The sequence below is a fragment of the Arachis ipaensis genome, chromosome B4 (genome assembly GCF_059453495.1).
Source record: "Arachis ipaensis isolate K30076 ecotype BB chromosome B4, ASM5945349v1, whole genome shotgun sequence".
NCBI classification, from domain to species: Eukaryota; Viridiplantae; Streptophyta; class Magnoliopsida; order Fabales; family Fabaceae; genus Arachis; species Arachis ipaensis.
Window position 1 is genome coordinate 88,278,092 of NC_142439.1, and position 72,089 is coordinate 88,350,180.

A 72,089-nucleotide genomic window follows, 5' to 3' on the forward strand; every position below is an offset into this window, starting at 1 on the left:
AGTGTACATGAACTGGTTATTAGCAACCATGTCAATGAGTTCTTGAGCTTCTGCAGGAATTTTCTTTAGGTGAATGGATCCACCTGCAGAAGTATCCAATGACATCTTAGCTAATTCAGACAGACCATCATAGAATATATCCAGGATGGTCCATTCTGAAAGCATGTCAGAAGGACACTTTTTGGTCAGTTGCTTGTATCTCTCCCAAGCTTCATAGAGGGATTCACCTTCTTTCTGTCTGAAGGTTTGAACATCCACTCTAAGCTTGCTCAGCTTTTGAGGAGGAAAGAACTTGGCTAAGAAAGTCGTGACCAGCTTATCCCAAGAGTTCAGGCTATCTTTGGGTTGAGAGTCCAACCACACTCTAGCTCTATCTCTTACAGCAAAAGGGAAAAGCATGAGCCTGTAGACTTCAGGATCTACTCCATTAGTCTTAACAGTATCACAGATCTGCAAAAATTCAGTTAAGAACTGAAAAGGATCTTCAGATGGAAGTCCATGAAACTTGCAGTTCTACTGCATCAGAGAAACTAATTGAGGTTTCAGCTCAAAGTTGTTTGCTCCAATGGTAGGGATGGAGATGCTTCTTCCATGTAAATTGGAATTAGGTGCAGTAAAGTCACCAAGCATTCTCCTTGCATTATTATTATTTTCGGCTGCCATCTCCTCTTCCTGTTCGAAAATTTCTGAAAGGTGCTTACTGAATTGTTGTAATTTAGCTTCTCTTAGTTTCCTCTTCAGAGTCCTTTCAGGTTCTGGATCTGCTTCAACAAGAATATTCTTGTCCTTGCTCCTGCTCATATGAAAAAGAGGGAACAAAAAAATAATAATAATAGGGATCCTTTTTACCCAGGTATAGAGGTTCCCTTATGTAAGTAGAAAAAGAAAGGAAGAGTAGAAGAAAAGAAGAAGAGAAAATCTGAACTCAGAGGGAGAGAGGGGGTTCGGATTTTTGGTGAGTGAGGAAGAGATGTTAGTAAATAAATAAATAAATAGAAGAGGATGAGAGGGGAAAATTTTCGAAAATAATTTTTGAAAAAGAGTTAGTGATTTTCGAAAATTAAAAGAAGAAATAAATTAAAATTAAATTTTGAAACAATTAGTTAATTAAAAAGAATTTTTGAAAAAGAGGGAGATATTTTCGAAAATTAGAGAGAGAGAGTTAGTTAGGTAGTTTTGAAAAAGATAAGAAACAAACAAAAAGTTAGTTAGTTAGTTGAAACAAATTTTGAAAATCAATTTTTGAAAAGATAAGAAGATAGGAAGTTAGAAAAGATATTTTAAAATCAAATTTTTGAAAAAGATATGATTTTAAAAAAGATAAGATAAAAAGATATTTTTGAAAAGATCTAATTGAAATTAGTTTTGAAAAAGATTTGATTTTTTTAAAATCACAATTAATGACTTGATTCACAAGAAATCATAAGATATGATTCTAGAACTTAAAGTTTGAATCTTTCTTAACAAGCAAGTAACAAGCTTGAAATTTTTGAATCAAAATATTAATTGATGATGTTATTTTCGAAAATTATGTGATAAAGATAAGAAAAATATTTTTGAAAAATATTTTTAAAATTTTTGAAAATAACTAAGAAAAATGAAAAAGATTTGATTTTTGAAAAAGATTTTGAAAAAGATAAGATTTTTAAATTGAAAATTTGATTTGACTCATAAGAAATAACTAAATTTTAAAAAGTTTTGAAAAAGTCAACTCAAATTTTCGAATTTATGAGAAGACAAAGGAGAAGATATTTTTTTATTTTTGAATTTTTAATGATGAGAGAGAAAAACATGAAAATGATGCAATGCATGAAAATTTTTAGATCAAAACAATGAATGCATGCAAGAATGCTATGAATGTCAAGATGAACACCAAGAACACTTTGAATGTCAAGATGAACACCAAGAACATATTTTTGAAAATTTTTATATGCAAAGGAAACATGCATGACACCAAACTTAGAAATCTTTAATGCTTAGGCACTAAGAATTCAAGAATGCATATGAAAAACACCATACAACACAAAACAAGAAAACATCAAGATCAAACAAGAAGACTTACCAAGAACAACTTGAAGATCATGAAGAACACTATGAATGCATGAATTTTTTGAAAATTTTATGCAAACTTTAAAACATGCAATTGACACCAAACTTAAAAATTGACTCAAGACTCAAACAAGAAACATGAAATATTTTTTTTGATTTTTATGATTTTATGATTTTTTTTTTGGATTTTTCGAAAATTAATTTGAAAAAGGAAAATAAGGATTCCAAAATTTTTAATATGAATTCCAGGAATCTTGTACTCTTAGTCTAAAGCTCCAATCTGAGGGTTAGACATGGCTTACTAGCCAGCCAAGCTTTAGAAGATATTTATACTTTCCATGTAAAGAGCAACTAAGTGTGTGAGGATCAACAAGCTCTTGTGATGATAAGTTGAAACCCCAGTCCAAAAGATTAGACATGGCTTACAGCCAGCCAGGATTCAACAAATCATCATGAAACACTGGAATTCATTCTAAAAAATTCTGAAGAAAAATATATTTTTGAAAACATTTATTTTAAAATTTTTTTTTCGAAAACAAAGGAAAAATTTTTCAAAAATTTTTGAAAATATATTTTTTTTTTGAAAACAAAATAAGAAGAAAATTACCTAATCTGAGCAACACGATGAACCGTCAGTTGTCCAAACTCAAACAATCCCCGGCAACGGCGCCAAAAACATGGTGCACGAAATTGTGATCTCAGGCAACGGCGCCAAAAACTCTGTACGCACGTCTTAACAAATCGTTTTTCATTCACAACTTCGATACAACTAACCAGCAAGTGCACTGGGTCGTCCAAGTAATAAACCTTACGTGAGTAAGGGTCGATCCCACGGAGATTGTTGGTATGAAGCAAGCTATGGTCACCTTGTAAATCTCAGTCAGGCGGATATCAAATAGTTATGGAGTTTTCGAAAATAAATAATAAATAAATAGAAAATAAAGATAGAAACACTTATGTATATCATTGGTGAGAATTTCAGATAAAGGTATAGAGATGCTTTCGTTCCTCTGAACTTCTGCTTTCCTGCTGTCTTCATCCAATCAGTCTTACTCCTTTCCATGGCTGGCTTTATGTAAGGACATCACCATTGTCAATGGCTACTTTTCATCCTCTCTGGAAAATGGTCCGATGCGCTGTCACTGCATGGCTAATCATCTGGAGGCATCACCGTGGTCAATGGCTGCATCCTATCCTCTTGTGAAAATGGTCCAAATGCTCTGTCACAGCACGGCTAATCATCTGAGGTTCTCGATTATACTGGAATAGGATTCACCCTCCTTTTGCGTCTGTCACTACGCCCAGCACTCGCGAGTTTGAAGTTCGTCACAGTCATTCAATCCCAGAATCCTACTTGGAATACCACAGACAAGGTTTAGACTTTCCGGATTCTCATGAATGCCGCCATCAATCTAGCTTACACTACGAAGATTCTAATTAAGAGATCCAAGAGATAATCATCCAATCTAAGGTGGAACGGAAGTGGTTGTCAGGCACGCGTTCGTGGGGGAATGATGATGATTGTCACATTCATCACATTCATGTTGAAGTGCGAATGAATATCTTAGAAGCGGAATAAGTTGAATTGAATAGAAAAATAGTAGTACTTTGTATTAATTCATGAGGAACAGCAGAGCTCCACACCTTAATCTATGGAGTGCAGAAACTCTACCGTTTGAAAATACATAAGTGAAAGGTTCAGGCATGGCCGAATGGCCAGCCCCCATGATCTAAGAACTAGGCGTCCAAAGATGATCAAAAGATCATAAGATGAAAATACAATAGTAAAAAGTCCTATTTATTCTAGTTACTAGGGTTTACAGAAGTAAGTAATTGATGCATAAATCCACTTCCGGGGCCCACTTGGTGTGTGCTTGGGCTGAGCTTGAATGTTATATGTGCAGAGGCTCTTTCTGGAGTTGAACGCCAGGTTGTAAGGTGTTTCTGGCGTTCAACTCTGGTTTGTGACGTGTTTCTGGCGTTTTACTCCAGACAACAGCATAGAACTGGCGTTCAATGCCCTTTTACGTCATTTAAACTTGGCCAAAGTATAGAATATTATATATTGCTTGAAAGCCGTGGATTTCTACTTTCCAACGCAATTGGAAGCGCACCATTTTGAGTTCTGTAGCTCCAGAAAATCTACTTTGAGTGCAGGGAGGTCAGAATCCAACAGCATCAGCAGTCCTTCTTCTACCTCTAAATCTGATTTTTGCTCAAGTCCCTCAATTTCAGCCAGAAAATACCTGAAATCACAGAAAAACTCACAAACTCATAGTAAAGTCCAGAAATTTGAATTTAACATAAAAACTAATGAAAACATCCCTAAAAGTAACTAGATCCTACTAAAAACATACTAAAAACAATGCCAAAAAGCGTATAAATTATCCGCTCATCATAGGGGAAAGGAGTTAGATAAAATTGATTAGCAAAGGATTAAAATTGAGAAATCTTGTGAGGAGGTGGAGGTCCTTAGAAAAAGGAGGACGGGAGTTGAATGAGCATTGTCAAGATCCTTAGAAGCTTCTTTACCTAGTTTGTCATCTACTTTTACACTTGAGTGGGTAAAAGTCATCTCTATTAGTTTTATTAAGAGAAGGATGTTTCGTGGTTGGCGTTGCAAATCAAGGTTCATTTTGGTTGACACATCAAAGATGAGGTACAAAGGTTTGGCTAGCGCTCAATTAGGTGGGTCTAGAAGGAAGATTTGGCACTTCATTGGGAATTCATCTTGCTTACCACCCGGATGGACTAATGATGATCAACTTGAAGTCGGGTGTAGAAACAAGATATGGGATCCGGGAATACATGAGGATCAAATTTGGGAGCCCATGGTTTGTGATGAACTCCATCAAGACTTAGAGCTATTATTTTTTAAGAATGGAGCTCATTGGAGACTCAAGCATTGGTGGATGTTCAAGGATGGCTTCAAGCACAAGCCACCTTGATGAGGAACTCCCCATATGTCCAACTTAAGGACAATAAATAAAAGAGCTAGGTGGGAGACACCACACCATGGTAAAATCTTTTCATTTTCTCTTTTGTACATATTGGTAAAATTAGTTTAATTTCATGTTTTGATTGGTTTGTTGAGTTTAGTTGGTAGTCTACTATGTTAAATAAGTTTTTATGGTGTTTTGGTAGCTGTTTGGAGGTTTACACTGCTTGGTTTGGTACAAGAACTTGAAAAATTTTGAAAAATAGAGCACCAACCCACGCTTACGCGTGTCCCACTCGTACGCGTGACCCAAGTTTTTTCGACCATTCACGCGCACACGTCATCCACGCGTACGCGTGGACACAAAATTTCCACCTCCCAGCCAAAAACCCGAGAATTGCGCCTGAGGCACAAGTCAACCCACGCGTACACGTCAATCCACACATACGCATCGCTCTCTGATTTGCCATGCATGTGTACGCGTGGATGCCCTTCTTTCACACACTTATTTTCTTCTTTTCTTTCCATTTCTTTCCTTCTTCTCTCTTCTTCTCTTTTCATTTCCTTCTTCACCCATCATCCAACACAACCAAACACTATTTATAACAATTCCTTTTAGATAGTCAGTTGTTTAGTTAGTTTAATTTTCATCTAGTTTTTTGTTTTCATAATAAGTGTTGGATTATTAATCTTGTTTGTTGTTTATTGCTGCTTATTACTAACTGGATGCTATTTTAGCATAATTGTTTTTGTCATTCATTGTTGGATTATTTGTTGAGGTTACAATTTGCTACTTGGTTTTGAGATCCTAATGCTTAATGTTTGTGAATACCAAGAGAATGAGAATTGCCTTTCAAGCGTTCTAAACTTTTTGAATTGTATGATTTGGCCACCATGTGATTTGAACCCTTTTACTTGACTAGGAAATTTTTTGATGGATGTTGTGCATTTATCTTAATGCATTGTGTTCCATGATCATATGCATCCATATGTTTTTGGCTTGAATGTGATAAACCCCAATTTTGTGGTTTATATTGTGCTTAATTTGGGGGATTTTATCACCTTTTCCCACATTTATTCAATGAAATAGCATGGTTTTACAATTCTCCCTTGATTTGTGCTTAAATATAAAAACATGCTTTTTAGGCCTTAAAATAGCTAAATTTAATCCACTTTAATTCCATTCGATGGCTTGATATGTTTGTTGAGTGATCTCAGGTTCATAAGGTAAGTGTTGGATGGAAGAAGTGAGGAGAAAAGCATGCAAAGTGGGAGAACTCATGAAGAAATGAAGGAAACGCAAAGCTGTCAAGCCTGACCTCTTCGCACTCAATCGACCATAACTTGAGCTACAGAGGTCCAAATGAGGCGGTTCTAGTTGCGTTGGAAAGCTAACATCTGGGGCTTCAAAATGATATAAAATTTGCCATAGTTTCCTGACGTATAGGGGCGCGCACGAGCCATGTATACGTGCGTGCCGATGGATCACGTGGTTCACTAAAGTGAAATCGTGGCCAGCGATTTGCAACTCATTTTCGGCCCAATCTAACTCATTTTTTATGCTATTGCATGCTAAATTCAAGCTTGGGTAAGGGGGACCAATTGTTTTGAATTTTTGGCATCATGTAGCTTATTTTCTAGAGCGAGAAGCTCCCTCTTCTCTCTAGAATTAGGGTTCTTAGGACATTTCCATCTTAGATCTAGGCTTAATTCCATGTTCTCATCTTATTTCCTTTACAATTTCTTGTTTTACTACTCTATTCTTCTTAGTTCTCTTGTCAATTTTACTTTTATGTCTCTTTTATGTTTATGAATACTCATATTGGATTTTGTTTACTTTTAATGAAATTGAATGTTTGATATCCTTTTGTTGATGATTTGAATTGTTGATTTACTTTTCTTGCAATTGGTAGTTGGTAGATTTACTATTTTTTACACTTTTACCATGCTTCTTTTTATTCCTTCCAAGTATTTGACAAAATGCTTGGTTGGTCTTTAGAGTAGATTTTGAGAATTCTTAGCTTGGGAAGAGTAATTGAGCAATCTTGAGTCATTAATACCCAATTTAGATTGGTGATCTAGAGTTGTTAGTTAATATGATTTCCATTGGCTCTAATCTCTTGCTAATTCCATTAGTGAGTTGATTAGGACATTTGGATTGAGGTTAACTAGTCTTGTTTGACTTTCTCTCATGGAAGATAACTTATACCTTCTTCCAATGTTGGAGATGACGAAATAAAATAAATTCTTGTTAAGTATTGTTATGATTAATGACTAGGATGGAAAGCCTACTATGATCTCAATCCTTGCCATGAATGTCTCTCTTTATTAATTGCTTTCTTTAATTGCTCTCTTTACTTTTCTTGTCATTTAATTCTTGCCCCTTTACTTTCTTGCCCCTTATCAATCAAACCCCCTTTGTTCCTCATAGCCAATAATTGACCACTTTATTGCAATTCGTTGTGAGACGACTCGGAGTCTAAATACTCCGGTTAATTTTTATTGGGGTTTGTACACGTGACAAAACCATATTTTAATTTGATGGGAGAGTTGTTTTTTGGTTTGGAGCTATGCTTACAACGAAGTAATTCCTTTCTTTAGGAGGAAAATCTAGACCGACAATAATTTTTCCTATCAAATTAATGGCGCCGTTGCCGGGAAGTTGCAATGGTGTTTTGTTATTGGCTATTGTATATATGTTAATAGGATTCTTTGTTAGTTTTGCTTGCTTTAGGAGTTAGTTTTTATTTAGTTCTTATTAGTATTTGTTTTATTTTCTTTTGCTATTATGAATTCTCATCCTCACTTTGGCTATGAGTTTGGATCAAATTACGTTGTAGGGAATGGGAACTATAATGACAACATGCATCAAGGATAGAACAATCAAAAGTGGAGGGAGCCTCAAAGGATTGATCACCCTTCTTGGCAACAACCTCCTCCGGTGTTTTATGGGTATAATTCCAATCCTAATGCATACTAATCTAATGGATGTGGTGACCCTTATTGTGGTTGTCAACAACCACCACCACATACCTATGAACCACCCCCTCAACATGACTTTAAACCACCATACTTACAAGCCCCATACCACCAAACACCTCATTATGACCCTAATTCTTATCCACCATACTAACCACCCTATGAACCATATGAACCACACATGGAACCACCACCATTCCAATACAATTACTCTCAAGAACCACCTCAATATACACCACCCCCATACCCTTACCAAGATGAACCAACTTCCAATTATGAAACTTTCCTCCCAAATAATGAACCTTCTCTTCCACCATCACCTCCCGATGAAGCCCCCACGCAGGAATTGAGAGATCTTGAATCTCATATCCTAAGGCGACATGAGGAGGATGAAAAGAAGTTTGCGGAGTTAAGAGCAAAAATGGCTATCATGGTAGAAGCCGTTAGCAGCATGGTCTCCTCCTGAATAAGCCTAAGCAACCAAGGCACTCCCATTGACGAATGTGGAGAAGCAATTAAGGAGTATAGTGAGGGAGTGAGTTTAGAGCTTCAAGGTTAAAAAGAGGAGTTGAAGCAAGAATTGTCACAAGGGGAGGAAGTTAAGACAATTGAGCCGGAAGGAGTGGTTGAAGACCTAGGAGATGTTGGAAGTCCATGGGAATGCAGAGTTAAAGAGCCCTCTTCCAAGATACTTGATGTTGATGTTGAGGAGGGTGTACAACCTCCAAAGCGTATTATGATTGAAAACTTTGAAGAGGTTGACCAAGAGATGGATTCAATCATTGAGGAGTTCCTATCTACAATTGAATCCTCTCCCATTGGGCTTGAAATTGATATCAAAGAAAAAGATACACAACCTCCCATGCCCTTGGTGAGCAATGAAGAAGAAATTGAATTGGAAGCAAGCCACCAAGAGCAAGAGGTTAAAGTTGAGGAAAGTTGCAAGGAGGTAGAAGATGTAAAGGAAGAGCACAAGGGCGTAGACCTCGCATTAGCTAAGTGTGGGGAGGTCCCCCTTCCTAAGTCACCGTCATTCAACATAACATTCAAGTGGATAAAATTTCTATCCCTAAGCTTCACTTTTGCACTTGAATATGGTTTGATTGAAAATGATGGTCAACTTAGAGCTCTTTGTGGAGTTAAGAGTAAGAGAGAGTTGTGTAGTGGTTGGAAACATCACTCTAAGTTCATGATGGTTGCATGCTCAAAGTTGAATAGTAATTGTTGGTGTAGAACCAAATTGCATGGGTCTAGGAGAATGTTTGGAGGTTTAATTGAGAATTCACAAGCCTTGTCACCCAAATTTAACTATGGTAGTCAACGAGAAGATGGGTGCAAGAACAAAGTTTGGGACCCCGGAATCCATTTCAACATTCAACACTCTTGGGATTTTGCCATTTACTTGAGCTTACTTGAAGGCCTTGTGCGCCTAATTTGGGATTCCGGTGGACATTGGAGATGCAAATGTTAGTGGGGATTCAAGGATGAATTCAAGCATAAACCACCCTAGCAAGGACCCCCACCAAATGTCCAACTAAAGGAGTTAAACTAAAAGTGCTAGGTGGGAGACACCCCACCGTGGTAAACTCTTTCCATTCTCTTGTAAATATAATCAATGGATGAATTGGGTTGCCATTCTTAGGTAGTTTTCTTCTTTGCATACTCTTGTTTTAATATTTTGGTTATTAGTTTGTTTGATTAGATTTATGCCTTAAGTTTGTAGCTTAGTTTGTTGAGTTTATTTGGTAGTTTAGTATGCCCAATAAGGTTTCATGGTGTTTGGGTAGCTGTTTGGAGGTTTGGAATGCTTGGTTTGGTGTAAGAACTTGGAAAAATTTTGAAAAATAGAACACCAACCCACACGTACGCGTGCCCAAGCTTTTCGGCCAATCCACGCGCACGCGGCATGCACGCGTACGTGTGGATGTGGAAGTTTCATTCACCCAGCCAAAAAGCAGAGAGTTATGCCTAGTTTGTGCCCATTCTGTGCCAGTGACCCACGCGCAAGCGTGCATGACGCGTACGCGTCCTTGATGCTAATTGCGCAATTCGCGCGTGCGCGCTGATAGCGCCACCTGCCCTCCTGGTACATGTTCCAGAGAGTTAGGCCAACCTTGGGCTAACACTGTGCCCCGCGCATGACCTCACCCACGCGTGCACACACCTGGCGTGTACGCGTCCTTCTGCCAAAATGCACATCGGCACGTAAGCGTGCATGACGCGTCCGCGCCGGTAAAAAAAGAGTTTTTTTTTCTCATCTTCCATTTTATTTTGTCCATTGCATTCACATACTTCTATTCTTTGCATTTTCAATTTTTTTTTATAGCCTTTTTTTACTTTATTTTTTTTCGAGTTTCTTATTTTAATAATGGTGTTGAATTCTCTTACTCAATTGTTGAGAATTTCTTGCATTATTTTGGTGCTTCGTGACTTGTTTGATATTGATGGGTGATGAAACTTTTAAATCAATGCTTCATCTTTTATGACTCTTGTGTCCCTTGTGCATTGATATGAACTCATATTATTTTTCGTGACCCACTTCTTCTTATTTTGACTTGATGCTCAACATGCTCTTCATGCCTTGACTTTACTCTTGCATCAAGTGTTAGTTAATATACCTTTGCTTGAATTATTTTTTCACTCACATGTTGTAGCTACCATGTAGTGAGGACCCTATTCTTATTTGGCATTAGCCCCTGCCTATGTTTTATTGCTTTGATATCTTTGTTGTAGGCTTAATTCTCTTTATTTTTCTTTCCTTTTAGGTTGGCCACCAAGAAGGAAAGGGAGGGAAAAGCTTCTAAATGGGGCAACAAACAAGTTCACCCGCACAACCCTTTGAAGAAACTCATCAATTGTAGCAACCCGTCCACTTTACTCTTCTTTGCATGCACCGAGGACGGTGCAAATTTCTAAATGTAGGGAGGTCGTCCGACCAATCTCCATGGGTAACAATTTCTTTCTTTCAACACCAATTCTTGATTTTCTTTGTTAGTTAGTTGTTGCATTGCATGATAGATTGCATGTTAGTTAGAATTTGTACATATTTCACCATTTCTTTTTATGTTAGGACTACTTGGTTAGGGTGATGATTTCTTTTCCAAGAAAAGTTATTTTTAGGGAACCCTACCAATTTGAAAAATTTTTTCTTGTTGAACTTGCTTGAAGAATTTATTTTGGAACATGGTTTTTGAGCCAAGAACACAAGCATGTGAGTTTTGAGCCATATTGTGTGGTTACATCTTATAACCACTTATTTCCATTCTTGTGTGCATTATTCTCTTTCTATGATTGTAATCTTTGATTTGTTTGATTCTTTATGTCCATTGTTCCATGTATACATGCATTTATATGATTGAGGCCATCATTTCATTTAGCTCACTTACTGAAATAGCCTACCTTTCATCGACCATTGTTAGCTAATTTTGAGCCTATTTAATCCCTTTTGTTCTTAATGTTAGCACATCACTACCCCTAAGTGAAAAACGATAAATGTCCTTGGTTTGGATCTTTGATTAGCTTAGGCTAGTGAGAGTGTGTATCATTTGGGTATGGGAAACTTGGGACATTGGTTGAGGTAAAAGTGTAATTTTTATTTTTATTGAAATTTTTGGGAATTGGGTACATACTCATGTATTAAATATGTAAATCCATATGCATTGATACGTTTGTATATACCTTAGAAAAAATGATAAGAAGAAAAAAAAAATATATATATATAAAAGAAAAAAATAGAAAAAAAAAAGAAAAAAAGAGAAAAAGAAATAAAAAGGGGACAAAAATGCCCCAAAGTAAAGTTCAATAAAAATCAATGCATATGGAATGTGAATTAAAGAGAATGCATGCGTATGTAAAAAAGTGGGAATCATGGGTAGCTAGGTTGTGTATTAGAGTTGTATAGGTTGTTATATGTGTTTGGTGAGGGCTTAGGTTAATCAAAGATACAAATTTTAAGCTCACTTGGCCATATGCATCCTACCTTGACCCTAGCCCCATTACAACCTATGAACAAGACCTCATGATGAATGTATGCATGCATTGAATAATTGTTGATTGTTAGATGAAAAACAAATCATGGAAAGCATGATTAGAAGAGAATTGAGTGATCAACCCTATACACTAGAGCGACTAGAGCGGATACACTTCCGGTGAGGGTTCGATGCTCAATTCCTTGTTCCCGGCTTTCATGAGCTTTCCTCTTGCGAGTTTATTTGAACTTCATTTTGATATTTGGATTGGTAGAGTTTGTGAGTCATCATATGACCTTTGCCCCACTTGATTATATATGTTCTTGGAGATTGATTTACTTTTAACCAAGTAGGTAGAATCATTTTGCATTTAGTTGCATATAGTTTATTTGAATAGATAGGTGCATATAGTTTATTTTCATTGAATAAATGTTCATGACCCTTTTCTTGTCCTTCTTTATTCTTAGCATGAGGACATGCTTGGTTTAAGTGTGGGGAGATTTGATAAACCCCAATTTTGTGGTTTATCTTGTGCTTAATTTGGGGGATTTTATCACCTTCTCTCACATTTATTCAATGAAATAGCATGGTTTTGCAATTCTCCCTTGATTTGTGCTTAAATGTAAAAACATGCTTTTTAGGCCTTAAAATAGCTAAATTTAATCCACTTTAATTCCATTCGATGCCTTGATATGTTTGTTGAGTGATCTCAGGTTCATAAGGCAAGTATTGGATGGAAGAAGTGAGGAGAAAAGCACGCAAAGTGGGAGAACTCATGAAGAAATGAAGGAACTGCAAAGTTGTCAAGCCTGACCTCTTCCCACTCAATCGACCATAACTTGAGCTACAGAGGTTCAAATGAGGCGGTTCCAGTTGCATTGGAAATATAACATCCGGGGCTTCAAAATGATATAAAATTTGCCATAGTTTCCTGATGTATAGGGGTGCGCACGTGCCATGTATGCGTGCGTGCCGATGGAGCACGTGGTTCACTAAAGTAAAATCGTGGCCAGCAATTTCCAACTTATTTTGGGCCCAATCCAACTCATTTATGATGCTATTTCATGTTGAATTCAAGCTTGGGCAAGGGGGAGAAATTGTTTTGAAGTTTTGGCATCATGTAGCTTAGTTTCTAGAGAGAGAAGCTCCCTCTTATCTCTAGAATTAGGGTTCTTAGGACATTTCCATCTTAGATCTAGGCTTAATTCCATATTTTCATCTTATTTCCTTTACAATTTCTTGTTCTACTACTCTATTCTTCTTAGTACTCTTGTCAATTTTACTTTTATGTCTCTTTTATGTTTATGAATGCTCATGTTGGATTTTGTTTACTTTTAATGAAATTGAATGTTTGATGTCCTTTTGTTGATGATTTGAATTGTTGATTTACTTTTCTTGCAATTGGTAGTTGGTAGATTTACTATTTTTTGTACTTTTACCATGCTTCCTTTTATGCCTTCCAAGTATTTGACAAAATGCTTGGTTAGTCTTTAGAGTAGATTTTGAGCATTCTTGGCTTGGGAAGAGTAATTGGGCAATCTTGAGTCATTAATACCCAATTTAGATTGGTGATCTAGAGTTGTTAGTTAATATGATTTCTATTGACTCTAATCTCTTGCTAATTCCATTAGTGAGTTGATTAGGACATTTGGATTGAGGTTAACTAGTGTTGTTTGACTTTCTCCCATGGAAGATAACTTATACCTTCTTCCAATGTTGGAGATGACGAAATAAGATAAATTCTTCTTAAGTATTCTTATGATTAATGACTATGATGGAAAGCCTATGATCTCAATCCTTGCCATGATATCTCTCTTTATTAATTCTTTTCTTTAATTTCTCTCTTTACTTTTCTTGTCATTTAATTCTTGCCCCTTTACTTTCTTGCCCCTTATCAATCAAACCCCCTTTGTTCTTCATAGCCAATAATTGACCACTTCATTGCAATTCCTTGTGAGACGACCTGGAGTCTAAATACTCCGGTTAATTTTCATTGGGGTTTGTACATGTGACAAAACCATATTTTAATTTGATGGGAGAGTTGTTTGTTGGTTTGGAGCTATTCTTACAACGAAGTAATTCCTTTCTTTAGGAGGAAAATCTAGACCGACAACAATTTTTCCTATCAGAATGCTTTCATGCTTTTTTATTGCTTGTTTGGTTGTTTTAACCCACGAGTTTAGAGCATCTCAAGCACACTAGAATGAGTGAAGCACATGTTCCTCTTTTGTATAATTATGACATCGATTTCTATGTTAGTGTGTGTGTTCTAAACCGCGCGCAACTTAGAATGCGCAATTACTTTTATCCATGTCACACATTAGGTCACTCACTTCATTCTAGTGATTATTACCTCACTCCAATAATTTACGCTTCCTTGCATTTGTATTTTCTCATCTTACGGTGTTATTTTCAATTTTTTATGAATGATGCACCACAAGCAAGAATGGAAGCAAAAGAAAGAACATGCAGCAACCGGTTGACCTACCAGCTGAAGGTAGAAACTCGGCAAGTCATCGTACCCCCTTGCTCATCTTTGGATGCACCGAGGACGGTGCAAACTTTTAAGTGTGGGGAGGTCGTCCGACCAGCCGGCGTTTTTGGGTGACAAATTTCTAATCCCAATATTTTTGCATTTCATTTTTAGGTCTTCCAGGAATTTTTCAAGAAATTCCAAAATAATGGAAAATTTTCAAGAAATTTTATCTATAGGGCACCCCAATTGATTTGAGTAAAAATTTTTCATTAAACTTGCTTGAATTATATATACTGTGGATCATATTTTCGAGCTAAGAACACAAGCTTGTGAGTTTTGAGCCTAATTGTGTTGTTACATCATATAACCACTTATCATCCTTCTTGTGTGTATTATTCTCTTTCTATGAGAGTAATCTTTGATTTGTTTGATTCTTTATGTCCATTATTTTGTGTAGACATGCATTTATATGATTGAGGCCATCATTTCATTTAGCTCACTTACCCAAATAGTCTTACCTTTTATCTTCCATTGTTAGCCAATTTTGAGCCTACTTAATCCACTTTGTTCTTAATATTAGCACATTACAAGCCTTAAAGCGAAAAATAATAAATATCCTTTATTTGGATCTTTGATTAGTTTAGTGATGAGCGGATAATTTATACCATTTTTGGCATTGTTTTTGCATCGTTTTTAGTATGTTTTAGTTACTTTTTATTATATTTTTATTAGTTTTTATGCAAAAATCACATTTCTGGACTTTACTATGAGTTTGTGTATTTTTCTATGATTTCAGGTATTTTCTGGCTGAAATTGAGGGACCTGAGCAAAAATCTGATTCAGAGGCTGAAAAAGGACTGCAGATGCTGTTGGATTCTGACCCTCCTGCACTCGAAGTAGATTTTCTAGAGTTAGAGAAACCCAATTGGTGCGCTTTCAATTGCGTTGGAAAGTAGATATCTTGGGATTTCCAGCAACGTATAATAGTCCATACTTTGCTCGAGATTTGATGGTCCAAACTGGAGTTCAAACACCCACCAAAGACCCTTTTCTGGAGTAAAAGCCAGAACTGGCACCAGAACTGGAGTTAAACACCCAAACTGGCACCCAAGCTGGCATTTAACTCCAAGAATGGCCTATGCACGTGAAAACTTCAATGCTCAGCCCAAGCACACACCAAGTAGGCCCCGGAAGTAGATTTCTGCACTATCTGCACTTAGTTACTCATTTTCTGTAAACCCTAGTAACTAGTTTAGTATAAATAGCACTTTTTACTATTATAATCGGGGGGACTTTTACCATCTAGCTTATGCCATTGTTCACGTTTGGAGGCTGGCCATTCGGCCAAGCCTTGACCTTTTTCTCTTATGTATTTTCCACGGTGGAGTTTCTACACCTCATAGATTAAGGTGTGGAGCTCTGCTGTTCTTCATGAATTAATGCAAGTACTATTGTTTTTCTCTCAATTCACGCCTACTTCTTCTCCAAGATATTCTCTCGTACTTAATTCAGTTAAGTCAGAATGAAGGGGTGACCCGTGACAATCACCCACTATCTTCATTACTCGCTTAGCCAAGATCCGCGTGCCTGACAACCACAAGGGGTCTATGATGAGCGGATAATTTATACGCTTTTTGACATTGTTTTTAGTATGTTTTTAGTAGGATCTAGTTACTTTTAGGGATGTTTTCATTAGTTTTTATGTTAAATTCATATTTCTGGACTTTACTATGAGTTTGTGTGTTTTTCTGTGATTTCAGGTATTTTCTGGCTGAAATTGAGGGACTTGAGCAAAAATCAGATTCAGAGGTTGAAGAAGGACTGCTGATGCTGTTGGATTCTGACCTCCCTGCACTCAAATTGAATTTTCTGGAGCTACATAACTCAAAATGGTGCGCTTCCATTTACGTTGGAAAGTAGACATCCAGGGCTTTCCAGCATTATATAATAGTCCATACTTTGCCCAAGTTTAGACGACGCAAACTGGCGTTCAACGCCAGTTCGCTGCCCAATTCTGGCGTCCAGCGCCAGAAACAAGCTGCAAAGTGGAGTTCAACGCCCAAACTGGCACAAAAGCTGGCGTTCAACTCCAAGAATGACCTCTCCACGTGTAGACTTCAAGCTCAGCCCAAGCACACACCAAGCGGGCCCCGGAAGTAGATTTACGCATCAATTACTTACTTCTGTAAACCCTAGTAGCTAGTTTATTATAAATATGACCTTTTACTATTGTATTAGACATCCTGGATTGTATTCTGATCATGTGATCACGTTTTGGGGGCTGGCCTCTCAGCCATGCCTGGACCTTCACTTATGTATTTTCAACGGTAGAGCTTTTACACTCCATAGATTAAGGTGTGGAGCTCTGCTATTCCTCAAAGATTAATGCAAAGTACTACTGTTTTCTATTCAATTTAACTTGTTCCACTTCTAAGATATTCATTCGCACTTCAATCTGAATGTGATGAACGTGACAATCATCATCATTCCCTATGAACGCGTGCCTGACAACCACTTCCGTTCTACATTAGATTGAATGAGTATCTCTTAGATCTCTTAATCGGAATCTTCGTGGTGTAAGCTAGAATGATGGCGGCATTCAAGAGAATCCGGAAAGTCTAAACCTTGTCTGTGGTATTCCGAGTAGGATTCAATGATTGAATGACTGTGACGAGCTTCAAACTCGCGATTGCTGGGCGTAGTGACAAACGCAAAAGGATAGTAAATCCTATTCCAACATGATCGAGAATCGACAGATGAATAGCCGTGTCGTGACAGGGTGCGTTGACCATTTTCACTGAGAGGATAGGATGTAACCATTGACAAGGGTGATGCCTCCAAACGATTAGCCGTGCCGTGACAGGACATTTGGATCATTTTCCCGAGAGAAGACCGAAAGTAGCCATTGACAATGGTGATGCATCACATAAAGCCAGCCATGGAAAGGAGTAAGACTGATTGGATGAAGATAGCAGGAAAGCAGAGGTTCAGAGGAACGAAAGCATCTCCATACGCTTATCTGAAATTCTCATCAATGACTTACATAAGTGTTTCTATCCCTATTTTATTAATTATTTTCGAAAACCCCATTACTATTTTATATCCGACTGACTGAGATTTACAAGGTGACCATAGCTTGCTTCATACCGACAATCTCCGTAGGATTCGACCCTTACTCACGTAAGGTATTACTTGGACGACCCAGTGCACTTGCTGGTTAGTTGAGCGAAGTTGTGAACCATGGTATTGGCATCATGTTTTTGGCGCCATTGCCAGGAAAAGAAAGAGCAATAAATTTTACATAATCAAAGTGTAATCACAATTTTTGCGCACCAAGTTTTTGGCGCCGTTGTCGGGGATTGTTCGAGTTTGGACAACTGACGGTTCATCTTGTTGCTCAGATTAGATAATTTTCTTTTTGTTTTCTCTTCAAAAATTTTTCAAAAATCTTTCAAAATTTTCTCCTTTGTTTTCGAAAAAAATTTTTAAAATAAAAATGTTTTCAAAAATAAATTATTCTATGGCTTCAAAACTTTCAAGAATGAATTCTAGAGTTTCATGGTAACATGTTGAATCCTATCTGGCTGAAAAGCCATACCCAAACTCCTTTGGGATTGGTCTTCAACTAATCACCTCAATGGATGTAAATCCATTCTAAAGCTTGAACGGCTATTAAGCCATGTCTGACCCTTTGATTGGAGCTTTAGACTAAAGAGCATAAGATTCCTGGAATTCATATTAAAAATTTTGGAATCCTTATTTTTATTTTTCATAATAATTTTCGAAAAAATACAAAAAAAATTAGAAAATCATAAAAATCAAAAATATTTTTTGTGTTTCTTGCTTGAGTCATGTGTCATGTTATAAGTTTGGTATCAATTGCATGTGCATCTTGCATTTTTCGAAAAAAAAAATCATGTATTCATAGTGGTCTTCATGATCTTCAAGTTGTTCTTGGTAAGTCTTCTTGTTTAATTTTTGCATTTGCATGTTTTGTGTCTTTTCTTGTTTTTCATATGCATTCTTGAATTCTTAGTGTCTAAGCATTAAAGAATTCTAAGTTTGGTGTCCTGCATGTTTTCCTTTGCATTAAAAATTTTTTCAAAAATATGTTCTTGGTGTTCATCATGATCTTTATAGTGTTCTTGGTATTCATCTTGACATTCATAGCATTCTTGCATGCATTCATTATTTTGATCCATAACTTTCATGCATTGCATCATTTTTCTTGTTTTTCTCTCTCATCATTAAAAATTCAAAAATAAAAAATATCTTTCCCTTTTTCTCTCTTAAAATTTTGAAAATTAGATTTGACTTTTTCAAAAATTTTTAAAATCTAGTTGTTTTCTTGAATCAAGTCAAATTTTCAATTTAAAAATCTTATCTTTTTCAAAATATTTTTCAAAAATCAAATCTTTTTCATTTTTCTTAGTTATTTTCGAAAATTATAAAAATATTTTTCAAAAATCTTTTTCTTAATTTTACATCATATTTTTGAAAATAACATCATCAATTAATGTTTTGATTCAAAAATTTCAAGTTTGTTACTTACTTGCTAAGAAAGATTCAAATTTTAAGTTCTAGAATCATATCTTGTGATTTCTTGTGAATCAAGTCATTAATTGAGTTTTTAAAAATCAAATCTTTTTCAAAAACTAATTTCTATCATATCTTTTCAAAAATATCTCCTTATCTTACCTTTTTCAAAAATTTGATTTCAAAATATCTTTTCTAACTTCCTATCTTCTTATCTTTTCAAAATTGATTTTCAAGTTGTTTCAACTAACTAACTAACTTTTTGTTTGTTTCTTATCTTTTTCAAAACCACCTAACTAACCCTCTCTCTCTCTAATTTTCGAAAATATCTTCCCCCTTTTTCAAAATTTCTTTTTAATTAACTAATTATTTTAATTTTTAAATCTTAATTTTCGAAAACTACTAACCTTTTTCAAAAATTATTTTCGAAAATCCTCTCCCTCTCTCATCTTATTCTATTTATTTATTCATCTACTAACATCTCTTCCTCACATCACTCACCAAATTCGAACCCCCTCTTCTATCTGTGTTCGAATTTTTCCTCTTCTCTCCTTCTACTAACAATAAGGAACCTCTTTACTGTGACATAGAGGATTCCTCCTCTTTTCTTTTTCTCTTCTCTTTCATATGAGCAGGAACAAAGAAAAAGACATTCTTGTTGAAGCTGATCCAGAACCTGAAAGGACTCTGAAGAGAAAACTAAGAGAAGCTAAATTACAACAATCCAGAGACAACCTTATTGAAAATTTCGAACAAGTAAAGGAGATGGTAGCCGAACCCAACAAAAATAATGCAAGGAGGATGCTTCGTGACTTTACTGCACCTAATTCCAATTTACATGGAAGAAGCATCTCCATTCCTGCCATTGGAGCAAACAACTTTGAGCTGAAACCTCAGCTAGTTTCTCTGATGCAGCAGAACTGTAAGTTTCATGGACTTCCATCTGAGATCCTTTTCAGTTCTTAACTGAATTCTTGCAGATCTGTGATACTGTTAAGACTAATGGAGTAGATCCTGAAGTCTACAGGCTCATGCTTTTCCCTTTTGCTGTAAGAGACAGAGCTAGAGTGTGGTTGGACTCTCAACCCAAAGATAGCCTGAACTCTTGGGATAAGCTGGTCACGGCTTTCTTAGCCAAGTTCTTTCCTCCTCAAAAGCTGAGCAAGCTTAGAGTGGATGTTCAAACCTTCAAACAAAAAGATGGTGAATCCCTCTATGAAGCTTGGGAAAGATACAAACAGTTGACCAAAAAGTGTCCCTCTGACATGCTTTCAGAATGGACCATCCTGGATATATTCTATGATGGTTTGTCTGAGTTATCAAAGATGTCATTGGACTCTTCTGCAGGTGGATCCATTCACCTAAAGAAAACGCCTGTAGAAGCTCAAGAACTCATTGACATGGTTGCAAATAACCAGTTCATGTACACTTCTGAAAGGAATCCTGTGAATAATGGGACGCCTATGAAGAAGGGAGTTCTTGAAATTGATACTCTGAATGCCATATTGGCTCAGAACAAAATATTGACTCAGCAAGTCAATATGATTTCTCAGAGTCTGAATGGAGTGCAAGTTGCATCCAACAGTACTCAAGAGGCTTCTTATGAAAAAGAAGCTTATGATCCTGAAAACCCTGCAATAGCAGAGGTGCATTACTTAGGTGAACCTTATGGAAACACCTATAATCCATCATGGAGAAATCATCCAAATCTCTCATGGAAGGATCAAAGGCCTCAACAAGGCTTTAATAATGGTGGAAGAAACAGGTTTAACAATAATAAACCTTTTCCATCATCCACTCAGCAACAGACAGAGAACTCTGAACAAAATACTTCTAATTTAGCAAACTTAGTCTCTGATCTATCTAAGGCCACTGTAAGTTTCATGAATGAAACAAGGTCTTCCATTAGAAATTTGGAAGCACAAGTGGGCCAGCTGAGTAAAAGGATCACTGAAATCCCTCCTAGTACTCTCCCAAGCAATACAGAAGAGAATCCAAAAGGAGAGTGCAAGACCATTGACATAAGCACCATGGCCGAACCTGTAAGGGAAGGAGAGGACGTGAATCCCAAGGAGGAAGACCTCCTGGGACGTCCAGTGATCAATAAGGAGCTTCCCTCTGAGGAACCAAAGGACTCTGAGGTTCATCTAGAGACCATAGAGATTCCATTGAACCTCCTTATGCCATTCATGAGCTCTGATGAGTATTCCTCTTCTGAAGAGAATGAGGATGTTACTGAAGAGCAAGCTGCCAAGTTCCTTGGTGCAATCATGAAGCTAAATGCCAAATTATTTGGTATTGAAACTTGGGAAGATGAACCTCCCTTGTTCACCAATGAACTAAGTGATCTGGATCAACTGACATTGCCTCAGAAGAGACAGGATCCTGGAAAGTTCATAATACCTTGTACCATAGGCACCATGATCTTTAAGGCTCTGTGTGACCTTGGTTCAGGAATAAACCTCATGCCCCTCTCTGTAATAGAGAAACTGGGAATCTATGGGGTGCAAGCTGCTAAAATCTCATTAGAGATGGCAGACAATTCAAGAAAACAGGCTTATGGACAAGTAGAGGACGTGTTAGTAAAGGTTAAAGGCCTTTACATCCCTGCTGATTTCATAGTCCTGGATACTGGAAAGGAAGAGGATGAATCCATCATCCTAGGAAGACCTTTCCTAGCCACAGCAAGAGGTGTGATTGATGTGGACAGAGGAGAATTGATCCTTCAATTAAATAAGGGCAACCTTGTGTTTACAACTCAAGGATCTCTCTCTGCATCCATGGAGAGGAAGCAGAAAAAGCTTTTCTCAAAGCAGAATCAACCAAAGCCCCCACAGTCAAACTCTAAGTTTGGTGTTGGGAGGCCACAACCAAACTCTAAGTTTGGTGTTGAACTCCCACATCCAAACTCTAAGTTTGGTGTTAGAGAGTCTCAACAATGCTCTGAACATCTGTGAGGCTCCATGAGAGCCCACTGTCAAGCTATTGACATTAAAGAAGCGCTTGTTGGGAGGCAACCCAATTTTTATTTATCTAACTATATTTTTCTTAGTTATATGTCTTTATAGGTTCATGATCATGAGGAGTCACAAAATGAATATAAAAATTGAAAACGGAATCAAAAACAGCAGAAGAAAAATCACACCCTGGAGGAAGCATCTGCCTGGCGTTCAACGCCAGAACAGAGCATGGTTCTGGCGCTGAACGCCCAAAATGGGCAGTATCTGGGCGCTGAACGCCCAAAAAGGGCAGCATCTGGGCACTGAACGCCAGAATTGCACCCTGGAGAGGAGCTGGCGCTGAACGCCCAGAACAAGCATGGTTCTGGCGTTCAACGCCAGAAATGAGCAACAAATGGGCGTTGAACGCCCAAAATGGGCACCAACCTGGCGCTGAACGCCCAGAGTTGTGTGCAAGGGCATTTTACATGCCTAATTAGGTGCAAGGTTGTAAATCCTTGAACACCTCAGGATCTGTAGACCCCACAGGATCACCTCAGGATCTGTGGACCCCACAGGATGCCCACCTACCTCCACTCACTTCTTCTCACCCCTCTTTCACACAATCCCATAAACACTCTTCCCCAAAACCCTTCACTAATCACCTCAATCTCTCTTCCCCATCACCTCCTCACAACTCACATCAATCCACTCTTCCCCATAAACCTACCTCATAAACTCCACCTACCTTCAAAATTCAAAATCAATTTCCCACCCAAACCCACCCTAAATGGCCGAACCTCCACCCCCTCCCATCCCTATATATAACCCTCCATTCTTCCTTATTTTCACATAACACAACCCTCTCTTCTCTTCTTGGCCGAAACACAACCCCTTCTCCCTCTTCTCCATTTCTTCTTCTTCTTCATCTATTCTTTCTTCTCTTGCTCGAGGGCGAGCAAAATTCTAAGTTTGGTGTGGTAAAAGCATAAGCTTTTTGTTTTTCCATTACCATTGATGGCACCTAAGACCGGAGAATCCTCTAGAAAAGGAAAAGGGAAGACAAAAGCTTCCACCTCTGAGTCATGGGAGATGAAAAGGTTCATCTCCAAAGCCCATCAAGACCACTTCTATGATGTTGTGGCCAAGAAGAAGGTGATCCCCGAGGTCCCTTTCAAACTCAAAAGAAATGAGTATCCGGAGATCCGACATGAAATTCAAAGAAGAGGTTGGGAAGTTCTAACAAATCCCATCCAACAAGTCGGCATCCTAATGGTTCAAGAGTTCTATGCCAATGCATGGATCACCAAGAACCATGATCAAAGTAAGAACCCGGATCCAAAGAACTATGTTACAATGGTTCGGGGGAAATACTTAGATTTTAGTCCGGAGAATGTGAGGTTGGCGTTCAACTTGCCAAACATGGAAGAGAACGCACGCCCCTACACAAGGAGAGTCAACTTTGATCAAAGGTTGGACCAAGTCCTTATGGACATATGTGTAGAAGGAGCTCAATGGAAGATTGACTCAAAAGGCAAACCGGTTCAACTAAGAAGACTGGACCTTAAGCCTGTAGCTAGAGGATGGTTGGAGTACATTCAATACTCAATCATTCCCACTAGCAACTGGTCTGAAGTTACTATAGACCGGGCCATCATGACCCATAGCATCATGATTGGAGAAGAGGTGGAAGTTCATGAGATTATACCTCAAGAACTCTACAAGGTGGCTGACAAGTCCTCCACTATGGCAAGGTTAGCCTTTCCTCACCTCATTTGCCACCTATGCAATTCGGCTGGGATTGACATAGAGGGAGATATCCTCATTAAAGAAGACAAGCCCATCACTAAGAAAAAGATGGAGCAAGCAAGAGAGCCCATCCATGGAGCTCAAGAGGCGTATGAAGCTCATCACCATGAGATCCCGGAGATGCCTCAAATGCATTTTCCTCCACAAAACTATTGGGAGCAAATCAACACCTCCCTAGGAGAATTGAGTTCCAATATGGGACAACTAAGGGTGGAACATCAAGAGCACTCCATCAGCCTTCATGAAATAAGAGAAGATCAAAAAGCAATGAGGGAGGAGCAACAAAGACAAGGAAGAGACATAGAAGAGCTCAAGGACATCATTGGTTCCTCAAGAAGGAAACGCCACCATCACTAAGGTGGATTCATTCCTTGTTCTTATTTCTTCTGTTTTTCGTGTTGTGTGCTTATCTATGTTTGTGTCTTCATTACATGATCATTAGTAGTTAGTAACTATGTCTTAAAGTTATGAATATCCTATGAATCCATCACCTCTCTTAAATGAAAAATGTTTTAATTCAAAAGAACAAGAAGTACATGAGTTTCGAATTTATCCTTGAACTTAGTTTAATTATATTGATGTGGTGATAATGCTTCTTGTTTTCTGAATGTATGCTTGAACAGTGCATATGTCTTTTGAAGTTGTTGTTTAAGAATGTTAAAAATGTTGGCTCTTGAAAGAATGATGACTAGGAAACATGTTATTTGATAATCTGAAAAATCATAAAAATGATTCTTGAAGCAAGAAAAAGCAGCAAAGAACAAAGCTTGCAGAAAAAAAAAGGGCAAAAAAAAAATAGAAAGAAAAAAGCAAGCAGAAAAAGCCAAAAGCTCTTAAAACCAAGAGGCAAGAGAAAAAAGCCAATAACCCTTAAAACCAAAAGGCAAGGGAAAATAAAAAGGATCCCAAGGCTTTGAGCATCAGTGGATAGGAGGGCCTAAAGGAATAAAATCCTGGTCTAAGCGGCTAAACCGAGCTGTCCCTAACCATGTGCTTGTGGCGTGTAGGTGTCAAGTGAAAACTTGAGACTGAGCGGTTAAAGTCAAGGTCCAAAGCAAAAAAAGAGTGTGCTTAAGAACCCTGGACACCTCTAATTGGGGACTTTAGCAAAGCTGAGTCACAATCTGAAAAGGTTCACCCAATTATGTGTCTGTGGCATTTATGTATCCGGTGGTAATACTGGAAAACAAAGTGCTTAGGGCCACGACCAAGACTCATAAAGAAGCTGTGTTCAAGAATCATCATACTGAACTAGGAGAATCAATAACACTATCTGAACTCTGAGTCACTATAGATGCCAATCATTCTAAACCTCAATGGATAAAGTGAGATGCCAAAACTATTCAAGAGGCAAAAAGCTATAAGTCCCGCTCATTTGATTGGAGCTATGTTTCATTGATAGTTTGGAATTTATAGTATATTCTCTTCTTTTTATCCTATTTGATTTTCAGTTGCTTGGGGACAAGCAACAATTTAAGTTTGGTGTTGTGATGAGCGGATAATTTATACGCTTTTTGACATTGTTTTTAGTATGTTTTTAGTAGGATCTAGTTACTTTTAGGGATGTTTTCATTAGTTTTTATGTTAAATTCACATTTCTAGACTTTACTATGAGTTTGTGTGTTTTTCTATGTTTTCAGGTATTTTCTGGCTGAAATTGAGGGACTTGAGCAAAAATCAGATTCAGAGGTTGAAGAAGGACTGCTGATGCTGTTGGATTCTGACCTCCCTGCACTCAAAGTGGATTTTCTGGATCTACAGAACTCAAAATGGCGCGCTTCTAATAGCGTTGGAAAGTAGACATCCAGGGCTTTCCAGAAATATATAATAGTCCATACTTTGCCCAAGTTTAGACGACACAAACTGGCGTTCAACACCAGTTCTCTGCCCAATTCTGGCGTCCAGCGCCAGAAACAAGCTGCAAAGTGGAGTTCAACGCCCAAACTGGCACAAAAGCTGGCGTTCAACTCCAAGAATGACCTCTCCACGTGTAGACTTCAAGCTCAGCCCAAGCACACACCAAGTGGGCCCCGGAAGTGGATTTATGCATCAATTACTTACTTCTGTAAACCCTAGTAGCTAGTTTATTATAAATAGGACCTTTTACTATTGTATTAGACATCCTGGATTGTATTCTGATCCTGTGATCATGTTTTGGGGGCTGCCCTCTCGGCCATGCCTGGACCTTCACTTATGTATTTTCAATGGTAGAGCTTCTACACTCCATAGATTAAGGTGTGGAGCTCTGCTATTCCTCAAAGATTAATGCAAAGTACTACTGTTTTCTATTCAATTCAACTTGTTCCACTTCTAAGATATTCATTCGCACTTCAATCTGAATGTGATGAACGTGACAATTATCATCATTCCCTATGAACGCGTGCCTGACAACCACTTCCGTTCTACATTAGATTGAATGAGTATCTCTTAGATCTCTTAATCGGAATCTTCGTGGTGTAAGCTAGAATGATGGCGGCATTCAAGAGAATCCGGAAAGTCTAAACCTTGTCTGTGGTATTCCGAGTGGGATTCAATGATTGAATGACTGTGACGAGCTTCAAACTCGCGATTGCTGGGCGTAGTGACAGATGCAAAAGGATAGTAAATCCTATTCCAGCATGATCGAGAACCGACAGATGAATAGCCGTGCCGTGACAGGGTGCGTTGACCATTTTCACTGAGAGGATAGGATGTAACCATTGACAAGGGTGATGCCTCCAGACGATTAGCCGTGCCGTGACAGGGCATTTGGATCAATTTCTCGAGAGAAGACCGAAAGTAGCCATTGACAATGGTGATGCACCACATAAAGCCAGCCATGGAAAGGAGTAAGACTGATTGGATGAAGATAGCAGGAAAGCAGAGGTTCAGAGGAACGAAAGCATCTCCATACACTTATCTGAAATTTTCATCAATGACTTACATAAGTATTTCTATCCCTATTTTATTAATTATTTTCGAAAACCCCATTACTATTTTATATCCGCCTGACTGAGATTTACAAGGTGACCATAGCTTGCTTCATTCCAACAATCTCCGTGGGATTCGACCCTTACTCACGTAAGGTATTACTTGGACGACCCAGTGCACTTGCTGGTTAGTTGTGCGAAGTTATGAACCATGGTATTGGCATCATGTTTTTGGCGCCATTGCCAGGAAAAGAAAGAGCAATGAATTTTACATAATCAAAGTGTAATCACAATTTCTGCGCACCAGTCTACATGATATTCAACATAGTCATTGGACGACAGCCGGAGTATATTCTCTTGGGTCTCTGATCCGTAATTCGCATCGTCTCTCCTGACAACAGAGCATCCAAATCTGAGATTAGAACCTTCGTGGTATAGGCTAGAACCATTGGCAGCATTCCTGAGATCCAAAAAGTCTAAACCTTGTCTGTGGTATTCCGAGTAGGATCTGGAAAGGGATGACTGTGAAGAGCTTCAAACCTGCGAATGTTGGGTGCAGTGACAGTGTACAAAAGGATAGAGAGATCCTATTCTGACACTAGCGGGAACTGACAGATGATTAGCCGTGCGGTAGCTATGCCTGGTATTTTTCATCCGATACGAGAAATCCGATAGTTGATTAGCCGTGCAAAGATCGTACCTGGTATTTTTCACCCGAGAGGATCATACAGCTTGCCATGGAAGGGAGCACGCATGATTGGAAGAAGACAATAGGAAAGCAGAGGTTCAGAAGCAACAAAGCATCTCCAAACGCTTATCTGAAATTCCCACCAATGAATTACATAAGTATCTTTATTTTATTTTATGTTTTATTTATCTTTTAATTATCAAAACCTTATAACCATTTGAATCCGCCTGATTGAGATTTACAAGATGATCGTAGCTTGCTTCAAGCCGACAATCTCCATGGGATCGACCCTTACTCACGTAAGGTATTACTTGGACGACCCAGTGCACTTGCTGGTTAGTTGTGCGGAGTTGTGAAAAGTGTGATCACAATTTCGCATACAAAGTTTTTGGCGCCGTTGCCGGGGATTGTTCGAGTTTGGACAACTGACGGTTCATCTTGTTGCTTAGATTAGGTAATTTTATTTTATGTTTAAGTTTTTATTATTTTAATATTCGAAAAAAAAAATGTGTTTTTCAGAATTTTTAAGAATGAATTCTAGAGCTTCATGAGATATGTTGAAACCTGGCTGGCTGTTAAGCCATGTCTAATCTTTTGGACCGAGGTTTCCACTTTCCATTGTAGAAAGGGCATGCTTGTATGTGTTATGTTAAAGCTTGGCTGACCATTTGGCCATGTCTAATTCTTTTGGACCAGAGATTTAGAGTAACATTGCATGAGCCTTTGGATTTTCATTTAAAATTCTGTGATGAAGCTTGGCTGGCCATAGGCCATGTCTAATCTTTTTGACCGAAGCTTTAGACTACCATTACAGGAATCCTGGAATTCTTATTAAAAATTTTGAATATCTTATCTTTCTTTTTCCAAAATAATTTCGAAAAATATACAAAAAAATTTAATAAAACCATAAAAACCAAAAAATTTTGTGTTTCTTGTTTGAGTTTAGTGTCAAATTATAAGTTTGGTGTCAATTGCATGTTTTAATCTTTCGTAAATTTTCGAAAATATATGAATTGTGTTCTTCATTGATCTTCAAGTTGTTCTTGATGATTTTCCTTGTTTGATCTTTAATTTTTCTTGTTTTGTGTCTTTTCTTGTTTTTCTTGTGCATTTTCGAATTATTAGTGTCTAAAGTTTAAAAAATTTTAAGTTTGGTGTCTTGCATGTCTTTCTTTACTAAAAAAATTTTTTTTCAAAAAAAATATGTTCTTGATGCTCATCTTGATCTTCAAAGTGTTCTTGGTGTTCATCTTGACATTCAAAGTGTTCTTGCATGCATTATTTATTTTGATCTTAAATTTTTATGTTTTGTTTCATTTTGTTATTTTTCTCTCTCCTCATTAAAAATTCAAAAATAAAAAATAATATCTTTCCCTTATTTCATTCATAAATTTCGAAATTATGGGTTGACTGAGTCAAAAATTTTTTAAAATTTAGTTGTTTCTTGTTAGTCAAGTAAAAATTTCAATTTAAAAATTCTATCTTTTCAAATTTTTTTCAAAAATCAAATCTCTTCCCCTTTTCTTCTTAATTTTTTCGAATTCTTTCTTAAAATTTTTCAAAATCTTTTTCATTTTTCCTTTAATGTTTTCGAAAATCTTTAAACAAATTTTCAAAATCTTTTTCTTAATTTTATTTCATAATTTTTGAAATCTTTGCTAGCATTTAATATCTTGATTCAAAAAAAATTTCAAACTTGTTACTTTCCTATTAAATTCTAGAATCATATCTTTTAGTTTCTTGTTAGTCATGTCATCAACTTTAATTTTAAAAATCAAATCATTTTAATTTCCCTTTTCAAATCTTTTTCAAAATAAATTTCAATCATATCTTTTTCAAAATTTAATTTCAAAATCTTTTCAAACTTCTTATCCTTTCAAAATTGATTTTCAAATCTTTTTCAATTAACCACTTGACTTGTTTGTTTTAAATTTAAAAAGTTTACTATTTCTTATCTTTTTCAAAACCACCTAACTACCTTTCTCTCTCTCTCCAATTTTCGAAAACCACTAACAACTTTTTTAAAATTATTTTTAATTAACTAATTGTTTTAAATTCTAATTGTATTTTATTTCTTTTCTTAAATTTCGAATTCTAACTTATAATTAAAATAAAAACAAAAATATTTTTCTTTTCTTTTAAGTAATTTTCGAATACTCTCTCTCTCTCATCTCTTTCTATTTATTTTTATTATTTACTAACACTTCTCTTCTTATAATTTGAACCATCTCCCTCTCTCTGTGTTCGAATTCCTCTCTCTCTTCTCTATTCTCATTCTTCTATTCTTCTACTCACATAAAAAAATCTCTATACTGTAACATAGAGGATTCCTCTTCTTTTCTGTTATTTTCTTTTTCATATGAGCAGGAACAAGGATAAAAACATTCTTGTTGAAGCTGATCCTGAACCTGAAAGGACTCTGAAGAGGAAGCTAAGAGAAACTAAAGCACAACACTCTGGAGAGGACCTTACAAAAAATTTCGAAAAAGAAGAAGACATGGCAGCCGAAAATAAAAACAATGGTGGAGATGCAAGGAAGATGCTTGGTGACTTTACTGCACCAACTTCTAACTTCTATGGAAGAAGCATCTCAATTCCTGCAATTGGAGCAAACAACTTTGAACTTAAGCCTCAATTAGTTTCTCTAATGCAGCAGAATTGCAAGTTTCATGGACTTCCATTGGAAGATCCTCATCAGTTCTTAGCTGAATTCTTGCAAATCTGTGACACTGTTAAGACCAATAGTGTTAATCCCGAGGTCTACAGACTTATACTTTTCCCTTTTCTGTAAGAGACAGAGCTAGGATATGGTTGGACTCTCAACCTAAAGAAAGCCTGAACTCTTAGGAAATGTTGGTCAATGCTTTCTTGGCCAAATTCTTTCTACCTCAAAAATTGAGTAAGCTTAGAGTGGAAGTCCAAACCTTCAGATAGAAGGAAGGTGAATCCCTCTATGAAGCTTGGGAAAAATACAAGCAATTGATCAGACGGTGTCTTTCTGACATGCTTTCAGAATGGAGCGTCATATGTATATTCTATGATGGTCTGTCTGAATTATCCAAGATGTCATTAGACTACTCTACTGGTAGATCTCTTCATCTAAAGAAAACTCCTACAAAAACCCAGGAACTCATTGAGATGGTTGCAAATAACCAGTTCATGTACACTTCTGAAAGAAATCCTGTGAATAATGAGATGACTCAGAAGAAATGAGTTCTTGAGATTGATACTCTGAATGCCACATTAGCTCAGAATAAAATATTGACTCAGCAAGTCAATATGATTTCTCAGAATCTGACTGGAATGCAAGCTGCATCCGGCAGTACCAAAGAAGCTTCCTTTGAAGAAGAAGCTTATGACCCTAAGAATCCTAGAATGGAAGAAGTGAATTACATGGGAGAATCCTATGGAAACACTTACAATCCTTCATGGAGGAATCATCCCAATCTCTCATGGAAGGAACAGCAGAAGCCTAATCAAGGCTTCAATAATAATAATGGTGGGAGAAATAGGTTTGGCAATAGCAAGCCTTTTCCATCATCTTCTCAGCAACAGACAGAGAATTCTAAGTAGAGCCTCCCTGACTTAGCAACCATAGTCTCTGATCTATTTAAGACCACTCTCAGTTTCATGACTGAAACAAGGTCCTCCATCAGAAATTTGGAGGCACAAGTGGGTCAGCTGAGTAAAAGAGTTACTGAACTTCCTCCAAGTACTCTCCCAAGCAATACAGAAGAGAATCCAAAGAGAGAGTGCAAGGCCATCAATATACCCAAAATGGCCGAACCTATAGAGGAGAAAGAGGTAGTGATTTCCAGTGAGGAAGACCTTGCTGGACGTCCACTGACCAATAAGGAGTTCCCTAATGAGGAACCAAAAGAATCTGAGGCTTATACAGAGACCATAGAGATTCCACTGAACTTATTGTTGCCATTCATGAGCTCTGATGATTATTCTTCCTCTAAAGAGGATAAAGATATTGTTGAAGAGCAAGTTGGTCAGTATCTAGGAGCAATCATGAAGCTGAATGCCAAGTTATTTGGTAATGAGACTTGGAAGGATGAACCTCCATTGCTCATCAATGAACTGAATGCCTTGGTTCAACTGAAATTACCTCAGAAGAAATTGGATCCCGGGAAGTTCTTAATACCCTGTACCATAGGCACCATGACCTTTAAGAAGGCTCTGTGTGACCTGGGATTAGGAATAAACCTCATGCCACTCTCTGTAATGGAAAAACTAGGGATCTTTGAGGTACAAGCTGTAAGAATCTCACTAGAGATGGTAGACAGATCAATGAAACAGGCTTATAGACTTGTAGAGGATGTCTTAGTGAAGGTTGAAGGCCTGTATATCCCTGCTGATTTCATAATCCTAGACACTGGGAAGGATGAGGATGAATCCATTATCCTTGGAAGACCCTTCCTAGCCACAGCAAGAGCTATGATTGATGTGGACAGAGGAGAGTTAGTCCTTCAATTGAATAAGGACTACCTTGTGTTTAAGGCTCAATGATCTTCTTCTGTAACCATGGAGAGGAAGCATGAAAAGCTTCTCTCAATACAGAGTCAAATAGATCCCGCACACTCAATTTCTAAGTTTGGTGTTGGGAGGCCACCATTTAGCTCTGAATCTCTGTGAAGCTCTCTAAGAACTCACTGTCAAGCTATTGACATTAAAAAAGCGCTTATTGGGAGGCAACCCAATGATTTTTAATTATATTTATTTTGTTTTCCATTGTCATTTTATATTTTCTTTAGGTAGATGATCATGTGAAGTCACAAAAACAGCTACAGAATTCAAGCAAAATAAAAAATAACATCAAAAATAGCACACCCTAGAGGACAGGCTTACTGGCATTTAAACGCCAGTAAGGATAGCAGAATGGGCATTTAACACCCAGTCTGACAGCATTCTGGGCGTTAAACACCAGAATTGGCAGGCAGACTGGCGTTTAATGCCAGAAAAGGGTGTCTGGTGTCTGGCTGGCGTTAAACGCTAGAATTGGCAGATAGACTGGCGTTTAACGCCAGAAAAGGTAGCAGAGTTGGCGTTAAACACCAGAAATGGCACACAGAGGGCGTTTAAACGCCAGAAAGGTGCAGAGAGCAGAATTCCTTGACACCTCAGGATCTATAACCCCACAGGATCTCCACTACCCCAACTCTTCTTCTCTCCTCTTCACACCTCTCCATAACACTCTTCCCCAAATACTATTCACCTATCAAATCGTACCCTCTTCTCCATAATCTCTTCACCACTCACATCCATCCATCATAAAACCCCACCTACCTCACCATTCAAATTCAAACCATTTCCCTCCTTATACACGACTTCCCTCTCTCTCTTACCCTATAAATACCCCTCCTTACCACCTTCAATTTCACACATCTTACACACTTAAACCCCCTTGGCCGAATCCACTCCTCCCTTCCATCTCCTCCATTTCTTCTTCTTCTCCTCATTTCTTTCTTCTTTTGCTCGAGGACGAGCAAACCTTGTAAGTTTAGTGTGGAAAAAGCTCTGCTTTTTATTTTTCCATAACCATTAATGGCACTAAGGCCAGAGAAACTTCTAGAAAGAGGAAAGGGAAGGCAATTACTTCCACCTCTCAGTCATGGGAGATGGAGAGATTCATCTCAAAGGTCCATCAAGACCACTTTTATGAAGTTGTGGCCAAGAAAAAGGTGATCCTCGAAGTCCCCTTCATGCTCAAAAAGAGTGAATATCTGGAGATCCGACGTGGGATTCGAAGAAGAGGTTGGGAAACTCTCACCAACCCCATCCAACAAGTTGGAATCTTAATGGTTCAAGAGTTCTATGCTAATGCAAGGATCACTAAGAACTATGATCAAAGTGTGAACCCGAACCCAAAGAATTGGCTCACAATGGTTGGGGGGAAATACTTGGATTTCAGTTCGAAAACTGTGAGGTTGGCATTCAACTTGCCAATGATGAGAGGAGATCCTCATCATTTCACTAGAAGAGTTTACTTTGATCAAAGGTTGAACCAAGTCCTCATGGACATCTGTGTGGAAGGAGTACAATGGAAGAGAGACTCAAGAGGCAAGCTGGTTCAATTGAGAAGGCCTGACCTCAAACCCATGGCTAAGGGATGGTTGGAGTTCATCCAACGCTCTATCATTCCAACTAGCAACCGGTCTGAAGTTACTGTGGACCGGGCTATCATGATCCAAAATATCATGATTGGAGAGGAAGTAGAAGTTCATGAGATCATATGTTTAGAACTATACAAGGTGGTTGACAAGCCTTCCACTTTGGCAAGGTTAGCGTTTCCTTATCTTATCTGTCACCTATGCAATTCAGCTGGAGTTGTCATAGAGGAAGATATCCCCATTGAAGGGGACAAGCCCATCACTAGAAAGAGGATGGAGCAAACAAGAGAGCCCACTCATGGACCTCAACAAGAGCATGAGGAAATTCTTCATCATGAAATCCCTGAGATGCCTCAAGGGATGCACTTTCCTCCACATAACTATTGGGAGCAACTCAACACCTCTTTAGGAGATTTGAGTTCTAACATGGAACAACTAAGGATGGAGCACCAAGAGCACTCTATTATCCTCAATGAAATCAGAGAGGACCAAAAGGCCTTGAGAGAGGAGCAACAAAGGCAAGGAAGAGATATTGAGGAGCTCAAGCACTCCATAGGATCTTCAACAGGAAGAACTAGCCGCCATCACTAAGGTGGACCCGTTCTTTAATTTCCTTGTTCTTATTTTTCTGTTTTTCAATTTCTATGCTTCATGTTTTGTCTATGTTTGTGTCTTTATTACATGATCATTATTGTTTAGTGTCTATGTCTTAAAACTATGAATGTCCTATGAATCCTTCACCTTTCTTAAATGAAAAATGTTTTCTAAAAAAGAAAAAGAAGTACATGAGTTTCGAAATTTATCTTGAAATTAGCTTAATTATTTTGATGTGGTGGCAATACTTTTTGTTTTCTGAATGAATGCTTGAACAATGCATATTTTTTATAGTGAAGTTTATGAATGTTAAAATTGTTGGCTCTTAAAAGAATAATAAAAAAAATAAAAATGTTGTTGATAATCTGAAAAAATCATAAAATTGATTCTTGAAGCAAGAAAAAGCAGTGAAAAACAAAGCTTGCGAAAAAAAATGGCAAAAAAATAAAGAAAGAAAGAAAGAAAAAGAAAAATCAAGTAGAAAAAGCCAATAACCCTTTAAACTAAAAGGCAAGGGTAAAAAGGATCCAAGGCTTTGAGCATTAATGGATAGGAGGGCCCAAAGGAATAAAATCCTGGCCTAAGCAGCTAAATCAAGCTGTCCCTAACCATGTGCTTGTGGCGTGAAGGTGTCAAGTGAAAAGCTTGAGACTGAGCGGTTAAAGTCGTGGTCTAAAGCAAAAAGAGTGTGCTTAAGAGCTCTGGGCACCTCTAACTGGGGACTCTAGCAAAGCTGAGTCACAATCTCAAAAGGTTCACCCAGTTATGTGTCTGTGGCATTTATGTATCCGGTGGTAATACTGGAAAACAAAATGCTTAGGGTCACGGCCAAGACTCATAAAGTAGCTGTGTTCAAGAATCAACATACTGAACTAGGAGAATCAATAACACTATCTGAATTCTGAGTTCCTATGGAAGCCAATCATTCTGAACTTCAAAGGATAAAGTGAGATGCCAAAACTGTTTAGAAGCAAAAAGCTACTAAGTCCCGCTCATCTAATTAAAACTAATCTTCATTGATAATTTTGGAATTTATGGTATTTTTTCTTAATTTTATCCTATTTTATTTATAGTTTCTTGGGGACAAGCAAAAATTTAAGTTTGGTGTTGTGATGAGCGGATAATTTATACCCTTTTTGGCATTGTTTTTACATAGTTTTGAGTATGTTTAAGTTACTTTTTATTATATTTTTATTAGTTTTTATGCAAAAATCATATTTCTGGACTTTACTATAAGTTTGTGTGTTTTCTGTGATTTCAAGTATTTTCTGGCTGAAATTAAGGGACCTGAGCAAAAATCTGAATCAGAGGCTGAAAAAGGACTGCAGATGCTGTTGGATTCTGATCCTACTGCACTCGAAGTAGATTTTCTGGAGCTAGAGAAGCCCAATTGGTGCGCTCTCAATTGCGTTGGAAAGTAGACATCTTGGACTTTCCAGCAATGTATAATAGTCCATACTTTTCCCGAGATTTGATGGCCTAAACTGGCGTTCAAACGCCCACCAAAGACCCTTTTCTGGAGTAAAAGCCAGAACTGGCACCAGAACTGGAGTTAAACACCCAAACTAGCACCCAAGCTGGCATTTAACTCCAAGAATGGCCTATGCACGTGAAAGCTTCAATGCTCAGCCCAAGCACACACCAAGTGGGCCCCGGAAGTGGATTTCTGCACTATCTGCACTTAGTTACTCATTTTCTGTAAACCCTAGTAACTAGTTTAGTATAAATAGCACTTTTTACTATTGTAATCGGGGGGACTTTTACCATCTAGCTTATGCCATTGTTCACGTTTGGAGGCTGGCCATTCGGCCAAGCCTTGACCTTTTTCTCTTATGTATTTTCCACGGTGGAGTTTCTACACCTCATAGATTAAGGTGTGGAGCTCTGCTGTTCTTCATGAATTAATGCAAGTACTATTGTTTTTCTCTCAATTCACGCCTACTTCTTCTCCAAGATATTCTCTCGTAATTAATTCAGTTAATTCAGAATGAATGGGTGACCCGTGACAATCACCCACTATCTTCATTACTCGCTTAGCCAAGATCCGCGTGCCTGACAACTACAAGGGGTCTACATGATGTTCAACATAGTCATTGGACGACAGCTGGAGTATATTCTCTTGGGTCTCTGATTTGCAATTCACATCGTCTCTCCTAACAACAGAGCATCCGAATCTAAGATTAGAACCTTCGTGGTATAGGCTAGAATCATTGGCAGCATTCTTGAGATCCGAAAAGTCTAAACCTTGTCTGTGGTATTCCGAGTAGGATCTGGGAAGGGATGACTGTGAAGAGCGTCAAACCTGCGAATGTTGGGCGCAGTGACAGTGTGCAAAAGGATAGAGAGATCCTATTCCGACGCTAACAGGAACCGACAGATGATTAGCCATACGGTAGCTGTGCCTGGTATTTTTCATCCGAGACGAGAAATCCGACAGTTGATTAGCCGTGCAGAGATCGTACCTGGTATTTTTCATATATCTTGCCATGGAAGGAAGCACGCATGATTGGAAGAAGACAATAGGAAAGCAGAGGTTCAGAAGCAACAAAGCTTCTCCAAACGCTTATCTGATATTTCCACCAATGAATTACATAAGTATCTTTATTTTATTTTATGTTTTATTTATCTTTTAATCATCAAAACCTCATAACCATTTGAATCCGCCTGACTGAGATTTACAAGATGACCATAGCTTGCTTCAAGCCGACAATCTCCGTGTGATCGACCCTTACTCACGTAAGGTATTACTTGGACGACCCAGTGCACTTGCTGGTTAGTTGTGCGGAGTTGTGAAAAGTGTGATCACAATTTCGCATACAAAGTTTTTGGCGCCGTTGCCAGAGATTGTTTGAGTTTGGACAACTGACGGTTCATCTTGTTGCTTAGATTAGGTAATTTTATTTTATGTTTAAGTTTTTATTATTTTTATATTCGAAAAAAATGTGTTTTTCAGAATTTTTAAGAATGAATTCTAGAGCTTCATGAGATATGTTGAAACCTAGCTGGCTGTTAAGCCATGTCTAATCTTTTGGACCGAGGTTTCCACTTTCCATTGTAGAAAGGACATGCTTGTATGTGTTATGTTAAAGCTTGGCTATGAGTTATGATAAAAAAGAGAATGCATGAGTGTGTGAAAAAGTGAAAAATGGGTAGTTAGGTTAGCTTTGAATTTGTATAGGTTGTTATATAGGTTAGGTGGGAAGTTTAAGCTTATCAAAGATTCAAATTTCAAGTCTACTTGACCATATGCATCCTTACCTTGACCCTAGCCCCATTACAACCTACGAATAAGACCTCATGATATTTGTATGCATGCATGAAATAATTGTTCACTGTTAGATGAAAAATAAAACTTGGAAAGCATGATTAGAGGAGAATTGAGTGGATCGACCCTATACACTTGAGCGAATAGAGCGTATACACACCCGGTGAGGGTTCGATTGCTCAATTACATGTTTTCACCTACGATCATCACTTTTCTTGGAAGTTTATAAAATCTTTAATAACTCAACTGAATTGTGGTTTGGCTTGGTTGTTAATACCTTTAGCCCTTGTGCTTATATATGCTTTCTTGAGAATTGATTTATTTTGACCAAGTAGTTGCATTCATTTAGATAGTTGCATGTAGGTAGATTGCATTTAGTTAAGTTTACATTTTAATATTTGTTGATACCTTTGTCTCTCTCTTGATTTAGAATGAGAACATGCTATGGTTTAAGTGTGGAGAGATTTGATGCACCACTATGTTGAATTTAGGGGGTTTTATCACCCTTTTCCCACATTTATTCAATGAAATAGCATGCTTTTGTATATTCTCCCTAATTTGTGCTTAAGAGTAAAAACATGCTTTTTAGGCCTTTAATTGGTTAATTCTAATTCACCTTTGGTTCCACTAGATGCCTTGATGTGTTTGCTAGTGATTTCAGGTTGAAAAGGGCTAGGAATGGATCAAAGGAATGAAGAGAAAAGCATGCAAAGTAGAGAAATCATGGCAAATTAAGGATTTGAGATGCACTCATCGACGCGCACGCGTAGCAGATGCGCACGCGTGAAATTGAAGTCGCATGGAGACGCGTACGCGTGGATAGCAAAATACCAAGCGACGCGTACGCGTGACCCATGCGTACACGTCGATGCTCGCACGTGACTTCATTAAAGTGAAAATGCTGAGGGTGATTACTGGGCTTCCCAGGCCCAAATCCAACTCAATTTCTGAGCCTATTACATGCAGAAATCAAGAGGAGTAAAAAAAGAGGGGAAAACATAGTTTAGTTTACATCATGCTTTAGTTAGTTTCTAGAGAGAGAAGCTCTCTCTTCTCTCTAGAATTAGGTTAGAGGTAGATTAGGATGTCTTAGATCTAGGTTTAATTCATGCTTTGATTCACATTTCCTTTACAATTTCTTATTCCTCTACCTTTGCTTCTCTAGTTTTATACTTTAATCTTTGTAATTGTTTACTTTGTTGTTGATGCACTCTTGTTTCTCCTATTTTCCTTTAATGCAATTTATGTTTCATGTTCCTTTATTGTTGATTTGAGTTGTTGTTGTTAATTTCCTTGCAATTAGTAGTTGTAGATTTACTTTTCTTGCAATTTTATCTTGCTTTCCTTTTATGCCTTCCAAGTGTTTGACAAAATGCTTCGAAGGATGTTAGACTAGATTTTTCTCCTCTTGGCTTGAGTTGAGTAATTAGAGACTCTTGAGTTATCAAACTCTTTTGTTGATTGATAATTGGAAATTCCTAATTGATTTGAATGATGCTAACTCTAGTCTTTCCTTAGGATTTGACTAGGACTTGTGGACTCAAATTGATTATCTCCGCTTGACTTTCCTTCATAGTTAGAGGTTGACTAAGTGGGAGCAATGGACAATTCTCATCACAATTGATGACGATAATGACGATAGGACTTCTATTTCTCATACCTTGCCAAGAGCTTTCTTAGTTGCTAGCTTATTTCCTTTGCTACTTACTTTTCATATCTCTTATCACAAAACCCCAAATATACTTTGTCATAACCAATAACAAGAACACTTCCCTGCAATTTTTTTGAGAGACGACCCGAGGTTTGAATACTTCAGTTATTTTTATTGGGGTTTGTTACTTGTGACAACCAATTTTTTGCATGAGAGGATTGTTTGTTGGTTTAGAAACTATACTTGCAACGAGATTTTATTTGTGAAATTCTATACCATCAAAAACCCATTCGTCAGTATTTATAGGGGGTTTGTGTTAGGGTTCGGTTATGGGGTGGGGTAATTTGGAGGGAAATGTTTTGAATTTGAACTGGGTGAGGTTGGTGGGAATGGTGGGATGGTATTGATGAAGCATTTTGGGAAGAGAGAAAGCTGATGTGGATGTGATTGGTTGAGGGTGTATGGGGAAGAGTGTGTATGGAGAATAGGGAAAGTAAGAGAGAGAAGAATGTGGGGTAGGTGAAGATTCTGTGGGACCCATTGATCCTGAGAGGCTAAGGAATTCGAATTCCCTGCCCCCTTATTGGCGTTGAACACCCAGCCTCTACTCCCTAGCTGGCGTTCAATGCCAGCTTCCTGCTCCATCTTGGGTGTTGAACGCCTAATGGTGTTTTTGTGGAAAAACGAGTTCCAAAACACCTAAAACTCACCGGCAAGTGTATCGGATCGCATCAAGTAGTAAAACTCACTTAGAGTGAGGTCGATTCCACAGGGATTGATGGATCAAGCAACTTTAGTGGGTGATTAGTTTAGTCAAGCTAACATTGAAGTGAAATTGGATGAGAGGTAGCCAACAGAAAGTAAATTGCAGGAATTATAAAGTGTAGAAAGTAAATTGCATTAAAACATAAAGAGCAAGAAATGTAAATTGCAGAAACTTAAATGACAAGAAATGTAAATTGCATGAAATGTAAAGGGGATTGGGTGCTGGAAATTAAAGAAAGTAATAGATCAAGCAACTGGAAATTTAAATTACAGGAAATGTAAATGTGCAGGAAATTAAATCAAGCTCAATGTGAACAGAAATGTGAAAGTGCAGAATGCAGGAAAGGAAATTGCAGAAAAGTAAATGTAGCAGAAAAGGAAATTAGCAAGAAGACTTAGTTCAAATTTTTAATTCTCAAAGAGAGACTAACAATTTCAATAAAATAGTAAAAACAGAAAGGAAGCCAAGAACTCACTTGCTCTCAAGATCAAAACAGAAAAGAAATTGAAGAGGAATGAAACAGAAAGTAAAATGCAGCTCAATTGCAATAGCTAAAGGAAAGTTGAAAATCTCAAGGGTTGGATGAGACTAGAAAACAAGTCTAGATCTCAAGTTCTTCCTTGATCCAACCAAGAACAAGTGCAAAATAAGTAGAAGAACAAATTACAGAAGAAGTAAAGATGAAAACAGTAGAGAAAATTTAATTCCAAACCACAATTCCTTGAATTATGCAGACAAATAAACAGAAAGAGATCTCAATGTGAGATTGAAAAAGAATTTCTTCAATTCTCCACCCAAGATCCAAAAGAAAAAGTAAAAAGTGTAGAAGCAAGAACAAGGAAGAAGAGAGATCAATCCTCCTTCCCAATTCCCCCTAGTGCTCTCTAGTAGAGCTGGCCTTTTTTTTCATGGAATGAGAATGATGCCTTTTTATAGGCTCTTTACAAAATGAAAAATAAAATGAAATTGAAATTAAAAATAAATTACAATTTAAATAAAAATCCTAATCTAATTGATCATTGTGCCTTTGAGTGATGATAATGGGCTTAGCTTGCTTTGGATTTGAGGAAGAGTGGGTCTGGATGGCCTTGGTTCAATCAATGAAGAATTGTGTTCAAAGGAAATTTTTAATTGAATTTTGGCCCATGGGTGTTGCTTCCAGGGCAATGCTCAGCTCTCCCCAAGAGCATAGCATCCAAGCTTGCCAAGGCTCTCTTGGTGCGTGACAATGCTCCCTGGCTGTGTCAATGTAGCGCTCCGCTCTCCCCAACAGCGCATCATCCTTGCTTCCTTGGTGAGGCTCCAGGTTGAAGCCTTGGTGAAAGCATTTGGGGAGCAATTTTCCTTGAATTTTTATGAAGAGAGCACGACAATGCTCTCTCCAAGAGCGCACCACTCTCCAAGTGAGCGCTACTTTGATGGGCTTCCCTTGGTCTCCCTCTTCGAATCCTGGTGAATGCATTTGTGCCCATTTTTGCTTATTTTTTGTCCTTAAACATGCATTTCACTCGTGCCTTAATTTCATGCCAAATATAGATTGCCATATATCGTTGGAAATTTCTGAATGTCAGCTTTCTAACGCAACTGGAAGCACATCAATCGGACATCTGTAGCTTAAGTTATAGCCCTTTGAAGGAGGCATGGTCATGCTGTGAGCGCCCAGATTTTAACTTAGTGAAAATTTTTGCTTCCAAGCTCATTTTTGCATCAAGATAATGCTCTGCTCTTGGCAAGAGCAGCGCTTTGTGTGCTGATTTCCAATCTCCTTTAATTTGGTCATGGGCCACGCTTTTAAAAGCTTTTAAAAGCGTGGCCTAAGGCTCCAAAGTGTGCTCCAACTTCAAAGTGTGCCCCAAAGCTCTTTTTTTCTCCTTTTTAGCTTATTTTGTGCTTCTTTGCTTCTTTTTCTTCTTATTTCCTACAAGATTTATAAAATTAAAAGATCAAGAAAATATATCATTTAAGCACAAAAGCATTCAATATTTAAGCACAAATCATCAATTTCTTGTATGAAAAAGCATAGAAAAACATGACATGGTGACATGTCATCACAACACCAAACTTAAACCTTGCTTGTCCTCAAGCAAGAAAAGAATCATGCAATAAACATTGACAATCCAAGGTAAGAAGAATAGCAACTCAATGTTCATGGTTAGCTAGTTTTCTAAGCATGCTACAATTACAAAAGAGATGTAAATGATTGATGCTTCTATCTAGCTCAATTTATGAAATCTTTCTCTTATATTTCTTCCTTGAAACAAGCTTTTGATTTTCTTATTAGCTTCTCCTTTTGGGTGCTTTGCCCCATGAGTTGATAACAAAGCTACGACTTCTAAATACTTTGTTTTCAAGTATTACCACTTGATACATAAGCACCACAAGCATTTAATTAGAGGACTTCATTAAGCTCATTTGTTTCTTTTCTTGACTCTCTAATCATTGATGCTCAGAGCCTTGAGCTTTGAGGGAGTGCTTTTTTGCACTTTGAGCCTAACCTTGACTTCTAAGTGTTTTGTTCTCAAGCATTTTACTTGATACATAAACACCACAAGTACTTAACAATGAAAATTGTCATTGGTACTCAGAGCCTTCAGCTTTCTCATTCTTTCCTTTTTTCTTTCTTGCTTTATTTGCATTTACTTCCTTCAAGGTTTTCATGATTTCAAAAGATTTCACAAAATATCCTAGATGAAAACTTCAATTAAATAAAATCCAATGCAATTGAGTAACAATTAATCATACTAGCTTTCCAATACTTGTATGCACATGCTAAAATCTTCTTTAATTACTTGTTTGTTTATGATCATGATACTTTACTGCTTTAAGCTTTACCAAACTCAAGTTGGTAGTCATAATGGCATGGCAACATGTTACAAATCAATATTCAAGCTATGCTTATTTATATCATACATGCATACAGAGAATATAAAGACAATCATGCAAAATAAAGTGCTGGAAACAAAGGAGAGGAAAAGGAACTTTACAACCTTGTAGTCCATCTTCTCTATTGTTGTCATTTTCCTCTTATTCTTCCCTTTTCCTTGCCAAACTCAAAATGCTTGCTCATCTTCAAGCAACAATTAGAACAATGGCTATGGGGCTAAGATGGATCATGAATGTCTTATACAATGAAATGTTAGTAGCACATGTGTTTTAAGTAAGCAAAATTAAAGATAACAATCAAGGCACAAGAGACAGAGACATTTTGATTGCATAGATAAGAAGGTGTGCACAATACATTACATAAAAGATAAGTGGCACACCAAACTTAGTGTGACACTTTCACTTGAAATTAATGCAAGTATCTTGTAAGAATTGGAACCAAATTTTGTTGCATAGCAACACCATACTTAGAATGCAATCATATGTCAATTTATTTGAATTAAAACTAAGCAAGTGAAACTGTTATTTGTTAAGTACAATCACCAAGCCAAGAATCTGTCATGAATAAAGATCTCTTGGTGATGTACTGACAAAGACAGTTAATAAGCAAACTAGATGAAAGCACTTAAAAACAGAAAAATGACAGCAAGTGGAATGAAAAAGTGTCAAATCAAAAGAGAAAAATAAAACTGCAGAGGCATTATGATTATACAAACAAGTGGTGTTGCTTGAATAAATTGCATAGAAAATAAGTGGCACACCAAATTTAGAATCTTGGTGTGTCACTTTCATTTTTGATTTGATGCAATCATCCAAAAAGATTGAAAATAATTTGTTGCAAGGCAACACCAAACTTAGAATGTAACCATATGCCAATTTATTGAATTTAAACAAAGCAAAGAAAGAAATGTACCTACGGTCTACCTGTTCTTCACTTTCTTCCTCTTCTTCCAATTTGTTAAGAGGAATGACCTCAAGGGGGGAGAGGTTTCAGCTATTGTCCCCTTTCTTGGTTTCCTCTCAGCAAGCTTTCTTTTGTACATGGCTTGATTGAGCTTGCTTGCTAATGGTCCAGGGGTTGGATTGCTTGTGGTTGACCCTTTATTCTTCATGAATATTGTCCTTGGTAGCTTGGTCACAATCCTCTTCTTGGTGCTTTTGTTAATTGCCTTCACTTTCTTGAATCCAAGTCTTGGTGGTTGTGTGATTGTTGGAGTCTTCTTTTCATCAAGAGCCTCTTGTATTGGTGGTTCCCTGAGCCTTTTCTCTTTCTTCTTTTCTTCACTTGAGTGTGAATTCTCTTGAGTATCTTCCTACATTTTTTCTTCATGATTTTCCATTAATTCCTTTGGGAGGGAATCTTTATGTTTCATTGTCACCTCAAGTAGCTTTTGTGATTGTAAAATCCTTGGCTCATGTCCCTCATCCTTTATTGCAATTTCACTTGCAACAGGGACCTTTTGTTCTTATTTTTCCACTTCCTCACTCACAAATTGGTCTTCATCCTCACTGTTTGATGGTTCTAAGTTCCCCCTTGTTTGCTCTAAGGGCCCATTCATCTTCTTAAAGATGATTTCTTTCCAGGATTGGGATTGTGTGTATCTTTTCACGAGTTTTCTGTGTATTTCAATGGCTTGGCATTGGCTTTCTAAGGGTTCTTTGGACCATTGAAGGTAATCCTCATCTGCTGGTTCAAGAGATGAAGGTTGAGAGTAATTTTGGTGACATGGATGTGTTGTGGTGAAGTTGTGTTGAGGGGTGTGGAATGAGTTGTGTGATTGATGGGATGACTTGTATGGATTTTGGAGGAAACTTTGTGTTGAGGCATAATCAAGTGATGAAGAACTTTCAAATGAGAAATTGGGACGTGAGGGTGGATGCTCTTTCATTCCTTGGTGATACTCCCAGCCACCATTAGAATAATGAATTGCATCATTTTGTGGTGGAGGAAAATATCCCATATGATACTCTTGCTCATCTTGTGTCTTTGAAGCAAATCTCCATGAATTGGAGTGCTCAGAATTTGTATTTTCTTGGTGATATTCCCAGCCATCATTAGAGATTGATGATGGCGGGTAATATCCCATAAAATTTTGTTTGACCATAAGATGAGTTGAACTCCATTTGTATTTTATAAAATGCAACATCAATGAAAATTGAAATTACTCATATCAAAGATGAGAATTTCTTAGTGAGGCAAAAACACAAACACCTTGGTTTCAAGAACAAAAACAAAAAAAAATGCTTAATCTAAACTTCTCACCCACTTAATCATTGTTGATCTAAATCAATCCCCGGCAACAGCGCCAAAAACTTGATGGTGTTTTTGTGGAAAAACGAATTCCAAAACACCTAAAACTCACCGGCAAGTGTACCGGATCGCATCAAGTAGTAAAACTCACTTAGAGTGAGGTCGATCCCACAGGGATTGATGGATCAAGCAACTTTAGTGGGTGATTAGTTTAGTCAAGCTAACATTGAAGTGAAATTGGATGAGAGGTAGCCAACAGAAAGTAAATTGCAGGAATTATAAAGTGTAGAAAGTAAATTGCATTAAAACTTAAAGAGCAAGAAATGTAAATTGTAGAAACTTAAATAACAAGAAATGTAAATTGCATGAAATGCAAAGGGGATTGGGTGCTGGAAATTAAAGAAAGCAATAGATCAAGCAACTGGAAATTTAAATTGCAGGAAATGTAAATGTGCAGGAAATTAAATCAAGCTCAATGTGAACAGAAATGTGAAAGTGCAGAATGCAGGAAAGGAAATTGCAGAAAAGTAAATGTAGCAGAAAAGGAAATTAGCAAGAAGACTTAGTACAAATTTTTAATTCTCAAAGAGAGACTAACAATTTCAATGAAATAGTAAAAACAGAAAGGAAGCCAAGAACTCACTTGCTCTCAAGATCAAAACAGAAAAGAAATTGAAGAGGAATGAAATAGAAAGTAAAATGCAGCTCAATTGCAATAGCTAAAGGAAAGTTGAAGATCTCAGGGGTTGGATGAGACTAGAAAAAAAGTCTAGATCTCAAGTCCTTCCTTGATCCAACCAAGAACAAGTGCAAAAGAAGTAGAAGAACAAATTGCAGAAGAAGTAAAGATGAAAACAGTAGAGAAAATTTAATTCCAAACCACAATTCCTTGAATTATGCAGACAAATAAACAGAAAGAGATCTCAAGGTTAGATTGAAACAGAATTTCTTTAATTCTCCACCCAAGATCCAAAACAAAAAGTAAAAAGTGTAGAAGCAAGAACAAGGAAGAAGAGAGATCAATCCTCCTTCCCAATTTCCCCTAGTGCTCTCTAGTAGAACTGGCCTTTTTTTTCATGAAATGAGAATGATGCCTTTTTTATAGGCTTTTTACAAAATAAAAAATAAAATGAAATTGAAATTAAAAACAAATTACAATTTAAATGAAAATCCTAATCTAATTGATCCTTGTGCCTTTGAGTGATGATAATGGGCTTAGCTTGCTTTGGATTTGAGGAACAGTGGGTCTGGATGGCCTTGGTTCAATCAATGAAGAATTGTGTTCAAAGGGAATTTTTAATTGAATTTTGGCCCATGGGTGTTGCTTCCAAGGCAATGCTCAGCTCTCCCCAAGAGCATAGCATCCAAGCTTGCCTAGGCTCTCTTGGTGCGTGACAATGCTCCCTGGTTGTGTCAATGTAGCGCTCCGCTCTCCCCAAGAGCGCAGCATCCTTGCTTCCTTGGTGAGGCTCCAGGTTCAAGCCTTGGTGAAAGCATTTGGGGAGCAATTTTCCTTGAATTTTCATGAAGAGAGCACGACAATGCTCTCTCCAAGAGCGCAGCGCTCTCCAAGTGAGCGCTACTTTGATGGGCTTCCCTTGGTCTCCCTCTTCGAATCCTGGTGAATGCATTTGTGCCCATTTTTGCTTATTTTTTGTCCTTAAAGATGTATTTCACTCGTGCCTCAATTTCATTCTAAATATGGATTGCCATATATCGTTGAAAAGCTCTAAATATCAGCTTTCCAACGCAACTAGAAGCACATCAATTGGACATCTGTAGCTTATGTTATAGCCCTTTGAAGGAGGCATGGTCATGCTGTGAGCGCCCAGATTTTAACTTAGTGAAAATTTTGCTTCCAAGCTCATTTTTGTATCACGATAATGCTCTGCGCTTGGCAAGAGCGAAGCTTTGTGTGCTGATTTCCAATCTCTTTTAATTTGGTCATGGGCCACGCTTTTAAAAGCGTGGCCTAAGGCTCCAAAATGTGCTCCAACTTCAAAGTGTGCCCCAAAGCTCTTTTTTTCTCCATTTTAGCTTATTTTGTGCTTCTTTGCTTCTTTTTCTTCTTATTTCCTACAAGATTTATAAAATTAAAAGATCAAGAAAATATACCATTTAAGCACAAAAGCATTCAATATTTAAGCACAAATCATCAATTTCTTGTATGAAAAAGCATAGAAAAACATGACATGGTGACATGTCATCAATGCCCAGCCTCTGCTCCCTGGCTGGCATTCAATGCCAGCATCCTGCTCTATCTTGGGTATTGAACACACTCTAGGGACTCCTCCCTTGGCGTTCAACGCCAACTTCCTCACCCAATTGGGGCGTTGAACGCCCCTCTAGCCTCCTTGTCTGGCGTTCAACACCAGCAAAGGATGTACTCCAGGGTGTTCTGCTTCCATATCTGAACATTTCTGTCTCTATTCTGACTACTGCACATGATCACAAACTCTAAAAGGAAACAATTATGAAAATAAACTAATATTAGATAAATAAAATTAAGGAAAAACAGGAAGACTCTAGTTATGGTTGGGTTGCCTCCCAACAAGCGCTTCTTTAACGTCGCTAGCTTGACGATTAGCTCCTTTACGGAGATGGATAGGGGCACAGAATGTCACCCGTTACAGTGAACGTTTTCCCTGTGCTCTCATGGATGAGCTCCACGTGTTCCGGAGACAGGACCTTGTTCATAGTGTGCGGAATCACTGGGCTATCTATGAAGGCAACTCTCATGCTAGGTGAGAGGTCTTCAGTGTGAATTTTCTTATCCCTCCAGCCCTTAGGTACCTTCTTCTTAGTACCTTTATCCTCAGTACTTGTGGATGGTTTTACAACACTAAACTTAGATTTGGTGTCTGGGGGCTCTGTATAGCTCTGCACTGAGAGAGAGGGTTGGAATACTAAGTGTTGCACAATTGTCTCTCCCTTAGGGAAGGATTTAGGATTGGGCATCTTGAATAAGATGTGATCCTCCCATAATTACAGGACTAGCTCTCCCTTTCTTACATCAATTATGGCATTGGCTGTAGCTAGGAAAGGTCTTTTAAGGATGATGGATTCATCCTCGTCCTCTCCAGTATCTAAGATTACGAAATCTGCAGGGATGTAGAGGTTTTTAACCTTTACTAATACATCCTCTACCAGGCCATATGCCTTTTTCAGTGATTTGTCTACCATCTCCAATGAGATCTTGGCAGCATGCTGGTATGCGAAATTGTTACTCAGGTTGTGAATTATTGTTCGAAATTGATTCCCTGGCGATGGCACCAAAAACGGATGCACAGAACCATGGTCTAAACATATCTTCACAACTTCGCATAACTAACCAGCAAGTGCACTGGGTCGTCCAAGTAATACCCTACGTGAGTAAGGGTCGAATCCCACGGAGATTGTTGGTATGAAGCAAGCTATGGTCACCTTGTAAATCTCAGTCAGGCGGATATAAAATAGTTATGTAGTTTTCGAAATGGAGTAATAAAAGAAGGATAGAAATACTTATGTGAATCATTGGTGAGAATTTCAGATAAGCGTATGGATATGCAATCGTTCTTCTGAACCTCCGATTTCCTGCTGTCTTCATCCAATCAGTCTTACTCCTTTCCATGGCTGGCTTTATGCAAGGGCATCACCGTTGTCAGTGGCTACATCCCCTCCTCTTGTGAAAATGGTCCAAGATGCCCTGTCACGGCACGGCTAATCATCTGAGGTTCCCGATCATGCTGGAATAGGATTCACCCTCCTTTTGCATCTGTCACTACGCCCAGCGCTCGCGAGTTTGAAGCTCGTCACAGTCATTCAATCATTGAATCCTACTCAGAATACCACAGACAAGGTTTAGACTTTCCGGATTCTCTTGAATGCCGCCATCATTCTAGCTTACACCACGAAAATTCCGATTAAGAGATCTAAGAGACACTCATTCAATCTAAGGTAGAACGGAGGTGGTTGTCAGGCACGCGTTCATAGGGAATGATGATGATTGTCACGTTCATCACATTCAGGTTGAAGTGCGAATGAATATCTTAGAAGCGAAATAAGATGAATTGAATAGAAAACAGTAGTACTTTGCATTAATCTTTGAGGAACAGCAGAGCTCCACACCTTAATCTATGAAGTGTAGAAACTCTACCGTTTGAAAATACATAAGTGAAAGGTCCAGGCATGGCCGAATGGCCAGCCCCTCTGATCTAAGAACCAGGCATCCAAAGATGTCTAATACAATAGTAAAAAGTCCTATTTATAATAAACTAGCTACTAGGGTTTACAGAAGTAAGTAATTGATGCATAAATCCACTTCTGGGGCCCACTTGGTGTGTGCTTGGGCTGAGCTTGAATGTTACACGTGCAGAGGCTCTTTCTGGAGTTGAACGCCAGGTTGTAACGTATTTCTGGCGTTCAACTCTGGTTTGTGACTTGTTTCTGGCGTTTAACTCCAGACAGCAGCGTAGAACTGGCGTTCAACGCCCTTTTACATCATCTAAACTCGGCCAAAGTATGGACTATTATATATTGCTGGAAATCCCTGGATGTCTACTTTTCAACGCAATTGGAAGCGCACCATTTTGAGTTCTGTAGCTCCAGAAAATCCACTTTGAGTGCAGGGAGGTCAGAATCCAACAGCATCAGCAGTCCTTCTTCAATCTCTGAATCTGATTTTTGCTCAAGTCCCTCAATTTCAGCCAGAAAATACCTGAAATCACAGAAAACACACAAACTCATAGTAAAGTCCAGAAATGTGAATTTAACATAAAAACTAATGAAAACATCCCTAAAAGTAACTAGATCCTACTAAAAACATACTAAAAATAATGCCAAAAAGCGTATAAATTATCCGCTCATCACAACACCAAACTTAAATTGTTGCTTGTCCCCAAGCAACTAGAAATCAAATAGGATAAAAAAAAGAGAATATACTATAAATTCCAAATTATCAATGAAACATAGCTTCAATCATATGAGCGGGACTTGTAGCTTTTTGCCTCTTGAATAGTTTTGGCATCTCACTTTATCCATTGAGGTTCAGAATGATTGGCATCTATAGGAACTCAGAGTTCTGATAGTGTTATTGATTCTCCTAGTTCAGTATGATGATTCTTGAACACAGCTATTTTATGAGTCTTGGTCGTGGCCCTAAGCACTTTGTTTTCCAGTATTACCACCAGATACATAAATGCCACAGACACATAATTGGGTGAACCTTTTCAGATTGTGACTCAGCTTTGCTAAAGTCCCCAATTAGAGGTGTCCAGGGTTCTTAAGCACACTCTTTTTTTGCTTTGGACCTTGACTTTAACCGCTCAGTCTCAAGTTTTCACTTGACACCTTCACGCCACAAGCACATGGTTAGGGACAGCTTGGTTTAGCCGCTTAGACCAGGATTTTATTCCTTTAGGCCCTCCTATCCACTGATGCTCAAAGCCTTGGGATCCTTTTTATTTGCCCTTGCCTTTTGGTTTTAAGGGTTATTGGATTTTTGCTCTTGCCTCTTGGTTTTAAGAGCTTTGGCTTTTTCTGCTTGCTTTTTCTTTCTATTTTTTTTTCTGCCTATTTTTTATTTTTTTTCTGCAAGCTTTGTTCTTTGCTGCTTTTTCTTGCTTCAAGAATCATTTTTATAATTTTTCAGATTATCAAATAACATGTCTCCTAGTCATCATTCTTTCAAGAGCCAACATATTTAACATTCTTAAACAACAACTTCAAAAGACATATGCACTGTTCAAGCATACATTCAGAAAATAAAAAGCATTGTCACCACATCAATATAATTAAACTAAGTTCAAGGATAAATTCAAAACTCATGTACTTCTTGTTCTTTTGAATTAAAACATTTTTCATTTAAGATAGGTGATGGATTCATAGGACATTCATAACTTTAAGACAAAGTTACTAACTACTAATGATCATGTAATGAAGACACAAACATAGATAAGAACTTAACATAGAGAAAACGAAAAACAGAGAAAGTAAGAACAAGGAATGAGTCCACCTTAGTGATGGTGGCGTTTCCTTCTTGAGGAACCAATGATGTCCTTGAGCTCTTCTATGTCTCTTCCTTGTCTTTGTTGCTCCTCCCTCATTGCTTTTTGATCTTCTCTTATTTCATGAAGGATGATGGAGTGCTCTTGATGTTCCACCCTTAGTTGTCCCATGTTGGAGCTTAGTTCTCCTAGGGAGGTGTTGATTTGCTCCCAATAGTTTTGTGGAGGAAAATGCATTTGAGGTATCTCCGGGATCTCATGGTGATGAGCTTCATGCACCTCTTGAGCTCCATGAATGGGCTCTCTTGATTGCTCCATCTTTTTCTTAGTGATGGGCTTGTCCTCTTTAATGAGGATATCTCCCTCTATGTCAATCCCAGCCAAATTGCATAGGTGGCAAATGAGGTGAGGAAAGGCTAACCTTGCCATAGTGGAGGACTTGTCAGCCACCTTGTAGAGTTCTTGAGGTATAATCTCATAAACTTCCACCTCTTCTCCAATCATGATGCTATGGATCATGATGGCCCGGTCTATAGTAACTTCAGACCGGTTGCTAGTGGGAATGATTGAGCATTGAATGAACTCCAACCATCCTCTAGCTACAGGCTTAAGTTCCAGTCTTCTTAGTTGAACCGGTTTGCCTTTTGAGTCAATCTTCCATTGAGCTCCTTCTACACATATGTCCATGAGGACTTGGTCCAACCTTTGATCAAAGTTGACTCTCCTTGTGTAGGGGCGTGCGTTCTCTTCCATGTTTGGCAAGTTGAACGCCAACCTCACATTTTCCGGACTAAAATCTAAGTATTTCCCCCGAACCATGGTGAGATAATTCTTTGGGTTCGGGTTCTTACTTTGATCATGGTTCCTAGTGATCCATGCATTAGCATAGAACTCTTGAACCATTAGGATGCCGACTTGTTGGATGGGGTTTGTTAGAACTTCCCAACCTCTTCTTTGAATTTCATGTCGGATCTCCGGATACTCATTTCTTTTGAGTTTGAAAGGGACCTCGGGGATCACCTTCTTCTTGGCCACAACATCATAGAAGTGGTCTTGATGGGCTTTGGAGATGAACCTTTCCATCTCCCATGATTCGGAGGTGGAAGCTTTTGTCTTCCCTTTCCCTTTTCTAGAGGATTCTCCAGTCTTAGGTGCCATCAATGGTAATGGAAAAACAAAAAGCTTATGCTTTTACCACACCAAACTTAGAATTTTGCTCGCCCTCGAGCAAGAGAAGAAAGAATAGATGAAGAAGAAGAAGAAATAGAGGAGAAGGAGAAGGGGTTGTGTTTCGGCCAAGAAGAGAAGAGAGGGTTGTGTTGTGTGAAAATGAGGAAGAATGGAGGGTTATATATAGGGATGGGAGGGGGGTGAAGGTTCGGCCATTTAGGGTGGGTTTGGGTGGGAAATTGATTTTGAATTTTGAAGGTAGGTGGAGTTTATGAGGTAGGTTTATGGGGAAGAGTGGATGGATGTGAGTGGTGAAGAAGTGATGGAGAAGAGAGATTGAGGTGATTGGTGAAGGGTTTTGGGGAAGAGTGTTTATGGGATTGTATGAAAGAGGGGTGAGAAGAAGTTAGTGGAGGTAGGTGGGGATCCTGTGGGGTCCACAGATCCTGAGGTGTTAAAGGATTTACAACCTTGTACCAAATTGGGCATGCAAAATGCCCTTCCACACAACTCTGGGCGTTCAGCGCCAGATTGGTGCTTGTTCTGGGCGTTGAACACCCATTTGTAGCCTATTTCTGGCGTTGAACGCCAGAACCATGCTTGTTCTGGGCGTTCAGCGCCAGCTCTCCTCCAGGGTGCATTTCTGGCGTTCAAACGCCCAGATGCTGCCCATTTCTGGCGTTCAACGCCAGAACCATGCTCTGTTCTGGCGTTGAACGCCCAAAACATGCTTCTTACTGGCGTTTAAACGCCAGTAAGGTCTTCCTCTAGGGTGTGATTTTTCTTCTGCTGTTTTTGACTCCGTTTTCAATTTTTATATTTATTTTGTGACTCCACATGATCATGAACCTAATAAAACATGAAAAACAAAATTAAAATTAGATGATTAAACATTGGGTTGCCTCCCAACAAGCGCTTCTTTAGTGTCAATAGCTTGACAGTGGGCTCTCATGGAGCCTCACAGATGTGCAGAGTTCTGTTGAGACCTCCCAACACCAAACTTAGAGTTTGGATATGGGGGTTTGACACCAAAATTAGAGTTTGGTTGTGGCCTCCCAACACCAAACTTAGAGTTTGACTGTGGGGGCTTTCATTGACTCTGCTTTGAGAGAAGCTTTTTATGCTTCCTCTCCATGGATGCAGAGAGAGATCCTTGAGTTGTAAACACAAGGTTGTCCTCATTTAATTGAAGGATCAATTCTCCTCTGTCCATATCAATCACAGCTCTTGCTGTGGCTAGGAAAGGTCTTCCTAGGATGATGGATTCATCCTCTTCCTTTCCAGTATCCAGGACTATGAAATCAGCAGGGATGTAAAGGCCTTCAACCTTTACTAACACGTCCTCTACTTGTCCATAAGCCTGTTTTCTTGAATTTTCTGCCATCTCTAATGAGATTTTAGCAGCTTGCACCCCATAGATTCCCAGTTTCTCTATTACAGAGAGGGGCATGAGGTTTATTCCTGAACCAATGTCACACAGAGCCTTAAAGATCATGGTGCCTATGGTACAAGGTATTATGAACTTTCCAGGATCCTGTCTCTTCTGAGGCAATGTTAGTTGATCCAGATCACTTAGTTCATTCATGAACAAGGGAGGTTCATCTTCCCAAGTTTCAATACCAAATAATTTGGCATTTAGCTTCATGATTGCACCAAGGAACTTGGCAGCTTGCTCTTCAGTAACATCCTCATTCTCTTCAGAAGAGGAATACTCATCAGAGCTCATGAATGGCATAAGGAGGTTCAATGGAATCTCTATGGTCTCTAGATGAGCCCCAGAGTCCTTTGGTTCCTCAGAGGGAAGCTCCTTATTAATCACTGGACGTCCCAGGAGGTCTTCCTCCTTGGGATTCACGTCCTCTCCTTCCCTTACAGGTTCGGCCATGGTGCTTATGTCAATGGCCTTGCACTCTCCTTTTGGATTCTCTTCTGTATTGCTAGGGAGAGTACTAGGAAGGATTTTAGTGATCCTTTTACTCAGCTGGCCCACTTGTGCTTCTAAATTTCTAATGGAAGACCTTGTTTCATTCATGAAACTTACAGTGGCCTTAGATAGATCAGAGACTAAATTTGCTAAGCTAGATAGATTCTGCTCAGAATTCTCTGTCTGTTGCTGAGTGGATGATGGAAAAGGCTTGCTATTGCTAAACCTGTTTCTTTCACTATTATTAAAGCCTTGTTGAGGCCTTTGATCCTTCCATGAGAGATTTGGATGATTTTTCCATGATGGATTATAGGTGTTTCCATATGGTTCACCCATGTATTTTAACTCTGCTATTGCAGGGTTCTCAGGATCATAAGCTTCTTCTTCAGAAGATGCCTCTTGAGTACTGTTGGATGCAGCTTGCATTCCATTCAGACTCTGAGAAATCATATTGACTTGCTGAGTCAATATTTTATTCCGAGCCAGTATGGCATTCAGAGTATCAATTTCAAGAACTCCCTTCTTCATAGGCGTCCCATTACTCACAGGATTCCTCTCAGAAGTGTACATGAACTGGTTAATAGCAACCATGTCAATGAGTTCTTGAGCTTCGGCAGGCGTTTTCTTTAGGTGAATGGATCCACCTGCAGAAGTATCCAATGACATCTTTGATAGCTCAGATAAACCATCATAGAATATATCCAGGATGGTCCATTCTGAAAGCATGTTAGAAGGATACTTTTTGGTCAGCTGCTTGTATCTTTCCCAAACTTCATAGAGGGATTCACCTTCTTTCTGTCTGAAGGTTTGAACATCCACTCTAAGCTTGCTCAGCTTTTGAGGAGGAAAGAACTTGGCTAAGAAAGCCGTGACCAGCTTATCCCAAGAGTTCAGGCTGTCTTTGAGTTGAGAGTCCAACCACACTCTAGCTCTGTCTCTTACAGCAAACGGGAAAAGTATGAGCCTGTAGACTTCAGGATCTACTCCATTAGTCTTAACAGTATCACATATCTGCAAGAATTCAGTTAAGAACTGAAAAGGATCTTCAGATGGAAGTCCATGAAACTTGCAGTTCTGCTGCATCAGAGAAACTAATTGAGGTTTCAGCTCAAAGTTGTTTGCTCCAATGGCAGGAATGGAGATGCTTCTTCCATGTAAATTGGAATTTGGTGCAGTAAAGTCACCAAGCATTCTCCTTGCATTATTGTTGTTGGGTTCGGCTGACATCTCCTTTACTTGTTCGAAATTTTCAATAAGGTTGTCTCTGGATTGTTGTAATTTAGCTTCTCTTAGTTTTCTCTTCAGAGTCCTTTCAGGTTCTGGATTAGCTTCAACAAGAATGCCTTTTTCTTTGTCCCTGCTCATAAGAAAGAGAAGAGAAAAAGAAAAGAAGAGGAATCCTCTATGTCACAGTAAAGAGGTTCCTTATTGTTAGTAGAAGAAGAAAAGAAAAAAATTCGAACACAGATAGAAGAGGGGGTTCGAATTTGGTGAGTGATGTGAGGAAGAGATGTTAATAGATGAATAAATAAATAGAATAAGAAGAGAGAGGAAGAGAATTTTCGAAAAATAATTTTTAAAAAAGGTTAGTAATTTTTTTGAAAAGTTTAAAATCAAAAGTTAAAATAATTAATAAAAAAAAGAAATTTTGAAAAAGGGGGAAGATATTTTCGAAAATTAGAGAGAGAGTTAGTTAGTTAGGTGGTTTTGAAAAAGATAAGAAACAAACAAAAAGTTAGTTAGTTAGTTAAAACAAATTTGAAAATCAATTTTGAAAAGATAAGAAGTTAGAAGAGATATTTTGAAATCAAATTTTTGAAAAAGATAAGATAAGAAGATATTTTTGAAAAGATATGATTTAAATTAGTTTTTTGAAAAAGATTTGATTTTTAAAATCACAATTAATGACTTGATTCACAAGAAATCACAAGATATGATTCTAGAACTTAAAGTTTGAATCTTTCTTAACAAGTAAGTAACAAACTTGAAATTTTTGAATCAAAACATTAATTGATGATGTTATTTTCGAAAATTATGTAATAAAATTAAGAAAAAGATTTTTGAAAAATATTTTTGAAATTTTCGAAAATAACTGAAAAAAATGAAAAAGATTTGATTTTTGAAAAAGATTTTAAAAAAGATAAGATTTTCAAATTGAAAATTTGATTTGACTCATAAGAAACAACTTGATTTTTAAAAATTTTTGAAAAAGTCAACTCAATTTTCGAATTTGATGAGAGAAAAAGGGAAAGATATTTTTTTTTTTTTTTGAATTTTTAATGATGAGAGAGAAAAACATGAAACTGATGCAATGCATGAGATTTTTAGATCAAAACAATGAATGCATGCAAGAATGCTATGAATGTCAAGATGAACACTGTTCCGAGGGTTACCTGAAACTGTAGGTCGATCTCGGACGAGATCTTCTATACTGGTCGGAGCTGTTGTGTCCGACTTGTTGATGGTGGTCGGAGCTGTTGTGTCCGACTTGTGGATGGTGGCCGGAGCCGCCGCGTCCGACTTGTTGGACTGGCTGCACTGCTGATCCTTCGTCACCGGAGGGTGGGGGTACCTGCAAGAGACTCCGATGCTTAAGTTAGCATGGGTGTTAAACAGGTTTTTAGTAGAATCAGAGCATGAGTTATACCTGGGTGCTCCAGTGTATTTATAATGGTGAGATGTGACCTTTTGGATAAGATAAGTTAGTTATCTTATCTTATCTTATCTTATCTTATCTTATCTTTGGGCGAGGTCAGCTTATCTTCAACGGAACCGCCCTTCTCTCTGTAGGCTTGAGCCGCCTTTGGATTGGGCTGTGTTCCTTCTATTTGGGCCCTTATTGGGCCTCTGTAGCGTTTTGGCCGAGCTCTTTGTGAAGAGGTCGGTCATTGGCCGAGCTCTTTGAGAAGAGGTCGGATAGTCTGACCTGAAGAGGTCGGTCGGCTTGTCGCTAAACATCCCGGGTCGGACATCTTGACCCAGGGTATGAACAGTGCCCCTGCTTGAGTTCGATCTTTCCGTGAGATCGAGCTTCGATCTCTTTGGAAGTCGTGCTCAAGCATCTGTCTGGCTTGTTTCTTCATTGCTTTGAAATTCTGGCAGATTTTCTAGAGGTTTGGTACTTCACAGTCTGTCCTCTTTTGAGTGGTAGTGTGGGTTTTCTACCCTTGCCTTCTGGATCACGCCTTGCTTTTGTGTTGACAACCCTCTGCTTTGGCGAAGTTATCCTTGCGGCTTGATATCCGGCTTTTAGTGACTTGTCCAATGACTTTTTAGTGTTCTTTATATTGAACCTTTTTAGTCTCGGATGATGTACGTAGCCCTGTTTGAGATTGTGCCTTCTTTGAGTGGAGTTGTATCCCTTTTAGCTAAGAACATTTGAGCCTTAAGTTGTTTCTCAACCTTTTGGCTTGTTCTTTTTTTGAGATCGTACTTGCGCCTCTTCTTAGCTGACGTCGACCTGTACAACTTTGCCCCTGCTTGAGTTTGGACCTTTCCGCGAGATCGTGCTTTCGGAGCTTCGATCTCTTTGAGGAAGTCGTGCTCAAGCATCCTGACTTTGGTCGATCTTGAGTAGTTTCTCCTTTGTGCGAGTCTGTTATTGCCTTTTTTAGTTTGTTGAGAGGTCTTTTTAGCTTTCTTCTGACTTGTTTATCTTTACTGTTCGAGCTTTTTAGTCATAATCCAACAACTTTTTAAGTATAGTTCCTGATGGGAAACCTTTTATAGTCTGTTTGGATGACTTTTTAGCGCCGTTTTGATTTGTGCTTTTGCCTTTTAAGTAGTGTCTTTTTTCAAGAATTCGTACCTTTTAGCAAAGCATTCCTGGCCGTCCTCTGGCCGTTGCGAGATGTCTTTGTCCCCTTTGTGGATCTTTGTAGAGTGTCGGTATTTTGTTGTCCGACCTCTTTTGATCACTGCCGGTTTTGTCCACTTTCTGCTTGGTCGAGGTGGTCCTTGGAGCTAACTTGTCCGACGACTTTTTAGTGTTCTCGTAGAACACTTTTTAGTCATTCTGAACAATTTTGATAGCCTTGTCGTGGAGCCGTGGCTTTTTGGGTGAAGCTATGTCCCTTTTAGCGCACGCTTTTCGTTGGTCCAACACCTCGTGTCGATCCGAGCTGTAGCTTTCGCCGGTCCGACTTCTCTTGTCGGTCCGATCTGTAGCTTTCGTTGGTCCGACTTCTTCTTGTCGGTCCAAGATGTAGCTTTCGCCAATCCGACTTTTCTTGTCGGTCCGAGCTGTAGCTTTCGTTGGTCCGACTTCTTCTTGTCGGTCCAAGCTGCAGCTTTTGTTGGTCCGACTTCTTCTTCATGTTGATCTCTTCTAAGTTATTTTGTAATCCTCTTTCTTGGACCTTTATCAGGTTTCTTTCAGGGATTACTTTTATAACTTGTTTTTCGTAGGAGACTGACTTCTTCATGTCGATCTCTTCTAAGTTATTTTGTAATCCTCTTTCTTGGACCTTTGTCAGGTCTCTTTCAGGGATTACTTTTATAACTTGTTTTTCGTAGGAGACCGACTTCTTCATGTCAATCTCTTCTAAGTTATTTTGTAATCCTCTTTCTTGGATCTTTGTCAGATTTCTTTCAGGGATTACTTTTATAACTTTTTAGTAGTAGGAGTCTGACTTTGTTATATCGGTCTCCTTTAAGTTATTTTTGTAGTCCTCTTTTTTGGACCTTTGTCAGGTCTCTTTCAGGGACTACTTGTATAACTTTTTAGTAGTAAGAGTCCGACTTCGTTATATCGGTCTCCTTTAAGTTATTTTTGTAGTCCTCTTTTTTGGACCTTTGTCAGGTCTCTTTCAGGGACTACTCGTATAACTTTTTCATTTTGGGCTGACTTTGTTATGTCGGGCCCTTCTAAGTTAAAGTAATCCTCTTTAATAGGGTTGGCCAGACCTCTTTCCAGGGTTTACTTATAACTTGGGTTGACTTGGTCCGACTTCTTAACGTCGGCCAGTCTTTAAGTTATTATTTTAGCAATCCGTAAGACCTCGTCAGGTTCTTTTTTAGATCACTTTCGATAACTTCTTACATTATTTTGTGTTCATCTTTGCCGATTTGTAGAAAATGGTTGTCATCTCTAGATTGTCCTTTGGGTGAATCGCGTTTTCACCTTTATCGGACGGTTGTCTTTATCGTGATCGTGCAGTGAAATTGTTTTTCACTTTCTGCCAATCGGTTGCTTTATAATCGGATGATGAATACTTCAGATTAATGCGTCTTGATATAGCAGTGAATTTTGTTTTCACTTTGTCGAGCTTTTTCGAAATCGAACGATGAATTCGGTTTTCATCGTGGTCGGGCAGTGAAGTTGGTTTTCACCTTGCCGACTTGTCGCTTTGTAATCGGACGATGAATTTGGTTTTCATCTTGCCGACTTGTCGCTTTGTAATCGGATGATGAATTTGGTTTTCATCTTGCCGACTTTATCGTGATCGGGCGGTGAATTTGGTTTTCACCTTGCCGATCTGCCGTAATCGGGTGTCTTGGTAGGAAACTTTTTAGAAAATCTGCAATCTTTTAAACAATAAAATGAGGATAAGAGTGTGTACATGTTAGTACTTACCTTTCTAAGTCGGGCAATCTTTTTGGATCTCGGCCTGGCGCCCTTTTTAGATTGCAGGCATGCCATGACCTAGGTAGCTCTTGCCCCTCGAGGTTGGACACTTTGTAGCAACCTTTCCCCAGTTCATCTGAACAACTTGGTATGGTCCTTTCCAGTTAGCTGCTAGCTTTCCCTCTCCCAGTCGACTTGTTCCGATATCATTTCGGATTTAGGATGAGGTCGTTACTGGCAAATCTTCGCTGTACTACCTTCTGATTGTATCTTGAGGTCATTCAACGTTTTAACATCTCTTCCTTGATCCGAGCTCTTTCTCGGATTTCTAGAAGTAGGTCGAGCTCTTCCCTTTGAAGTTGGGAGTTGGCCTCTTCACTGTAGTGGATCACTCTGGGCGATCCTTCTTTGACCTACACTGGGATCATTGCCTCTATTCCGTAAGCTAATCGGAAAGGTGATTCCTTCGTGGCGGAGTGTGTGGTTGTCTGATATGCCCATAGGACTTGTGGGAGCTCTTCAAGTGGGGCTATAGGGAAGTTGGCATGTAAAGCTTTGACTTTGTATTTGCTCTGCAGAACTTTGGTTCTTTCTGCAAAAAGTTTGCATCTTTGATCGTTTGTTGTCACTTTTCTTTTGTCATTCGCCTTTAAGAAGAATGTGTGCTTTGCTTAGGGTTTGGTTGCTGTTCTTGTTTCTTTTCATTGTTGCCTGACTCCTTTTGTACAAAAGTTCTAGCTTTTGTTTTGACCTTTTGTTTGAGAGGTGTTCGGACTATTTGAGTATAGATTGTCAACTTCTTCTCTCTGTGTTCTTGCCCTGTTGTTGCCTCCAAAGGGTGCCCCTGGACTTTCGTGTGAGTCCTGGGATTTCCCTTTTACTGCCACGTCTGTCACTTGATGTTCTGCTATTATTGTCCGAGTTGTTTCCTTATTTGCCCGAGTTGTTTGGTAGTAATCCCATAGTCAACCTATGTCTTTGAGATGTATACTAAGATCCCGGACGGCATGTCTGATTGGCTGAATTCCATAGTTTTAATGCGTGTTACTGTGGCTGACCCTGAGTACATCCCTTATACCGCCTTCGAGATTGACTTGTTGTGGTCTTGTAATATAGCCTGGATGAGGCTTCTGTTATTGCCCCCTGGTTTGGTGTTGGCTAGTTTTGAAAATGCACCAGCTCAGGCATTCTGCTCCCGAGGCATGTGTCGGACCTCATATCCCCGAATTGTCCAAGCTGTTGTTATTGGCTGGTTTTAAAAATGCATCAGCACGGGCATTCTATGTGTCGGACTTTATTTTCCCCGATTTGTCTGAGCTGTTTTCTGTTTTTGTCCAGGGTCCCCCGAATTGTCCGAGATGTTCTCTGGTTTTGTCCAGGGTCCCCCAAATTATCCGAGCTGTCCTCTGTAGGATTCTTCCAGCTAAGTTTGTTTTCTGTAGGATGCCTTTTATGGGCTGGTTGGTCCGAACTCTGATAGTGTGAGCTTGAAAGTATGGGTGGAGTTGTTGAGAGGTGAGTATGTGAGCTTAGGTGAACTTTTTCTATCTTTTTGATAGTTTAGTTCGGCCCTTTGTAGAGCTTTGCTGATGAAGTAGATGGGTTGTTACCCATTTTCGTCTTCTCTGACTAGTGCTGAGGCTATTGACCAACTTCCCACTGCGAGGTATAATATGAATTCTTCACTTTCCCATGGTCTGGAAAGAATGGGTGGTTGCCCCCAAGAATTTTGAAATCTCGGAAGGCTTGTTCGCACTCTTTGGTGTGAGGTGGACGTTCAACTCGTCCGACCTCTTTGGTGTGAGGTAGATGTTTAACTTGTCCGACCTCTTTGGTGTGAAGTGGACCTTCAACTTGTCCGACCTCTTTGGTATGAGGTGGACCTTAACTCGCCCGACCTCTTTGGTGTGAGGTAGATGTTTAACTCGTCCGACCTCTTTGGTGTGAGGTGGACCTTCAAGTTGTCCGACCTCTTTAGTGTGAGGTGGACCTTAACTCGCCCGACCTCTTTCTCTTCCTTAATATACCTCTTTGAGGTGTCTTTTGCAAGACGATTTGGAGATCAAACCTCCTGCGAATCCTCCATTTATCATATGAACACGTCTCTTAGGGGGGTGAGGTAGACGTTCAACTTGTCCGACCTCTTCGGTGTGTGGTGGACCTTCAACTCGCCCGAACTCTTTGGTGTGAGGTGGACCTTCAACTCGTCCGACCTCTTTGTTGTGAGGTGGACCTTCAACTCGTCCGACCTCTTTGTTGTGAGATGGACCTTCAACTCGCCCGACCTCTTTGGTGTGAGGTGGACCTCCAACTTGTCCGACCTCTTTGGCGTGAGGTGGACCTTAACTCGCCCGACCTCTTTGGTGTGAGGTGGACCTTCAACTCATCTGACCTCTTTGTTTTGAGGTGGACCTTCAACTCGCCCGACCTCTTTGGTTTGAGGTGGACCTTCAACTCGCCCGACCTCTTTGGTGTGAGGTGGACCTTCAACTCGTCCGACCTCTTTGTTGTGAGGTGGATCTTCAACTCGTCCAACCTCTTTCTCCTTTCTGCTTTTGATTGGGCGAGGTGGTGAGATCTTCTCAGTGTTGCGTATTTCTCGTTAAACATCCACAAGAGATAGGTTTCTCAGTAGGTTTGTCTTCTTTCTTCCTGGACTCTTTATCCTTGTCCTGTGTTAGGAGAATTCGGTTTCTGAGCTCTCTCCTAGCCGAGAGTTCTCCTCCATGTTGATGTGTTTCTTTGCCTGTTCCTGTACCTCATTTAGAGATGTTGGGTGCTTCTTGGATATTGAGAGGCTCAAAGGTCCTCCTCGTAGGCCATTGATGAGACCCATGATATCTGCTTTTGTTGGCAGACTTTGTATGTCCAGGCACGCTTTGTTGAATCTTTCCATGTAGTTGCGAAGACTTTCCCGATCTCCTTACTTGATCCCTAGCAAGCTTGGAGCGTGTTCGGCTTTATCCTTCTGGATGGAGAATAACGGATTGCATCTGAGGCCTCCATGAGATACATCCTCTTCTGGAATTTCTAAGATGATGGCTTGGATCTGATGTGCCGTCGTACGGGGTCATATCGGGAGCTTTGAAGTCCTTTGGGACTTTAGTTTTCATGATCTCTTTGGTGAATGGGTCTTGATCTTTGTGGGGGCTGTCTTCGTGACCGGATCGAGTTATTTTGGCCTTAAGATTCGCTTCGAGTTTTAGGAGCTTGTCCTCTGACGTCGTCTTGTTTCTCTTCCGAAGGTCTCTTTCGGCTTCCCGTTGATGTTCAGCTTCTTGTTCCAGCTGTTTAAGGCGATTCTGTTGCTCACGGATAGCTTCCAAAATTTCTGTGTTTGGGGGTTGCTTATTTCCCCAGTTTTGAGGTGCGTCTTTGGAGGTGGCGTCTGTGTCTTTGTTTGGCGTTCGGTCCACTAAACTAGAGTTGTGATCGTTGTCATGGTTGTCCGCCATGGTGATGGGATGACTTCCAGGTTCCCCGGCAACGGCGCCAATGTTCCGAGGGTTACCTGAAACTGTAGGTCGATCTCGGACGAGATCTTCTATACTGGTCGGAGCTGTTGTGTCCGACTTGTTGATGGTGGTCGGAGCTGTTGTGTCCGACTTGTGGATGGTGGCCGGAGCCGCCGCGTCTGACTTGTTGGACTGGCTGCACTGCTGATCCTTCGTCACTGGAGGGTGGGGGGTACCTGCAAGAGACTCCGATGCTTAAGTTAGCATGGGTGTTAAACAGGTTTTTAGTAGAATCAGAGTATGAGTTATACCTGGGTGCTCCAGTGTATTTATAATGGTGAGATGTGACCTTTTGGATAAGATAAGTTAGTTATCTTATCTTATCTTATCTTATCTTTGGGCGAGGTCAGCTTATCTTCAACGGAACCGCCCTTCTCTCTGTAGGCTTGAGCCGCCTTTAGATTGGGCTGTGTTCCTTCTATTTAGGCCCTTATTGGGCCTCTGTAGCGTTTTGGCCGAGCTCTTTGTGAAGAGGTCGGTCATTGGTCGAGCTCTTTGAGAAGAGGTCGGATAGTCTGACCTGAAGAGGTCGGTCGGCTTGTCGCTAAACATCCCGAGTCGGACATCTTGACCCAGGGTATGAACAAACACCAAGAACACTTTGAATGTCAAGATGAACACCAAGAACATATTTTTGAAAATTTTTAATGCAAAGAAAACATGCAAGATACCAAACTTAGAATTCTTTAATGCTTAGGCACTAAGAATTCAAGAATGCATATGAAAAACACCATACAACACAAAACATGCAAATGCAAAGATCAAACAAGAAGACTTACCAAGAACAACTTGAAGATCATGAAGAACACTATGAATGCATGAAAATTTTCAAAAAAAATGCAAGATGAGTATGCAATTGACACCAAACTTATAACATGACTCAATACTCAAACAAGAAACACAAATATTTTTTATTTTTATGATTTTCTAATTTTTTTGAAAAATTTTTGAGAAGAAAACAAAAAGAAAATTACCTAATCTGAGCAACAGGATGAACCGTCAGTTGTCCATACTTGAACAATCCCCGGCAACGGCGCCAAAAACTTGGTATGCGAAATTGTTACTCAGGTTGTGAATTATTGTTCGAAATTGATTCCCTGGCGATGGCACCAAACACGGATGCACAGAACCATGGTCTAAACATATCTTCACAACTTCGCATAACTAACCAGCAAGTGCACTAGGTCGTCCAAGTAATACCCTACGTGAGTAAGGGTCGAATCCCACGGAGATTGTTGGTATGAAGTAAGCTATGGTCACCTTGTAAATCTCAGTCAGGCGGATATAAAATAGTTATGTAGTTTTCGAAATGGAGTAATAAAAGAAGGATAGAAATACTTATGTGAATCATTGGTGAGAATTTCAGATAAGCGTATGGAGATGCAATCGTTCCTCTGAACCTCCGCTTTCCTGCTGTCTTCATCCAATCAGTCTTACTCCTTTCTATGGCTGGCTTTATGCAAGGGCATCACCGTTGTCAGTGGCTACATCCCCTCCTCTTGTGAAAATGGTCCAAGATGCCCTGTCACGGCACGGCTAATCATCTGAGGTTCCCGATCATGCTGGAATAGGATTCACCCTCCTTTTGCGTCTGTCACTACGCCCAGCACTCGCGAGTTTGAAGCTCGTCACAGTCATTAAATCATTGAATCCTACTCGGAATACCACAGACAAGGTTTAGACTTTCCGGATTCTCTTGAATGCCGCCATCATTCTAGCTTATACCACGAAGATTCCGATTAAGAGATCTAAGAGACACTCATTCAATCTAAGGTAGAACGGAGGTGGTTGTCAGGCACGCGTTCATAGGGAATGATGATGATTGTCACGTTCATCACATTCAGGTTGAAGTGCGAATGAATATCTTAGAAGCGAAATAAGATGAATTGAATAGAAAACAGTAGTACTTTGCATTAATCTTTGAGGAACAGCAGAGCTCCACACCTTAATCTATGGAGTGTAGAAACTCTACCGTTTGAAAATACATAAGTGAAAGGTCCAGGCATGGCCGAATGGCCAGCCCCTCTGATCTAAGAACCAGGCGTCCAAAGATGTCTAATACAATAGTAAAAAGTCCTATTTATAATAAACTAGCTACTAGGGTTTACAGAAGTAAGTAATTGATGCATAAATCCACTTCCGGGGCTCACTTGGTGTGTGCTTAGGCTGAGCTTGAATGTTACACGTGCAGAGGCTCTTTCTGGAGTTGAACGCCAGGTTGTAACGTATTTCTGGCGTTCAACTCTGGTTTGTGACTTGTTTCTGGCGTTTAACTCCAGACAGCAGCGTAGAACTGGTGTTCAACGCCCTTTTACATCGTCTAAACTCGGCCAAAATATGGACTATTATACATTGCTGGAAAGCCCTGGATGTTTACTTTCCAACGCAATTGGAAGCGCGCCATTTTGAGTTCTGTAGCTCCAGAAAATCCACTTTGAGTGCAGGGAGGTCAGAATCCAACAGCATCAGCAGTCCTTCTTCAATCTCTGAATCTGATTTTTGCTCAAGTCCCTCAATTTCAGCCAGAAAATACCTGAAATCACAAAAAAAATACACAAACTCATAGTAAAGTCCGGAAATGTGAATTTAACATAAAAACTAATGAAAACATCCCTAAAAGTAACTAGATCCTACTAAAAATATACTAAAAATAATGCCAAAAAGCGTATAAATTATCCGCTCATCACATGCACCTCAAAGATTCCCAGCCTCACCATTACAGAGAGAGGCATGAGGTTTATGCTTGACCCTAAGTCACATAAAGCCTTCTCAAAAGTAATTACCCCTATGGTACAGGGAATTAGGAAGCATCTGGGATTCGGCAGCTTCTGAGGTAGTTTTTTCTGAACCAAGGCATTGAGTTCCTTGGTGAGCAGTGGAGCTTCTTTCTCCAATATCTTTATTCCAAATAATTTGGCATTCAGCTTCATCAGAATCCTTAGGTACCGAGCAATTTGCTCTTCCCTAGTTTCTTCTTCCTCATCAGAGGAGGACTATTCTTCAGATTCTATAATCTTCAACTAGGCATTCAAGGGAACCTCTATGGTCTTCTCATGAGTTTTGGTTTCTTTTAATTCTTCAACAAGGGAGTCCTTAGTGGGCGTTGAATCACCAGTTACTCCTATTGTGGCGTTCAACGCCAGGAGTTATCCCTTTTTGGGTGTTGAATGCCTAGTCTCTTCTTCATTACTGGTGTTCAACACCTCCAGCTGCTCTTCTTTTGGCGTTGAACGCCCAGCTTCTCCCTTGCTGGCGTTCAACGCCAGCTTCTCCTCTTCAGTTTTGGCCTCAACTTCTATAATGATGGCCTTGCACTCTTCTTTTGGGTTTACTTCAGTGTTACTAGGAGAAGTGTTAGGATCAGTCTCAGGGATTCTCGTACTCAGCTGACTAATCTGTACCTCTAAATTCCTGATGGAGGATCTTGTTTCAGTGATAAAACTACGAGTGGTCTTAGAGAGATTGGAGACTGTAGTAGCAAGGTCAGAGAGGCTCTGCCTGGGAGTCTCCATCTGCTACTGAGAAAATGGGAATGGTTTCTTCCACCTTGATTGTTATTAAAGCCTTGCTGAGGTTTCTATTGATCCCTCCAAGAAACGTTGGGATGATTCCTCCATGATGGGTTGTAGGTGTTTTCATAAGGCTCATTATTGGGATTTCCCAAATATTTAACCTCATCCATCATGGACTGATCTAGATCATATTGCATCTCCTTCATAAGAGGCTTCTTGAGTACTATCAGCTGCAGCTTGTGATCCAGTCAGATGCTGAGAGATCATATTGACCTGTTGGGTCAGGATCTTGTTTTGAGCCAATATGGCATTCAGAGTATCAATCTCCAGGACTCTTTTTTTCTAAGATACCCCAGTGTTCATAGAATTTCTCTCAGAAATATACATGAATTGGTTGTTAGCAACCATGTCAATGAGTTCCTGTGCCTCTTCAGGCATTTTCTTCAAGTGGAGTGAACCACCAGCAGAGTGGTCTACTGCCATCTTGGACATCTCAGAAAGACCATCATAGAAGATATCTAACATGGTCCAGTCTAAAATCATGATAGGAGGGCACTTTCTGATTAATTGCTTGTACCTCTCACAGGCTTCATAGAGGAATTCACCCTCTTTTTGCCTGAAAGTCTGAACTTCCACCCTGAGCTTGCTCAGCTTCTGAGGTGGAAAGAACTTGGTCAAGAATGCATTGACCACTTTTTCCCAAGAGTCTAGGCTCTCCTTAGGCTAAGAATCCAGCTATAACCTAGCCTTATCCCTTACAGCAAAGGGGAAAAGTATAAGCTTGTAGATTTCTGGATCCACTCTATTAGTCTTGACAGTATTATAGATCTGCAAGAAATCAGTAATGAATCTGTTGGGATCTTCCTGTGGAAGTCCATAAAACTGGCAGTTCTGTTGAACTAAAGTGACCAGTTGAGGTTTTAGCTCAAAGTTATTCGCACCAATAGCAGGTATAGATATGCTTCTGCATAGAAGTCAGAAGTGGGTGCAGTAAAGTCACATAAGACCTTTCTTGTGCCTCTTCCACCATTAGGATTGGCTGCCATGTCTGTAATTTCAGCTTCTTGTTCGAAAAGCTCTGTGAGGTTCCCTCTGGAGTGCTGTGCTCTTACTTATTTAAAACGCCTCCTTAGAGTCCTCTCAAGTTAAGGGTCAGGATCGAAGAGAGGTTCTTTATCTCTGTTCCTGCTCATAAACAATAAGGAAGAATTCAAGAAGAAAAGAAGGAAATGATTCTCTATGTCAGAGTATAGAGGTCCTTAGAGAGAGTTAAAAGAGAAAAAAAGAAAAAGAAAGAGATCTTTTAGGTTAAAGAAGTTTTTGAAAATTAATAGAGAGGGAGAGGGAGATATTTTTGAAAATAGAAAAGAAAATAAAGATGAAGCTTTCGAAAAAGAAGAAAGAAAAAGTAGTTAGAAAGTTTTGAAAAAGAAGAAAGAGAAAGGAAATAGAGATAGAATAAAATAAAACAAGTAACTAACTTATAAACAAGAATTGAAGATAAAAGATTTGATTTTGAAATTTAATTTTAAAAGAAAGTAAAGATTTGAAATTTAAAAAGAAGATAAGATAAGAAGGACTTAAAGTAAGGAGATATGATAATGATTTGAAAAAGATTTGCAAAGATAAGAATTGAAATTTGATTTTTGAAAAAGATTTGATTTTGAAATTTGAAATTTGAATTTAAATTAAGATAAGATATGATTTTTTTAATTTAAATAAAGATAAAAGAAAATATCAAGAGCTACTGGGTTTTTGCTCTTACCTTTTGGTTTAAAGAGCTATTGGCTTTTTCTGCTTTTTATTTCTCTCTTTTTTTTTCGAATAAGCATATATTTTTTTTCCTTTATTGCTTTTTTGCTACTTTTTCTTGCTTCAAGAATCAATTTTTTAATGTTTCAGATCATCAATAATATTTCACTTTTATCATCATTCTTTCAAGAGCCAACATTCTTTACTCCAATATCAAAAAACTGTTTATTCATACATTCAAAAAAACAAAAGCAATGCCACCACATTATACAATTGAACTACTCTTAATATAAAACTTGAAATTCAAGCATCTTAATTTTCTTTTTCAATTAAAAATTTTCTTTTAAACAAGGTGAGAAATTCATGGAATATTTTATAGCCTTAAGACATTAAGACAGATGATCATACACTAGAAACAGACAATAAAACAAAATACATGGAAAATAGAATAACTTAAACAACAAGGGAGTAAAGGGAACGAATCTACCTTAGTGATGGCGGCTACTACTCCTTCTGGAAGATCCAATGGAGTGCTTGATCTCCTCTATGTCACGCCCCTGCCTTTGTTGTTCTTCCCTCATAACTCTTTGATCTTTTCTTATGTCATGGAAGATGGTGGAGTGTTCTTGATGTTCCATCCTCAGTTGACCCATGCTAATGCTTAGTTCTCTAAGAGAAATGTGCAAATGATCCCAATAGCCTTGGGGAAGAAAATGCATCCCTTGAGGCATCTCAAGGATTTTTTGTTGAGGCAGTGGCACAGGTTCTTATGCTTGCTCTCTTACATGCTCCATCTTCTACTTGGTGATGGGCTTGTCCTCCTTAATAGGACTATCTCCTTCTATGATAATTCCAGCTGAATTGCATAGATGATAGATAAGGTGAGGGATTGCCAACCTTGCTAAGGTGGAAGGCTTCTCAGCTATCTTGTACAACTCTTGAGGTATTACCTCATGTACCTCCACCTCACTTCCAATCATGATGCAGTGAATAATGATGACTCTGTCAATGGTCACTTCTGACCGATTACTAGTAGGGATGATAGAGCGTTGGATGAATTCCAACCATCTTCTAGCTACAGGGTTGAGGTCAAGCCTTCTCAGTTGGATAGGATTGCCTTTAGCATCCCTCTTCCATTGGGCTCCTTCCACACAAATGTCTGTGAGGACTTGGTTCAGCCTTTGGTCAAAGTTGACCCTTCCTAGTGTAACGATGTGGGTCTCCTTCCATTAGTGGTAGATTGAGCGCTAACCTTACACTTTCCGGGCTGAAGTCCAAGATACGCTCTCGGACCATAGTATGCCAATTTTGGGGCTTGGGTTCATGCTTACATCATGGTTCTTCGTGACCCATGCATTGGCATAGAATTCTTCCACCATCAAGATTCCAACTTCTTGAATGGGGTTGGTTAGGACTTCCCAACCTCTCCTCTGGATTTCTCTTCGAATCTCCGGGTACTCATTCTTTTTTAGCTTAAAGGGGACTTCAAGAATCACCTTTTTCTTTGCCACTACTTCATAGAAGTGGTCTTGATGAGCTTTGCTAATGAATCTCTCCATCTCCCAAGCTTCGGAGGTAGAAGCAACTGCTTTTCCTTTCCTCTTTCTAGAGGGATCTCTGACTTTGGGTGCCATAAGTAGGAATGAAAAGCAAAAAGCAAGGCTTTCCCAACACCAAACTTAAAAGCTTTGCTCGTCCTCAAGTAAAATAAGAATAAAAGAGTAGAAGAAGAAGGGAATAGAGGAGATAGAGGGAAAGAGTGGGTTCAGCCAAGTGAGGCTAGTAGTGTATGAATCTTGTGTGTAAGAAGGGTAGGAAGAAGGGGTATTTATAGGGGATGGGATGGGGTAGGGTTCGGTTATGGGAGGGAATTGGGTGGGAATTGGGTGGGAAATTTTGAATTTGGAGTGGGTTGGGATTGGTGGGAGTTATGATGGTTTTGGGAAGTGATATGGATGTGATTGGGTTAGGGTTTATAGGGAAGAGTGTGTGGGGAACACTGAAAGTAAGGGAAAGAAGAAATGGGGTAAGTGAGAAATCTGTGGGACCCACTGATCCTAAGGGGTTAGGGAATTCGAGTTCCCTTCCCCTTGTGGGCGTTGAATGCCCGGCTCTATGCTCCTGGTTGGCGTTCAACGCCAGCTGTGTACCTCTAAGTGGGCGTTGAATGCCCTTGAGGATGTTCCTGCCTGGCGTTCAACGCCAGGTCTGTGCCTCTGTTTGGGCGTTGAACGCCCAGGGTCTGCCCCCTGACTGGCGTTCAATGCTAGCTATGTACTCCCTGGATGGCATTCAACACCAGCAGGGTCTCTGCTCTAGGGTGTTCTATTTCCAGCTCTGACTATTTCTGTTTTTGTTCTAACTACTGCACATGATCATAAACTCAAAGAAAACATGAAAATTAACTGAAATATCTTAAATAAACTTAAGGAAAAATAAGAAAACATTAATTATTGATGGGTTGTCTCCCAACAAGTGCTTCTTTAACTTTATTAGCTTGACGGTTAGCTCGTTATGGAGATGGATAGGGGCTCAGAATTTTGCCCCTTACAGTGAATTTCTTGCCTGTGTTCTCATGGGTAAGTTCTACATGTTCCATAGACAAGATCCTACACACAGTGTGTGGGATGACTGGATTATCTCTGAAGACAACTCTCATGCCAGGTGAGAGGCCTTCAGTGGGGATCTTCTTGTCCCTCCAGCCTTTATGTACTTTCTTTTTAGTACCTTTGTTCTCAATGCTTGATAATGACTGCCCAACACCAAACTTAGAATTGGTGTCTGGGGGCTTTGTATAACTCTACACTGAGTGAGAAGGTTGAAGCACTTCATGTTTATGAATGGTGCTTCCTTCAACTGAGGTAGAATAAGGTTTATGAACCTATAATACAAGATAGTCTTCATCTAATTGTAGGACTAGTCCTCCTCTGTCTACATCAATCACAGCCTTGGTTGTAGCTAGGAAGGGTCTTCTAAAGATGATGGATTCATCCTCTTCCTCCCCAGTATCCAGGATTATAAAGTCAGCAGGGATGTAAAGGTCTTCAACTTTCACTAAGACATTCTCTATTAGTCCATAAGCCTTTTTTATGGACTTGTCTGCGTGCCATCTCTAGAGAGATTCTTACAGCTTGTACCTCAAAGACTCTCAGCCTCTCCATTACAGAGAGATGCATGAGGTTTATGCTTGACCCTAGGTCACACAGAGCCTTATCAAAGGTCATTATGCCTATGGTGCAAGGGATTAAGAGGCGTCCAGGATCCGGCTTCTTCTGAGGTAACTTATGCTGAACCAAGGCATTGAGCTCTTTGGTTAGCACTGGAGGTTCTTCCTCTAATGCCATTGTGCCAAACAACTTGGCATTTAGCTTCATCAAAATTCCTAGGTATCGAGCAACTTGCTCTTCCCTAGTTTCCTCTTCCTCATCAGAGGAGGAGTACTCTTCATAATCCAAGATTTGCAACAAGGCTTGCAAGGAAACTTCTATAGTATCCTCATAACCATGAGTTGCCTTCAGATCTTCAATAGGGAAGCCTTGGGTGGGCATTGAACATCCAGTAAGGCCTTCCTTACTGGCGTTCAATGCCAGTAATGGTGCTTCCTTGGGCGTTAAACGCCCAACTTGTGTCCCTTGACTAGCGTTCAATGCCAGTGAGTGTGCCTTTTTGGGCATTGAACGCCCAATAAGGACCTCCTTACTAGCGTTCAACGCCAATGATGGTGCCTTTGTCGGTGTTGGACGCCCAGTAAAGACCTCCTTATTGGCGTTCAATGCCAGAATTGGGAAATCATTGGGCGTTGAACGCCCAGCTACTGCCCCATAGCTGGCGTTCAACGACAACTTCTCT

General features: G+C 39.0%; 3 non-coding genes across 3 annotated transcripts; 2 read left to right on the plus strand and 1 right to left on the minus strand.

Annotated features, from left to right (window-relative positions):
- Positions 1–159: 159 nt before the first annotated feature.
- LOC148568274 (small nucleolar RNA R71) lies at positions 160–267 on the plus strand. The gene has a single exon (XR_015881748.1). It is a non-coding gene; the product is annotated as a small nucleolar RNA R71 (small nucleolar RNA).
- A 19,842-nt stretch (positions 268–20,109) lies between these two features.
- LOC148568275 (small nucleolar RNA R71) lies at positions 20,110–20,217 on the minus strand. The gene has a single exon (XR_015882101.1). It is a non-coding gene; the product is annotated as a small nucleolar RNA R71 (small nucleolar RNA).
- Positions 20,218–67,024: 46,807 nt separating this feature from the next.
- Positions 67,025–67,133, plus strand: LOC148568276 (small nucleolar RNA R71). Its single transcript, XR_015882774.1, has one exon. It is a non-coding gene; the product is annotated as a small nucleolar RNA R71 (small nucleolar RNA).
- The last annotated feature ends 4,956 nt before the right edge of the window (positions 67,134–72,089 follow it).